A 72,089-nucleotide genomic window follows, 5' to 3' on the forward strand; every position below is an offset into this window, starting at 1 on the left:
GACAAAACTTCGCAGGTAACCTTCCAGCACTTGGTTGGTTCGCTCAGTTTGTCTATCCATTTGAGGATGGTATGCTGTAGACATCCTCCTTTTTATATTAAGTGTTTTACATAGGGATTCCCAGAATTCTCCTGCAAATTTTGAATCTATGTCTGAGACAATTCCTGTTGGTAAGCCATGTAGCTTCCATATTTCCTTTGTAAAGGTTGTTGCCACATCTTTTGCGGTGGTTGTTCCTTCCAATCCAATGAAGTGAGCCATCTTCGTGAATTAGTTAACTACTACCATGATTTGGGTGTATGCTTGACTTTGGTATAACTGTGTAATAAAGTCAACTGAAATTGATGCCAATGCTGCGTAGGATATTGACAGCGGTTGTAGTAGACCATACTTGGCGTGTTGTGGGGATTTGTTGTGTTGACAATCATCACACAACCCTACGTAATCGTTTACCCAATCTGTCAGGCCTTTCCAAATTCCCTCATAATTATCTCAAGGGTTTTTTCTTGTCTGACATGTTCTGCTATTTTAGCATCGTGACATCTTTCAGCTATCATCGCATAATGGTCCTGATTTTTTGGTACAAATAGTCTTTGCTTGTAGTAAAGCAACTCGTCGGATAGGGTCCAGTCTTTCGGGAAAGGTTTACCCTGGTCTCATAAGCTTTCTAACTCATTTCTTCTTTTAAGCCTTTCTCTATCCCCTTGGATGGCTTTTAGGACTTGCTCTAGAAATTCCGGGTTGAATTTTTTTAGTGCCTTACGGGCCAGTATAGCGCTAGTTATGAGTGTTTGTTCGGGTACTTTGGCTGCATCATACTAATGTGTATTTTGGTTTATTGACGCATGTAGTTGGGTGACTACCGGTTCTAATTCTCGGATAGTAATAGTACTTGTTGCGATGTCTGTACTGCCGAATCCTGATGTACCTCTTTCAGTATTCTCTAGATTGTCTATTTTTATCATCACTACAGTATTAATTTTTTCTATCACTAGTTGGGCAATTTGATCGCTGGCCTTGATGTAACAGTCTGCATCTTGATGGTTAAATAGCAGTACCTTGAGTTCGCTAGCATAATCTGCGTCGATTACGCCAGCACCGGTGGAGATACCGCTTTTGACTGCGAGTCCGCTTCTAGGATCAATCCTTCCACACATTCCGGTCGGTATACCAATTGCAATGCCAGTTCCAACAACTAACTGTCCTCGTGCTGGGACTGTGTTTTCCTGTATTGCATAGAGATCATGGCCTGCTGCCATTCTTGAGCCTTTAGTTGGCAATCTTACCCTGGTGTCTAACTGTTTTACTCGAATTACCGAGTCTGAGTCATTCCAGTTAGGAGTTTCCTGTATATCACCTAAGCTTGTATCATTTGTTTTGCTGCCTGCTATTAAGCATATTTGAATTTCCCCTTTTTCAGTTCTTGTTGCTGAACTGATTTGGAAATGTTCGGATTTCAATATCGCCTGTTCGCGATATGCAGCTCCCTCCTCAGAACAGTACTCCGGCCATCGACTGAGTGCATCAGGTTTTCCCCCTCTTGTTCCTGAGCGGTAAATAATTTTGAAGTTGTAATCTACTAACTTCTGCGCCCAGTGGATTTGGCGTCCACTCTAGACCTTCGAGGTGAGGAAATATTGGAGGTTTTGGTGATCAGTGTACACAGTTATAGGTTTTTCGGTTCCAACCAGGTATTGGCGCCATTCTTTGAACGCTTCCAATATCGCCAATAGTTCGGTGTCGTGGATCTCATAATTTCACTCTGCGGAATTCAGCTTGCGGGAATGAAAAGCTACAATATGTAGTTTTTTTTCCACAAACTGGGATAGGATGCAGCCCAAGGCAAAGTCCCTAGTATCCGTTTCCACCACTGTTTCTCTCTCCAGGAAGAAATAGTGCAAAATTGGGGCCCAAGTAAATCTTCTTTTAAGCTCCTGGAACGCCCTTTCCTGTTCCGGGCCCCACTGGAACTTCTTTGGATCGCCTTTCAATGTTTCCGTAATAGGAGCACAAATTTTAGAGAAGTTTTCTATAAAACATTGGTAGAAGTTAGCAAATCCTTGAAATATTTGGACTTCTTTAACCGGCATAGGTGATTTCCAGTTTAATACTGAATCCACCTTTCAGGTACTCATGGATACCCCATCGACGACTATCATGTAGCCTAAGAATTCCACCTTTTTAACGTGAAAGAAAGATTTCTTTATTGATATCACGAGTTAGAAATCTGTTAATCGTTGTAACACCTTTGTTACTAGCTCGATATGTTGCTTCTCATTTTTAGAATAAATGAAAATGTCGTCCAAATAACATACGACCCCCTGATCTAGATATTCCTGAAGGACCTCATTCATCATGTCCTGAAATGTTGCTGGACCGTTAGCTAATCCAAAGGGCATGTCCTTATACTCGTAATGTCCATAGTGTGATCAGAAAGCCGTTTTCCATTCATCCCCTTCCTTGATTCGGATCAGATTGTAGCCATCTTTTAAATCAATTTTGGAAAAGATGCTAGCTCCTACCACGCGATCACGTAACTCCGACATTAATGGTAGTGGGTATTTGTTCAAGATGGTTATCTTGTTCAGGTTTCGGTAGTCTACTACTAGTAGTAGTCTTCCATCTGCCTTTGGTGTAAAGAGAATTGGGGTACCAAAAGGTAATTAGCTTTTCGTAATCTTTCCTTGTCGTAACATATCATCCAGGTATTCTCGTAACAACTTAAGTTGTTTTTCAGATAGAGGATAAATTGGGCTCCAAGAGGGTTTCGCTCCTTCGACTAATTTAATTTCATGATCGAAGGTTCTCCTAGGGGCTAGCTTTGCTGCCGTTTGTGGGAGAAATAATTTCTTGAATTTCCAGTCATGTTTTGGAACGGAATCGAAGTTGATCTCATTAGGATTTTCTGCAACTTCAATTTTTCCTATTTGGATCGCATTCTCATCCCAAGCGACAGTTTCATCGTATTCGAACATATCTACAATTCCTTCATCCTCTTCTTCCACACAGTTTTTACATTTAGAGTCCCGAAATTCCCATTTTGTAGGTTCTCTAATATTGGATAGTGGGTGCTCTTAGTGCCACCATCCAAAAGGGATTATCATCCAGTAATATCCTGCTGCTGCGATTTCGCACGCAACTTCAGACATGTATTTGTTTCGTCCAATTTCAAGCCAAATAGGGTGTGTGTAGAACTTTCCTCCCGATGGGGTTGATACTCCATCAAAGTGTTGGATGTTGACCGGATTCGGTCGCTCTGTGAATGGGATTTTTAATTATTTTACGAGTTTTTTGTTGATTAGGAACACATTGGATCCTGAATCTAATAGCACTCGTATTCTGTAGTGCTGACGATTTGGGTTTATGACGTGAATGTAAGCATGTCCCTCAGGACAATCATATCTTGTAGTCTTTGGTGCGCTAAAAGCGCGCTGTTTTAGAAAAGGTGTTGAATCGTTGTTTTGTCGTTTCAACATGTCTGAGGTTTGATAACAACTGGGATATTTGTTACCGCACCCACCCAGTTTCCACCATTTAGGTCTCCTCAGAAAAACTTGTTTCCACTTGGTATATCGGGCAGCCCATTACTAGCGGTCTTTACCCCCTGCCGAGGGGTTCCCATACCTTCCACTTTTACTTTCTGTAGAACCAATCCAGGGGGTCTCTGCCATCGTCCAGATATCATGGAAACAAAAGCTGGGTACGTAGGGCTGGTTGACTGTCTCTTTAATAACCTTCCCGGGCTTATTCTCCAATCTCGCTTAACTGTGGACAGTGTCCTCACTTTATCGAGTTCTGTTCGGTACCAGCGTGGTACCTAAGAAGCAGTAACTAAAGGTAAGGTCTAGAGCTCTTGTACCTATTTCTCATCTAGATTGAAGATGTGCTTCGCTTATCCTCTAGATCCTTTATCTTAGCCCTACTGTCACTCCCTCCAGAACTCTTGGTGCTGTCTGTTTCCTGTCCAGGCTTTGGTCCTTATCGGAGACCTTTCAGTATCGAGATCACGTGCCTGTCTACCCTAACGGTCATGCGTTAGGTCATTAGGTCAAGCTTATGTCACTCCCTTGGGAAGCATAGAGGCGCCGCCAATGCGTACATTACTCTTTATTAATCCCCTTATCCTTGCAGCAAGAAGGACGCGTGTACTCCCACTCAGGTCATGCACACAAGGTCATTTTCTTCGCTTTGACGTCCCCTTAATTTGCCATTGATTTCAATTTCTAGAGAGTATGTCTCTTCTAGACTACGCGAACACCGTAGTTGTTAGTACCAATAAGATGACCAAAGTCATCTCTTCGTCATCACCTAGTACCCAGAGTTTATTACCTCTTGGAACTTGGGCGGTAGAAATCTTTCTAGGACAGTTAACTGTTACCACCCTTCTAGGCCTTAGTGTCTTGAATGGACGGTCATCTGCCCTTGTTCTAGACACCTGAATTTGTCACTAGCAGGTTTTGTAGTCGTGGCTTTTCTTACCACAATGAGTATATTGCCATCCCACTTTCTTTCATCGATAGTTAACTGGGGGATTCCTTCATGGGCAGCTTTGAAGTTTATGTGTGTTAACTTTGTAGTTCCAGTAGATTTCTTTACTGGTTTATTGGGTTCCAGTCCCCGTTTCCTTTTCTTGGAGGGACCACCTCCCTTTATGAAGGGTTTCTCCCATTTTTCCTTTGGTTGAATTTTGTCCGCAGGTTTCTTGTCTGAAGACGTCCTTATGGGTTTTGATTTGTCCCGGTCCAGGTGGTCCTGTTCCTGTTATTCCTCCTCATCCCTTCCTGCTTCCCGGACTGCTTTTTCCCATTTGGCATCGGTATCATACTTGTTCAAGGAGAGTGGCCACCTAATCTTGGAGGGCAACCTCCTATCACATGCCATTCGCCAGGCTGGTCTCATTAATCGGGCATGGAGATTCAGATTATGCATTTTTCCCATGAAGGTCTGAATATCATTTTTGTACTCCACAGATTCCATATCCTGTATGGCCTTTCGTCCTTCTTCGAGAGGGGCGTACCAACTAGTAAATTCGTGCTTAAAGCGAGTCCAGGAACATAGTCCCAGGTCTTGTTCTTCTCCTCGGAGACCATCTATTACGCGTCGATACCATATGGCTATTGGACTGACCTGATCCCCTTTTGTCCTTCCCAAGACATAAATGATGCGTTCTCGATCATCATCCCAGATTCTTGGGTTTCATTCGAAGTAGTCTACACAGTGGGTTAACCAATGGTAAACGCATTGACTGGTCTTTGCTTTGAAAAATAGGGGCTTGTCTGCTGGTCGTTTAACCGTTTGAGCCAATGCTTATGCAAGTACATCAGCTGTTCCACACTGTTCAGGGGTTAATCTCCATTTGAATCTGGATGGTCCTCCTCCACATTTTCTTCCATTTCCATCGTCATCTCCATCATCACTCCCATCATCTGGGTCACCGCCCAGTATTAAAAAGGTTGGAGGTTCTCCTTTTCTCTATTTCCCTTTGTCTCGAGGAGGGATTTCCTCAGGTTCCCCCCATTCTGCAGTCTCTTCCCATTCTTCTGGGACTGATTCCAACATAGTGTGCCGACCACCTGGTTGTCCACTATCTAGTGCCTTAAGCTTGTTAAGAACTAGTGATAGGGTATCGGACATGTGGGCTTGATACTTCTGGATGGTACAGGCAAAGTCGCTATACCGTTCTGAGTCCCTTTCTTGCCTTGCGGCCAAATTGGATATCAAGGTTTGCATTGTGGTATTTTTCTGGGTCTGTTGTGCTCTGAACTCTTGGAAAGCACATTCCATGGTGAGGTCTCATTCTAGAGCTTCTCACTGCAGTTGGGTGGTTACTCCTTCATGATGCTCTTGTCGTGCATCTTGAGCTGCCAATTTGGCAGCAATCTCCCTATTGAGCCTTTCTTGGATCTCTCGGACATTCGCTTCTACCATTGTACACTGACATAATATAATAGCAATGTCATTGTCATGTATATCTTGTCCTTCCAACAATCGTTGCTGGATGGCTATCAGTCCTCGTGCATTGGCTTGAGAATCTGCTGATCGGTATCAAAGGCAATATTGGTAGGATCAATACTGGTTGATATGTCTTGTCGGATTTGACCTATGACAATTCCTACCCAAGCGGCAAGTCTTGCTAGATCTGCTGCAAGGGTATTTGGACGTGGTGTGGTAGATCGTGAAGCGGGAGAAGGGGCTCTTGAGGATGGCGGGACACAGTGAGTCCTGCCCTCTTGTCCTCCAATATGTTTCCGAAGAGCGGGTAGGAGAGAGGAAGAATGACTGAAACTTGTAGAGTGATCATCTCCCGAGGTATCTATTGGTTCTCCTGGAAGGATCTGTTTAGGAGGTTGAGCCATCTCTCTTGCTCGATTGCAAGCTTCTTTTTCTCGTAAGCAGGCTATGAAGCCCGCATTCAGGGAGGTTTTCGTTTAAGTAGAATATGAGGCAGGACACATGGTGTCCGGATCGCATCGTGCGGTAGGAGGAGATAGATCTTAATGGGAGTTCAGATGAGTTCCGAGTCTCGACGCTAGAGGTATAGTAGCAGAGAACCTGCTGCTAAGAGAACTTTCCTCGCTGGTATCCCAGTCAAGGAAGGGTTTCCAACTGAATTCTGGCCCGTACCAGGTTTCGTATATTTTTTGAAATTGTTCCTCCATAGGAACTAGGTTGGGGTTGGTATACTACGAAGGAGCTTCTTGTAACAGAAATGGTACTTCTGAAAGCTCAAACTGACTAGAAAACACTTGACAGATAGATAGCAAGTGAGCCTTAGTCAGTGGTTCGGAAATTGAATTGGTTCAGGATAGTTCTTCAAGTGTATCTAGGCCGACCGTAGTATCAATGACTTCACTGAAAGTGTGAATCGAACCCATGCAAGTGGTAACTGATTAGAGAGCCTTGGTAACAAGGAGATCTAACAATATACTGCTAGGCAGAGACAACTTGATATACTTCAAGATTGCCTAAGCCAATCGAGATTCGTTTTTGTAGACAGAGATTGTCTAGGAAGTCTCAGACTTGGCTCGTTTGGTTTATGACTACTAGGAACGAAGTAAAGTAGGTAAAGTAGGGTAGAATTGTAAAAACAATATTATATTGTTAAGATCTCTTCTCTGTTGCTTGATGATGTGTAAAGCTTGTGAGGTACTTCAATATTTATATTCCGCATCTGAGTGTTCGGAGACTATATCTATTTATCATACAACTGTAACGTGTTCGCAAGGTGCTAATCACGTTATCGGTAAAAGATACGATAGTTGACAGGTAGCCTGCTCTTTCAGAGAGGAGGCTAAAACTGAGAACTAAAGGAGGCTTCGCGGGTGTACTGAGGAACAAAGAAGTAACCGTTCAACCAAGTATATTGAAATACTGTCTATTGAAGTCTGCCTTTTCTATCGTAGAAACAGGCGGTCTTTAAATACACAAATCCGTTCATGTCTGGCATGAACGAAACTAATCAAAGGTATCAATTGATACTCTTTGGTAAAACTCCTTAAGTATCAAAAACAATACTTAAAACAAAACATAAAACAAAACCAAGTATCGAACGATACTTAAAACAAACCAAGTATCAAAGTGATACTTAGAACAAAATATAAAACAAAACCAAGTATCAAAGCGATACTTAGAACAAAACATAAAACAAAACCAAGTATCAAACGATACTTAAAACAAACCAAGTATCAAAGCGATACTTAGAACAAAACATAAAACAAAACCAAGTATCAAACGATACTTAAAACAAACCAAGTATCAAAGCGATACTTAGAACAAAACATAAAACAAAACCAATAACCGAGTACCCGTACCGGTTACATTCCCCAAAACAAAACAACTGTTTAAAACAAACAAAACCTAATAATAATCAAAAGCAGAGTCCGAGAAACTAAAAGCTTCAGTTTCTGCTAAAAACTGTTCATCATAAGTGTCACACCAAGGACAGGAAGAAATCCTAAGGAAACACTTAGACTCAAAGAAATATAAATCACAGTAGTTACGAATACCAGATTTGCGCTGTACATCAACCCAAGCATGGTCGCAATCAGGACAGTAGTCTATCCAGAGGATTTCGAAGTAGTCTTCAAGTTGGATAACATCGCGGTTCAATAACAGTCCAACAATCAGTTGTCGCAGCCTCACATTGACTTCCACATAGTTTCACATCGTTATGGTATTCGGATGGTGATTGGTGACTAGATCAGGTTGTCGAGAGCCTGCTCCATGGCTTGATTTTCCTCATCGCTGCTTTCGAATTCTGAGTCAAAGTATGGCACCCAAAATCGATCTCTTGCTTCAAGTTCTGCATGCCATCGCTCAGTTTCTGGCATCGTGGGTGTCCAGCACATGGTGATGTAGTTGATGGTTGGGAGAAGGGATCCATTTGGCATATTGTCTTTCCACCATCCATTCACCATATCCATAGCATGCTCTAGTCCTTCCAGTGGTTCCTAACTGTTTTCGCTCATTGGATATCCTTTCCATTTGACTAAGAACTAATCATTTCTATGCCAAAGGCGGTGGTCTCGGATTTCTTCAACTTCCCATTCATCTTTCTTCTCAATGATGATAGGTGCGGGTCGAGAGGAGGTTCTTCCAGGGAACTTAGAGTCGTCATTTGGGTGGAATCGTTTGACAGCAGAGGCGTGGAATACTGCAGTATTGCGGCGGTACATGCGTCCATCCATCTGGACAATGTAGTTCTCTGTATGTTCGTCAAAGGATAAGACCTTGAAAGGTCCTCGCCATCGGAGTTGCAGTTTCTTGCTGCGTCCAACATTGGTGATGAACATGTTTCCATGTACCATGAGCATATCACCTGGCGGAATAGGGACATGTTTGCGTCGTCGCTTCTGAGCAGTAGTGGTGCTTCGAAATAGAGCAGCCTTAACAGCTTGGAAAGCGTCATTCCGAATTGCTTGGTGGCAGTTTAAGTGGTCATCAGAGGCAGGGACTGAGGAGTTCTTGAATAGAGTTGTAGGTAGGAGAGGGTATTGGCGGCCAAAGATTGCCTTGTCTGGCGACATCCCCAAGGTATCTGAAAATCTGGCATTGATATATGCAGTGAGTTTGACAAGGGCTGGTTCCCAGTTAGTTTGTCATTCATTGATTATGTTTCTAATTCCGGTCTTAACCTCGCGGATTTTCCGTTCTGCTTGGCCATTAGTCTCATGGTGTCCTGGGGCAGCCATAATGTAGTTTATTCTGAGGGAGGTCAAGGTTTGCTTCCAGAATCTGACGGTAAAGCAGGGATCAGCATCACTGACAATAGATAAGGGGTACCCGTGGGGGTAAACAGGTATCGTTAGAGGTTATTCCAGGTGTCTTGGGAGGAGTCGGTAACATTCATTGGTATGAGCCATTTGTATCCAGAGAATCGATCCACAGCTACCAAGATGGTATCATATCCTGCCGACTTGTTGAAAGGTCCTGCGAAATCGATGGCATAGGATTCGAATATTTCACATGGTAGTTGGAGGGTCTGAGCCTTCCCTTCAGGAAATTGTGTTCGCTCCTTATTTGCCTGACAGAGTTCGCATTGCTTGACAAAATCGCGGAAGTCCTTTCGCATTTCAGGCCAGTAAACATATTCAGAGGCATATTGGAGGTTGCGATCCGCACTATGGTGTCCTTTGTTGTGGATTTCGGTAATAACATATTTCCTAATAGTCATTCCATTGAACATATGGCCTTTCGGGATATATAGGCAATGTTCACCATACCGGGTACTAGTGTAGACCATTCCATTGGATATGTTGTAGGGGGTGAGGTCTCCATGTCTGGAGCTATCCATTGCTTTGAAGTAAATCGGGTCATGGCGGTATCATGCTAACATTTGGCTTCGGAAAGAGGAGGTCAATTCTTCTGTGGTTGATCTAACATCTCGTTCATCCTTGATTAGGGATCCTCTTGTTGGTTCGATTGGGGTTTCCTCTTCCTTAAAGGTTTGATAAAGTTGTCGATGGTGTTTGGGAATAGTAGGGGGTATGATCGAGACAATGGTTTCATTGTTGTATACTCGTAAGGGTCCACCATACAGTGGTTGTGAATCAATTATGGGAGGAGAGGATGGTGGGGCTGACTGTGGGGGGTGTAAATAGGATATTGCATCCATATAGGCTGCTGCTTGTTCGAGTTCTTCAAGACCTTGGTATCGTGTTGGAACAGGATTAAGGGTATGAGGAGGTTGGGTTGATTCATCTTCATCGATCATCTCTTCTGCTCCTTCTGCGGTGTTGAAGCTGGTGTCTTTAGAATCGTCAACAGGCATATAGTACGGTCACTGGTATCTGTTGCCGAGCTTGATCTCAGTCTGGTAAAAAGGGCAGGTATCGTTATAACAGTGGGACCAGTGGAGCCTGCTTTGTTCAAGCTCGTGAGGAGGTGTGCTGCGGAGCGTGCAATTGTCTTGCCATTCTTCATCAACGTTCTTTCCTCGTTCTGTTCTGGCAGCGCTGTACATGGTGTAAGAGAAAGGATTGGAGGGAGTGGCAGAGCTGGTGGTAGCCATCGATGGTTCTTGTTCATAGGAGGTGTCGTCAGGGCTGTCTTCGCTTTGTCTTGTGTGATTATGAACAAGAGGAGGATCTGCAAGGTCTTGATTCTCATATAGGCAGGAGAAAGCATCAGCTAAATAGTTCGTTCTTCCAGGGGTGTAGATGATTTTTGCATCGTATTTGCTGATTTCGCCTATCCATCTTGTTCTTCTCCTTCCAGGTATTCTTTCTGTTTTAAGATTAGTGAGGGGTTGGTGGTCGGTAACAATAGTGAAGGTATTGCCCATCAGGATGTGGTTGAAAGCGGCGAGAGCATCAATCACAGCAAGGGCTTCGTTGTCTGTTGTCCAATAGTTCATCTGTGAATTAGTGAACTTTCTGCTGTGTAATGCCGCCGGTCTTGCCGTTTCATGGGAGGCTCCTTGTCCAACCCATGCTCCAACTCCAACATCCGATGCATCAGTAATCAGCCATATTGGTTCTGGTTTGCTGTAGTCGATAGGTTGTATAACGTTGGCGTTTGTTATCAATTCCTTGATGTTGGTAAAGGCTTGGTTATGAGTGTGGGTCCAGACAAATTCTGCATTGCCGGTAAGGTCTGTGAGCGGCGCTGTCACAGTGTTATGGTGTGGTAGGAACTGGGCAATATAGTTGACTAGTCCTAGGAATCGCCTGAGTTCCTTTTGATTCCAGGGTATCGACCATTCCGTTAAACAGGCTATTTTTCCAAGGGCTGCTTGTATTCCTTCATCATCTATAACATGTCCTAGTATATCGAGTTTATCAGCAAGCAGGATTGATTTGTTTCTGCTAGCGTAGAATTTAGCTTCCCTTAGTTTGGTACAAATCAAACCTATATGGTAAGCGTGTTCTATTTCCGTATTCCAGAACATGAGAATATCATCAAGGTAGACTCAAACAAAATGGTGGAGGTATTCGCTCAGGAGGTTTTCCATAATTCACATAAAGGTGGCGGGCGCATTCATGTCACCTTGTAATATAACTCAGCTGATGAAACTTCCGAAGGGTGTTTTGAAACTGTTGTAGTGTTCGCTTTCTGGATCTAACCTTGTTTGGAAGTAGGCATCGCTTAGGTCAATCTTACTTCGGAATCTAGCCCGTCCAACTGCATTTAGAATCTGGGTTTGGTTTGGGATAGCGGAGCTGTCCATGACTGTGTTTTCATTCCGTAGTTTAAGGTCAACCAAGGGGCGGATTCTTTTGCCATCTGCTTTGGGTTGAACAAACATAGGAGCGGCACCTGGGGCTTCTGCCCAGTAGATGACTCCTCTTCTTTGTTGTTGGTTGATCCAATCACAAAGTGGGCTTTTGTATGGGTCAGGAATAGAATAGGTGGGTTGGTTTTTGAGATTAGAGGGGTCACGGAAGCGAATGTGGTGGTTCACTTCTCTCATAGGCGGTAGTTCTTCGGGTATTTGGTCAGGAAAAATATCAGAGTATTCATCCAATAGTCGTTGGGCAGTTGCTTTACAGACTGCGGTTCGGTACTCTCCGCTTGTTGGCTTGCGTGAGACTCTGACCTTCTGATCTGGGAAATCGATGGTTGATTCCCCACACCTGATTATAGCTTTGTGGCGATTCAGGAATGGCATATCTATAAGGGCATCGTATTTGGCTAAGTTTCCAACCAGCATTTCCTGGGGGGGTAGGACTGCAGAACCAAGTCGAATAGTCGCACTACAGGTTTTATGACTTGTGGATCGTGATTCCTTTACTGCTATATTGACAGGTATGAGTTGGTTAAGGTCTCGAGTTGGGAGTCAATGGACAGAGACAAAGGCATTACTGATCATCTCTCTTCCAATTGCACCAGTGTCGAATAGGACTCCAGCCTTTTTGCCATTGATCAGGATAGTACCTTTCAGGGCGGTATGTGCTTTGTATGTAGCAGGAGGTCGGACACTGTTGCATTCCACATCAATATATCCCATATGGATTTCTTCATATTCGCTGCATTGGGTATTATCGCTTTCAACATTGTTGGCTGATGCCTCTTGCTTAATTGCCTTTCCTTTCCCTTTCTTCGTAGGACAGTTCTTTGCCATGTGTCCTGTTTTTCCACATTCAAAACACTCTCCTTTCTGCCGTCTTGATTCTTTGGAGTATTTTGTTTTTCTTTTGAAAACCCATGGGGTATCTTCTTCAGAGTTGCTGTAGGCTTTGTGCCGTGGCTGGCTATTCCTACTAGAGGATGTCTTGTGTTTTGTAAGCCTTGGTTTCATGGAGAATGGCGTCCTTTCGTTCTGCTCTTGCAATTATTACTGCAATATCATCGCTGTCGTCCTCGAGTGGTTCTACTTCTCTCCGCAGGGTAGGATGCATAGTGTCGTAGAATCGTCGCTTCAGGATGTATTTGGAGACACTTCCTCTCTCCATTCGGTCCTTATACATCATCAGGTCCGTAGCCACATCCGTGATTCGCTTGACATGCGTTCTGTTAACCTGATGGAACTGGTTGGATTTGTTGTATAGGAGGTCGTTGGTAATAGAGGATTGGAATCGTCCTTGCAGGTAATCGAGAACTGTAGTTCCTCTTAATCTTACATTTCCGCCGAAATCCTTATAGCATTGGTAGTATGTGTCGGTTGCCTTTCCTTCGCAAAATGATCCAATGATAAGTCCGGTTGTAGGGTCTTCCACATCTTTTCCTTGTAAGACAAGGAGGTGTGAGAGTTCCATCGCCCATCGGTCAAAAGCTTCAGGTTTGAGGTCTTTTCCTTCTCCTGGGAATTTCGCTGGGAGGTGGAGTTTAAACTTAGCGGGTACAAATGCTGCAGGAACCTCCTCTTCTTCAGGCCTAGCCCGAGATTTGCCTCCTCCAGAAGGCCCTCCTCCTGTGCTAGCCATATCTGATTCGCTGCGGGATTCGGGGTCGATTGGAGGTTCAAAGGAAGGTTTCTTTGCTGGAGTAGAAGGGAATTCTCCTAGAGGTTGTGTATCTTCCGTGTTTGCAGGATCACCTGGCTCTTTAGCAGAGCGCCGGGATTGCTTCTTTCTTGTAAGGTCTTGCCATGGGATTTGCTTCCCACTCCTGGTCGTCAAAGACTCTATCTTGGGTTTGAGATGAAGCCGAATGTGCTGTGATTCTGCCGCTTCTCTCCGCTAGCGCTCTGGTGGATATCAATAGGTTGATCAGGCCTAAATTCGGGGACAGGTTCTTAACCACTTGCTGAGGTTAAAAAAATGTAACGTGTTCACAAGGTGCTAATCAGGTTATCGGTAAAAGACACGATAGTTGGCAGGTGGCCTGCTCTTCCAGAGAGGTGGCGAGAACTGAGAATTAAAGGAGGCTTCGAGAGTGTACTGAGGAACAAAGAAGTAACCGTTCAACCAAGTATATTGAAATACTGTCTGTCGAAGTCTGCCTTTTCTATCGTAGAAACAGGCGGTCTTTAAATACACAAATCCATTCATGTCTAGCATGAACGAAACTAATCAAAGGTATCAATTGATACTCTTTGGTAAAACTCCTTAAGTATCAAAAACGATACTTAAAACAAACCAAGTATCAAAGCGATACTTAGAACAAAACATACAACAAAACCAAGTATCAAACAATACTTAAAACAAACCAAATATCAAAGCGATACTTAGAACAAAACATAAAACAAAACCAAGTATCAAACGATACTTAAAACAAACCAAGTATCAAAGCGATACTTAGAACAAAACATAAAACAAAACCAAGTATCAAACGATACTTAAAACAAACCAAGTATCAAAGCGATACTTAGAACAAAACATAAAACAAAACCAATAACCGAGTACCCGTACCGGTTACAACAACTATATACTTCTTTAATCGTAATTCACAACGTCGAGTTTTCTTCCAAGGTGCAAACACCTGTGGACCCTGAAAACCATCACACCCTCTTCGGTAATTACAATATTTCTTCTTAAGAAACATACTGTCTCCAATAGTAATATCCCAATTAGCAGAGTCTTTGGACTTATAGCCTAGTTCTTAAGTCAAACTGAGTTGGCTCCAATTGTCTTCACCATTGATAAAATGATCAGTTTTATCTATGGCTATATCTGCAAAGGTGGTCGTCATTACAACCATCGTAGGTTGTCTGACTCCGATTCTTTGTAACTCCATACCCAACCAATAGGTTTTCTCTGGATGACTTCCTATTTACTCGCAGGAAGCTATTCCACCAGATTGGTAATTAATGCCTCTGTCGGCAACCCTTGGTTGCTCTCTGGGTTATAGGTTTCGGTAACCATTGCAGTATTGAGGATCACCCCATGATTACAACGTGTTCCGAAACCCAGTTGCAACACTCCGTGAAGTTCGTTAGCTTCTTTGATAGTGTCTTTTAGAGTTCTAGACTCTTCTGGTGGGTGTAAATATATTGGTCTCTAGTAGAGATTCTTTACCATTTGATACCATCTCTTTGTACGAAATCGTCTCATTGCTTACGGCCTGTGCCAAAGGTATCATGTCTTTGGAGCCATGTAACTGTAACGTGTTCGCAAGGTGCTAATCACGTTATCGATAATAGATACGATAGTTGGCAGGTGGCCTGCTCTTCCAGAGAGGAGGCGAGAGCTGAGAACTAAAGGAGGCTTCGAGGGCGTACTGAGGAACAAAGAAGTAACCGTTCAACCAAGTATATTGAAATACTGTCTGTCGAAGTCTGCCTTCTCCATCGTAGAAACAGGCAGTCTTTAAATACACAAATCTGTTCATGTCTAGCATGAACGAAACTAATCAAAGGTATCAATCGATACACTTTGGTAAAACTCTTTAAGTATCAAAGCGATACTTAAAACAAAACATAAAACAAAACCAAGTATCAAACGATACTTAAAACAAACCAAGTATCAAAGCGATACTTAAAGCAAAACATAAAACAAAACCAAATATCAAACGATACTTAAAACAAACCAAGTATCAAAGCGATACTTGAAACAAAACATAAAACAAAACCAAGTATCAAACGATACTTAAAACAAACCAAGTATCAAAGCGATACTTAAAACAAAACATAAAACAAAACCAATAACCAAGTACCCGTACCGGTTACATTCCCCAAAACAAAACAACTGTTTTAAACAAACAAAACCTAATAATCATCAAAGGCGGATTCCGAGAAACTCATGGCTTCAGTTTCCGCCAAAAATTCTTCATCATAGGTATCACACCAAGGACAAGAGGAAACTCTAAGGAAACATCTGTAGAGCATCAGAGAAATCTAAATCACAGTAGTCACGAATACCAGATTCGTGCTGTACATCAACCCAAGCATGATCACAATCCGGACAGTAGTCAATCCAGAGGATTTCGAAGTAGTCTTCAAGTTGGATAACATCGCGGTTCAACAACCGTCCAACAACCTGTTGTCGCTGCCTCACATTGAGCTCCACATAGTTTGACATCGTTATGGTATTCGGATGGTGATTGGTGACTAGATAAAGTTGTCGAGAGCCTGCTCCATAGCTTGATTCTCCTCATCGCTACTTTCGAACTCTGACTCAAAGTGTGGTGCCCAAAATCCATCTCTAGTTTCGAGTTCTGTGTGCCATCGCTCAGTTTCTGGCATTGTAGGTGTCCAGCACATGGTGATATAATTGATTGTTGGGGGGAGGGATTCATTTGGCATGTTGTCTTTCCACCATCCGTTTACCATATCCATAGCGTGCTCAAGTCCTTCCAGTGGTTCCCAACTGTTTTCGCTGGTCGGATATCCTTTCCATTTGACTAGGAATTGATCATTTCCATGCCAAAGGCGGTGGTCTCTGATTTCTTCAACTTCCCATTCATCCTTCTTTTCAATGATGATAGGTGCAGGCCGAGAGTGGGTCCTTCCAGGAAACTTGGAGTCGTCATTGGGATGGAATCGTTTGACAGCTGAGGCGTGGAAGACTGCAGTATTGCGGCGGTACATGCGTCCATCCATCTGGACAGTGTAATTCTCTGTATGTTTGTCAAAGGATATGACTTTGAAGGGTCCTCGCGATCGGGGTTGTAGTTTCTTGCTGAGTCCGACATTGGTAATAAACATGTTACCGTGTACCATGAGCATGTCTCCTGGTGAGATGGGAACATGTTTGCGACGTGGTTTCTGGGCAGTAGTGGTGCTTCGGAATCGGGCAGCCTTAACAGCTTGGAAGGCATCCTTCCGAATTGCTTGGTGGCGGTTTAGATGGACGTCGGAGGCAGGGACTGAGGAGTTCTTGAATAGTGTTGTAGGTAGGAGAGGCTATTGGCGGCCAAAGACTGCCTTATATGGTGACATTCCCAGGGTATCTGAAAATCCGGCATTGATATATGCGGCTAGTTCAACTAGGGCTGGTTCCCAGTTGGTTTGTCCTTCATTGATCATGTTCCTAATTCCGGTCTTAACTTCGCGGATTTTTCGTTCTGCCTGGCCATTAGTCTCATGGTGTCCAGGGGCAGCCATAATGTTGTTTATTCCGAGGGAGGTTCAGGTTTGCTTCCAGAATCTGGCAGTAAAACGGGGATCAGCGTCACTGACAATAGATAAGGGGTACCCATGGGGGGTAAACAGGTATCGTTGGAGGTTATTCCAGGTGTCTTTGGAGGAATCGGTAACTTTCATTGGAAGGAGCCAGGTATATCCAGAAAATCGGTCCACAGCTACCAAGATGGTGTCAAATCCAGTGGATTTGTTGAATGGTCCTGCGAAATCGATGGCATACGATTCGAATATTTCACATGGTAGTTGGAGGGTCTGTGCTTTCCCTTCAGGTAGTTGTGTTCACTCCTTATTTGCCTGGCAGAGTTCACATTGTTTGACGAAATCGCGGAAGTCCTTTCGCATTTCAGGCCAGTAAACATATTCCGAGGCATATTGAAGGTTGCGGTCGGCACTATGGTGTCCTTTGTTGTGAATCTCGGATATGACATATTCTCTAATAGTCATTCCATTGAACATATGACCTTTTGGTATGTATAGGCAGTGTTCACCATAACGGGTGCTGGTAAAGACCATTCCATTAGATATGTTGTAGGGGGCGAGGTCTCCATGCCTGGAGCTATCCATGGCTTTGAAGTAAATCGGGTCATGGCGATATCCTGCTATCATTTGGCTTCGGAATGAGGAGGTTAATTCTTCTGTGGTCGATCTAACATCTCGTTCATCCTCAACTAGGGATCCTCTTGTTGGTTCGATAGGGGCTTCCTCTTCCTCGAAGGTTTCGTAGAGTTGACGCCGATACTCGGGAATGGTAGGGGGTATGACCGAGACAATGGTTTCATTGTTGTATACTCTTAAGGGTCCACTATATAGTGGTCGTGAATCGATTATGGGAGGAGAGGATGGCGGGGCTGACTGTGGGAGGTGTAAATAGGATATTGCATCAACGTAGGCTGCTGCTTGTTCGAGTTCTTTAAGACCTTGGTATGGTGTTGGAACAGGATTAAGGGTATAAGGAGGTTGGGTTGATTCATCTTCATTGATCACTTCTCCTGCTCCTTCAACGGTGTCGAAACTGGTGTTTTTGGAATTATCAGCAGGCATATAGTACGGTCGTTGGTATCTGTTGCCGAACTTGATCTCAGTCTGGTGAAAAGGGCAGGTGTCGTGATAGCAATGGGACCAGTGGAGTCTACTTTGTTCAAGTTCGTGAGGAGGTGTGCTGCGGAGCGTGCAATTGTCTTTCCATTCTTCATCAACGTCCTTTCCTCGTTCTGTTCCGGCAGCACAGTACATGGTGTAAGAGAAAGGATTGGAGGGAGTAGTAGAGCTGGCCGCAACCATCGATGTTTCTTGTTCATAGGAGGTGTCGTCAGGGCTGTCCTCGCTTTGTCTTGTGTGGTCGTGAACAAGGGCAGGGTTTGCGAGGTCTTGATTCTCATATAGGCGGGAAAGAGCATCAGCTAAATAGTTCGTTCTTCCAGGGGTGTAGATAATTTTTGCATCGTATTTGCTGATTTCGCCTATCCATCTTGTTCTTCTTCTTCCTGGTATCTTTTCTGTTTTAAGATTAGTGAGAGGTTGGTGGTCAGTAGCAATGGTGAAGGTATTGCCAATCAGGATGTGGTTGAAAGCGGCGAGAGCATCAATCACAGCAAGGGCTTCCTTGTCTGGTGTTCCATAGTTCATCTGTGAGTTAGTGAACTTCTTGCTGTGTAATGCCGCCGGCCTTGCCGTTTCATGGGAGGCTCCTTGCCCAACCCATGCTCCAACTCCAACATCCGATGCGTCAGTAATCAACCATATCGGTTCTGGTTTACTATAGTCGATCGGTTGGATAACATTGGCGTTTTTAATCAATTCCTTGATATTGGTAAAGGCTTGGTCATGAGTGTGGGTCCAGACAAATTCTGCATTACCGGTAAGGTCCGTGAGCGGCGCTGTTACAGTGGCATGGTGTGGAAGGAACTGGGAAATATAGTTGACTAGTCCTAGGAATCGCATGAGCTCCTTTTGATTCCGGGGTGTTGACCATTCCGTTAAACAGGCTATTTTTCCTGGGGCTGCATCTATTCCTTCATCATCTATAACATGTCCTAGAATATCGAGTTTGTCGGCAAACAGGATTGATTTGTTTCTGCTAGCGTAGAATTTAGCTTCCCTAAGTTTGGTACAAACCAAACCTATATGGTAGGCGTGTTCTGTTGCGGTGTTTCAGAAGATGAGTATATCATCAATGTAGACCCAAACAAAATGGTGGAGGTATTCGCTTAGGAGGTTTTCCATAATTCGCATAAAGGTGGCGGGCGCATTCATATCACCTTGTAACATAACTCGGCTAATGAAACTTCCGAAGGGTGTTTTGAAACTGTTGTAGCATTCGCTTTCTGGGTCTAACCTAGTTTGGAAGTAGGCATCGCTTAGGTCAATCTTACTTCGGAATCTAGCCCGTCCAACTGCATTTAGGATCTGTGTTTGGTTTGGGATAGCGGAGCTGTCCATAACCGTGTTTTCATTCCGTAGTTTGAGATCAACCAAGGGACGGATCCTCTTGCCATCTGCTTTGGGTTGGACAAACATAGGAGCGGCACCTGGGGCTTCTGCCCGGTAGATGACTCCTCTTCTTTGTTGTTGGTGTGATCTCAATCGCAAAGTGGGCTTTTGTATGCGTCAGGAATAGAGTAGGTCGGTTGGTTCTTGAGATTGGAGGGGTCTCGGAGGCGGATGTGGTGGTTCACCTCCCTCATAGGTGGCAGTTCTTCGGGTATTTGATCAGGGAAAACATCAGAGTATTCATCCAATAGTTTTTGGGTAGTTGCTTCACAGACTGTGGCTCGGTACTCTCCGCTTGTTGGCCTGCATGAGACTCTGACCTTCTGGTCTGGGAAATCGATAGTTGATTCCCCACACCTGATTATAGCTTTGTGGCAATTCAGGAATGGCATGCCTATTAGGGCATCGTATTTGGCTAAGTTTCCAATCAGCATTTCCTGGGGGGGTAGGACTGCAGAACCAAGTCGAATGGTTGCACTACAGGTTTTATGGCTTGTGGATCGTGATCCTTTTACAGCCATATTGACTGGTATGGGTTGGTTAAGGTCTCGAGTGGGGAGTCCATGGACAGAGACAAAGGTATTACTAATCATATCTCTTCCGATGGCGCCAGTGTCGAATAGGACTCGAGCCCTTTTACCATTGATTAGGATTGTTCCTTCCAGAGCGGTGTGTGCCTTGAATGTAGCCGGAGGTCGAACACTGTTGCATTCCACATCGATATATCCGATATGGATTTCTTCATATTCACTAGATTGGACGTTATCGCTTTCAACATTGTTGGCCGATGCCTCTTGCTTAATTGCCTTTCCTTTTCCTCTCTTTGAAGGGCAGTTCTTTGCCATGTGTCCTGTTTTTCCACATTCAAAACATTCTCCTTTTTCCCGTCTCGATTCTTTGGAGGATTTTGTTTTCTTCTTGAAAACCCGTGGGGTGTCATCTCCAGAGTTACTGGAGGCTTTGTGTCTTGGCTGGCTGTTTCTACTAGAGGAAGTCTGTGTTTTGTAGGCCTTAGTCTCATGGAGAATGGCGTCCTTTCGTTCTGCTCTTGCAATAATTACTGCAATATCATCGCCATCTTCCTCGAGTGGTTCTACTTCTCACCGGAGGGTAGGGTGCATGGTGTCGTAGAATCGTCGCTTCAGGATGTATTTAGAGATGCTTCTTCTCTCCATTCGGTCCTTATACATTATCAAGTCCGTAGCCACATCAGTGATTCGCTTGACATGCGTTCCGTTAACTTGCTGGAGCTGGTTGAATTTGTTGTATAGGAGGTCGTTGGTTATAGAGGATTGGAATCGTCCTTTCAGGTAATCGAGAACTGTAGATCCTCTTAATCTTACATTCCCGCCGAAGTCCTTATAGCATTGGTGGTATGCGTCGGTTGCCTTTCCTTCACAGAATGATCCAATGATAAGTCCGGTTGTAGGGTCTTCCACATCTTTTCCTTGTAAGAGTAGGAAGTGTGAGAGTTCTGTGGCCCATCGTTCAAAGGCTTCAGGTTTGAGATCTTTCCCTTCGCCTGTGAACGCTTCGCGTGGGAGGCTGAAGTTTAAACTTAGGGGGTTCAAATGCTGCGGGTACCTCCTCTTCTTCAGGCCTTGCCCGAGATTTCCCTCCTCCAGAAGGCCCTCCTCCTGTGCTAGCCATATCTGATTCGCTACTAGATTCTGGGTCGTTTGGAGGTTCAAAGGAAGGCTTCTTTGCTGGAGTAGAAGGGAATTCTCCTGGGGGTTGTGTGTCTTCCGTGTTTGCAGGATCGCCCGGCTCTTTGGCAGAGCTCCGGGGTTGTTTCTTTCTTGTAAGATCTTGCCATGGGATTTGCTTCCCACTTCTGGTCGTCAAAGACTCTATCTTGGGTTTGAGATGAAGCCGAATGTGCTGTGATTCTGCCGCTTCTCTCCGCTAGCGTTCTGAGGTGGATATCGATAGGTTGATCAGGCCTAAATCCGGGGACAGGTTCTTAACCACTTGCTGAGGTTAAAAACATGTAACGTGTTCGCAAGGTGCTAATCACGTTCTCGATAATAGATACGATAGTTGGCAGGTGGCCTGCTCTTCCAGAGAGGAGGCGAGAGCTGAGAACTAAAGGAGGCTTCGAGGGCGTACTGAGGAACAAAGAAGTAACCGTTCAACCAAGCATATTGAAATACTGTCTGTCGAAGTCTGCCTTCTCCATCGTAGAAACAGGCAGTCTTTAAATACACAAATCTGTTCATGTCTAGCATGAACGAAACTAATCAAAGGTATCAATCGATACACTTTGGTAAAACTCTTTAAGTATCAAAGCGATACTTAAAACAAAACATAAAACAAAACCAAGTATCAAACGATACTTAAAACAAACCAAGTATCAAAGCGATACTTGAAACAAAACATAAAACAAAACCAAGTATCAAACGATACTTAAAACAAACCAAGTATCAAAGCGATACTTAAAACAAAACATAAAACAAAACCAATAACCAAGTACCCGTACCGGTTACAGTAACTCTCTGAGTAGTTGACGGAATCACTCCTTTCCACTTCCCAGACCTAGCCGAAGGTCCCCTCTCATATATCCTGCGGACAGGTTCCGGTCAGACCTACGGCGGCGACGAATATGGTGTTATTCTAACACCTTCAATTCTGTGGTAATATAGTCACAGGACGCAACTGAGATTGATATATATGATGACACGTGGGCCCCATAAGGGAGTCAGAGGGGGGTGTTGGAGACCAGAGATTCCAATTCCAAGTAGGATTACCCTACTTAGGGTAGTTCCTAGGTATCGGGTTCTGGTATTCCTAACACATGTCTCGTAACTCATAATCAAATCATATGCAAAACATAACATAATAAGTCATATGACCCAAACGAGTCATATGCGTGAAATAATCTCATACCTATGACTTATAATCATGAGTCATGTGAAAACCTTTTCCATGCCAAGCTATATTTGTGACACTTCTAGGCAAGACCCCTTTACTTTCAAGTTGTAAGATCTGCAGACTGGGTACCAGAGTTAATAGCCTCTGGAGTGTTTATGGTTGGGCCCATACCAGAGAGTTTTTAGGGTACAGGATTTCTCTTGGTCTGGAGTAGAAGGGTTTTCTTTACGCTACAGCTTGTGCTGCATGCAATGTTCTCATACCTTAAACAAGTGATAATATGATTTTACAAAAAGAAACAAAAGTGACCTCTAGTACAGCTCCCTTTCAGCCTCTCTAATCGACTGTTTCACTGTCTTCTGGAGACAGGTCCAGAGGTGGATAACTAACTGCTTCATGGATACTCCTACTGGCATCCTTATGTGCAAGTTGGCTCTTCCACTGATAGAATGTCTCATTGAACACTGACAGCACCTAGTGGCCGTTTGGATAGTCTGTCTCTGTTAGGCAGAGACAATCTGATAGACATCAGGATTGTCTAGGCCAATCGAAATTTATTTCTGTAAACGGAGAGTGTCTAGGAAGACTTGGTTTCACTCTTTTCATTTATAACTACTAAGGGCGAAGTAAATTTAGTAAAGTAAGATAGAATCGTAAAAACAATCTTATATTGTTAAGGTCTCTTCTCCTTTGCTTGATGATATCTAAAGTTTGGAAGGTACTTTGATATTTATATACCGTATCTGAGTATTTGCGGACTACATCTATTTATCATGCCCCTATGTACCTTTCTGATTATAACTCGCACCATCGAGTATTCTTGAAAGGTAGGAACACCTAGAGACCCTGAAAATTACTTCACCCTCTTTGCTAATTATGATATAACTAACTCGAAACCATACTGTTCCCAATAGTAGTTATCCAATCTTTAGTGCCTTTACACTTGTGGCCTAGTTCTCAAGTTGAACTAAGTTGGCTCCAATTGTCTTCGTTATTAATGAAATGATCAGTTTCATCCGCGGGTTGTCTCTGCAATGTTAGTCATGATCACAACCTTTTTTTGATCGCCTGACTTTAAACCTCCATAACTCCTTACCCAACCTATAAATGTCTTCCGGGTGGCTTCCTACTAATTCGCAGAAACCTATTCTACCAGATTGATAATTATTCCCTCAGTCGGCAACCCTTGGTTGCTTTGGGTAACAGGATTTCAATCACTGTTGTAGTATGGGAAGTTGTCTTTATAACTACAATGTGTTCCGAAACCTAGTTGCAACACTCTGTGAAGTCTAATAACTTCTATAATCATGTTTCTTGAAATTCTAGACTCTTCTAGATATTGTAGAGTGGGTGTGAATGTATTGGTCTCTTGCTGAGATTTTTTACCATTCAATACCATCTCTTTGTATGGAAACGTCCTGTTACTTACAGCTCATACCAAAGGTATCACATCTTTGCAGCCCAGTAGTGTTCTGAGTAGTTGGCAGATTTACTCCATAATACTTCCCAGACCTAGCCAAAAGTCCTCTCTCGTATATCCTGCAAACAGGATCCAGTCAGACCGACAACAGCGACGTATATGGTGTTATTCTGATACCTTCAGTTTTGTGGTATTATAGTCACAGGATACAACTGAGATTGATATGTATGATGACATGTGGGCCCTATAAGGGGGCCAGAGGGGGGTGTTGGAGATCAGAGATTCCCATTCTGGGTGAGGTTACCCTACTTAGAGTAACTCCTAGCTATCGGATCTCAGTATTCCTAACAGTCTCCCACTCAAACAAAATCCAGCCATCTCGAGGCTCCACTCCTCCTTTCCTACCACCTCATCTTTCCATTCACCCGAAGATTACCCTCTGCTCACGATAGGCCTCATGCCAAGCTACAGGCCCCTTAACTGGTAAACCCCTGAACCCTCTTCTACTGTAAGGAGACACCTTCTATTAGATACTATTACTTATAAAGTTGTCAAACTTGGAGATCATCTCCTCCATATTCTCCCAGCATTCAATATTCTTTTCTCCTTACCAATACCCCTAGCAGCTCTGGGTAACCCCCTATTCCTTACCATCAAAAAAGGCTGCAGGCAGCTTCTCCTCAATACCTCGGCTAGACAATACCTACCCCCTCCCCCCTACCTGTACTCCCCCATACTTATACCCTACTCCTTCATGGGCCTCAGCAAATTCCTGGTACAATGTATCCATCAAATGAGGTTTGGGAAAGGTTACCTGGCAGGTCACCACGACTGGTGGGACCCTGATGCCCCCAACATTTATCCTTACTGTGAGACAGAGATCGAGAAGTTCCACCATGCCATCCTTACCTGCCCCTCATGTAAATGTACTAGGAACCTCCACCTCCCAGGAGTCAAGAGCCTGTGCAAGGAAGATCCCCTCTGGTTAACACCAGCCCTCCTAAGTAGCCTTGCTGTCTACATCTCTACCACCTCAACTGGTTTTCCTCCTGAAATACCTGCATTCCAGGATGGTACCTCCCCTACTCGGCCCACCAATGGGACACCCCCACTATCTTCCTCCCCATCCTCCGATTATGTTTGCAAGTTGAAAGGTTCTCCCTTATTTTATTTCTTTGGTAGTTAGGTTTCAATTGGCTTAGTTTGAATATTTCCCTTTATGATTAGCTTTATATGTCTTGCAATATCAGCTGTTTGTAATAGTTAGAGGCATTATTTTGATTTCTTTTGTTGGATTTGCTTTGGGATTAAGGCTTTGTTTATGCCATAGCTAGCACTGCATGCGAGTTCTTATACCTTAGCAAAGAATACATGATAACAGAAAAAAAGAAAAAACCAAAGGACCTCTGGTACAGACTCCTCACATAACTACTTAAGTCTTTCCTATACTACAAGTTAAATCAATACTTTATACACACTTTGCATAATACTACCTGAGAAAGAGGTCTCGCTTACCAGTGGTAATGTGAGTACAACATTATCTTCGCTATCAGAAGTGATAGCAACGATAGAAACTCTCTGAGCTATTGAGGTATCAGGGAAAAAGAAGAGGTATGGTTGTTACCTGTTGAAGAACTAAGTACAGAAGAGTAGAATCGTTATACCTATAATCTCTTAGGTACTGTAGAAGTTGTTACAGATCATCATAATGAAAACATCCCTTTACTTTCAACCTATTATCAAGATGCCTAATAACCCTAAACCTAATATCTTACTATACATCTGACTGATTTCTTCTGTTCCAATTCTCAGAAGTATCCAGATGTCCCTTCTTATATATGCTGTAAACAGCTTCTAATCAGATGGATGGCAGCAATGTATACAATATTATAAAGTGGACTTTATTGAAATGATATTATAGTCATAGGACATAACTCTTCAAAATCTCACTAAGGACGTGTGGGCCTCATAAAGGGGCCACAGGGGAGTGTTGGTAACTCTGATAAATGAGGTCTGTGCACTTTCTATTTGCCTAACAGATATATAGGATGTGCAGGACACAAAGTGGTATTTTTGCTGATGAAGCCTTATATTATACATTCAATTTAGCATCTAAATAAGAATCATGATAGAAGTGTATAGCAAGATACCTATAATATATTATTGTATGACAAACAAAAATAGCAGTATAGGGTATCTTGATCTATCATCCAACTCGGTGGAAAGCCAACCATACTCATAAAATGTTCATGTATTACATCTCTATTTTCCATTATGATACCCCATACCTTGCCTCTCTCTTACCAATCAATCAATGCTCAGGATTTTTTTTGTTTCTAGTTCGCATACTGTCATGTTACTGGTCATGATGATGGAATGATGATCTGATTAGATCGGACACGAAGTCATTAATAGTACATAAAATAGATAGATATCGGTACGGCTGATAATGAGCTAAGATGTGCCCAGCCCCGAAAAAAAGTTTCGCGGCGGATCACAACCCCCTCCCCCCTCACTAACTGCTCCTGAAGTAACAAAACCCCATTCCCCCTACCAAACACACGACTACGAAGATATCACAACATACAAATATATAGGAAATATGTCTGACAAAGTTGTTCTCCACTTGAGAGCTGAGTGTAAGTTTGTTCCTCACATCAATTTCAATTCAATTTCTGCTTTCGATTGATTTTTCGGGCACTTCTGTCTCTCATTCCCTGAGTCAAACATTGAAGCTCACTTTTTAATTACAGGTAAACCGCTTGAGCACCGCTCTGCCCGTGAGTTACCTGAATACTCCTAAAAATAACTCCCTATTGCTAAACCCTCGTCATTAGTTACTCCCGCCACTACCAGCGCTCTTTTAAACGCTGGTTATGATGTCCGTGTCGAGCGTAGTGAGCAGAGAATCTTTGATGACAGTGAGTTTGAGAAGTAAGTCCAATACATTTCGGGGCACTTTTCTTAGGGGATAACTTGTTAATTACTCAAAAGGGTCGGTGCTACGCTTGTTCCCGAGGGCTCCTGGACTGGTATGTTGAGCCACCCACCTTGTGCTAAATTCCTGCGCTGAGCGAGTGACCATTGCAATTCTCAATCCAGAGGCACCCGTGGACCACATAATTATTGGCCTTAAGGAACTCCCTGATGATGACTGTATGTACATCCACCTCATGTCCTCCCTTTTTAAATTGGCCGGTTCAGCGTTCATACGTAATAGTCCCTCTCAAGCATACTCACGTCCAATTCGCCCATTGTTACAAGAACCAAGGTGGCTGGGAAAACGTACTCTCTCGCTTCCCCAGGGGCAAGGGCACTCTCCTAGACTTGGAATTCCTTCAAGACGATAACGGTCGTAGAGTTGCTGCGTTCGGCTATCATGCTGGATTTGCCGGCGCTGCACTAGGTCTTGAGGTTTGGGCATGGCAGTATGCCCATCCCGGGGAAGAGTTCCGTGATGTCAAGCCTTACTCCAGCGAGGGCGCTTTAATTTCGCGCATCAAGAGTGTGGTTACCGAGAGTAGTAGGATCTCCTTCTCACTCATTCGAGTTCCATTGTTTTTTCCTTTCTAAGATCACTGACAATTCAAAGGCGCGGATATCGGGAGAAGCCCGAGGGTTCTGGTGATTGGTGCTTTGGGAAGATGCGGAAAGGGCGCTGTTGATTTGGCACTCAAAGTCGGCATCCCGGCCGGAAATGTCTTACAATGGGATATGGCTGAAACTGCCAAGGGTGGTCCTTTTGTCGAGATTGTTGAATGTGAGTGCTCTTTTTGCGACTGAGTGACAATTCGGGAGGGCTTTTATAACCAAAACCTTTACAGCCGACATCTTTATCAACTGCATTTACCTCAATCAGCCAATTCCTCCTTTCGTTGACACTAAGTCCTTGGAAAACGCTGATCGCAAGCTTTCGGTCGTCGTGGATGTTAGTTGTGATACTACTAACCCCCACAACCCCATCCCCATCTACAATGTAAATACTACATTTGACAAGCCCACAGTTCCCGTCTCTGTCAGGTAAGTTTCTCGGCACGTATCTAGTTTGTATTGCTGTATACACTAACATCTCTGGGTCAGTGGGGGACCTCCTCTCTCTGTCATCTCGATTGACCACCTTCCAACTCTCCTTCCACGTGAGGCTAGTGAAGCGTTTAGCAATGATTTGCTTCCGAGCTTGCTCTTATTGAAGGATAGAAAGAATACCAGGGCTTGGCAAGAGGCTGAGAGACTCTTTCACTCCAAGGTTGCCACTTTACCTAGTTCTTAAGTCGTCATACTATCAAAAAAGTTACTGGTGTTGGTGCGGGTTAAATGAAAATTATTTGTTTCCATTCCATAGAGATATTTTCCTTTAGAAATATTACTCTTGTTAGCACTTCATAGGACATCACTCGTGTAACCAGAAACCAGATCATATGCTTTTATAGTACTACCTAAGTCTTTAAAACAACAGTCTACAGAGGGGGATAATGAATAGCGGGGGCGGCGAATAATACGTTAAAAATGTGATAGTAAACGTCAAATAGTAAGGTTATTTGCTATCCATCCGTTTGTTGTTCTTTCTATGTTACTGCAAGCATTATGCAAACCCTCGGCCTCATAAACTATCCACTCGTAGAGACCTCGGTATTGATTGATACCTGTCTTGGCGCCAAGACGCCCGGATACTTTATATCTGGCCAAATAGGGCCTATAGTACTGACTTCAGTTTTAGCATCTCCCAGTTGAGAGCTCTAGAAGGAAAAGAAATGGGATAAGTGTATGTTATTTATTGTGCTCAAGTATGATATAAGTACAAGTACAACTGCGGCTGATAGATGTATCCATCACGTGAAGACCGACAAGAAAACTTTGGTGAACCTTGTTGCAATTTGCCCAGCCAGATAAGGCAAGTGACGGATATCTATCGGCTACACTTACACCGGCACGATGCGATGCGTCTAAGGAGTGCTTGTACAAGTATGATACTACATAGAAACCTTGCGTCTCGTAATGCTAGATCAAAGGGATATGATAGATTGTAATAAATTGTTTTTGGAGGTTCCATATTCAATTTATTTGCCACAAGCACCGTACTGTTTTTAATATGATACATTATAAGTTTTCCCAATTTTCAGTTGATCCTATAGAGTAGTTATATTGAACTCAGAGATTGACTATAAGAATAATACAAGATCAAATAAAAAGATTTAATGTACTCGTACAGTATTAAAAAAAAAAAAAACAGTTACCACTAATGAACATGGAACCTCCAAAAATAATTTGTTATGATCTATAACTCTTTTTTTTACCTAGCATTGCCAAAAGCAAAACTTCTGGTATCATAATATTTTACAAGGGCACTCTTTGATGGCAGCGCACCATCCTTATGTGTACCGGTGTGGGAATTAATTATTGCTTTCCCTTTGTCGGATAGTGTGTCGATTACTCTGGCACCCTCTGATATTGTTCCTCCAATGGTACTCTGATATGGTTGGCCATTTTTATGCCAAGCCACCTATCATACATAGAAAGGTTACCATGAGGGTAAACACCCTACCAGATACAGGAATATTCCCCAACTCACACTCGACCTCACACCGGTAGTTGGCAGTTAGAACGCCACACTTATTTGCATTAGCCACACACCTCTTAGTGCTCTAGCCACGGGCACTTCCAGTGTCGACAATCTGTCCTAAGCAACGAAAATAGGAAGTCATCTCCTTCACCTACTTGTCTCTTCTTTATCCAGCGGCTCATCTTTTCATTCCCAGCGGTTGTTACATCGCAGGGTATAAAAAATATCCTACCCCCAGAAATCACAGTTTAAGCAACGATTTTATCATCACGCATTTGTTTTTTTTCTTCCTTTTTTTCTTCTTAACCTTGCGTTCCTTCAGCTCTGTGGGTGTAGTATAGCGTGCGCCAGTCGTATCGGCAGTCAGGAACAAGATGGACATGGAACAGCTAAAAGACCAGTGGGTTGTAGCGGAGGAGCAGGATGGTGTTCGTTTGAGGTAAATATCTTTTTTTTTTGCTATACGCGCAACCACCACCCTACCGCAGATAACTTTATCTGTCTACGTACCTGATAGCTGACCCCACTATTTCGGAGGTCCTTAGTTGGAACGTCTTTCCCAGCAATCGTCTAGAATCTAGTCGGCTCGTTGTTCCTATCGGTGTCCTCTACACTCCCTTGAAAGAAAAGGAGCAGCCTCCTGTTCAGTATGAGCCGGTAACATGCAAAGCACCATGCCGGGCTGTTCTAAACCCATACTGGTTTGTACCACAAAGGTTCTTTTCTATTCTCGCCAATTGGGTTTCTGACAGTGGCATAGCCAAGTGGATTCCCGTGCGAAGCTTTGGATCTGCCCCTTCTGTTTGCAGAGGAACCAACTCCCGCCTCATTATAAAGACATCGGTCCGAACTCATGGCCACTCGAATTGTCTCCCGCTTTTTCTACAATCGAGTACAAGCTGGCCCGGCCGGCCCCGGCACCCCCGATATTCTTGTTCGTGGTGGACACCTGCCAGGAGGAGGATTCCTTGAAGGCTCTCAAGGACTCTTTGATCATGAGCTTGAGCTTGCTCCCTCCACATGCACTTGTCGGGTTGATAACCTATGGCACTATGGTATGGATATATAATATTATATATATATATTTCCTTTTCTTCTTCAAGGTGGTAGAGTTTCTAAAAGATCTAGGCACATGTTCACGAGCTTGGTTACACCGAATGCGCTAAATCCTATGTTTTTCGGGGAAACAAGGAGTATTCTGCCAAGCAGGTGCAGGAGATGCTCGGACTCCTTGCTGCTGGTCTTCGTCCTCAGCAGGCACCTATGGCGCCCGGACGTCCTCAGCCCCACATGCCGCCATCCTCACGCTTCCTTTTGCCTGTCCAGCAGTGCGAGTTTCAATTGACGAATGTTCTCGAGCAGCTTCAAAAGGATCCCTGGCCTGTGGCTAATGACAAGCGTCCGTTGAGATGTACTGGTGTTGCGTTGAGTGTTGCGGTTGGACTGTTGGAGACTTCTTTTGCAAATACTGGCGCTAGGATCATGCTGTTTGCAGGGGGGCCTGGAACCGAAGGGCCCGGAATTGTTGTTGGGCCGGAGCTTAGAGAACCCATTAGATCTCACCACGACATTGAGAGGGACAATATCAAGTACCATAAAAAAGCTACCAAGGTAAGGATTAGTCGCAGTTGTTTTAGCAATCTTTTTTCTTCTAACATTTTCTTTTGAAAGTTCTACGAAAATATGGCTAGGAGAACCGCACACAACGGTCATATCATCGATATCTTCGCTGGCTGTTTGGATCAGGTTGGGCTGTTGGAAATGAAATCGCTTGCCAACTCTACCGGTGGACATATGATCCTTACCGATAGTTTTACATCCTCTATGTTCAGGCAGAGTTTTGTCAAGATTTTCGATAAGGATACCGCCGACAATCTCCTGATGGGCTTTAATGCTTCGTTGGAGGTTTTGACTACTAAGGAATTGAAGGTCACTGGTTTGATTGGTCATGCAGTTTCGATGAACAAGAAGTCAACCTCCGTTGGTGAGACTGAATGTGGTATTGGTAATACCTGCTCTTGGAAGATGTGTGGACTCAGTCCCACAACCTCAGTCGCGACCTACTTTGAGATTGCCTCCCAAGCAGGCCCTGCTCAACAGCAACAAGGGCCCCAGAAGGGTCTTATTCAATATCTGACCTATTATCAACACTCTTCCGGCCAATTCCATCTAAGAGTTACAACCATTGGTCGTGATCTTAGCGGCCCCACTGGTGATCCGTCGATTGCCCACTCCTTTGATCAGGAAACTGCGGCTGTGCTCATGGCCAGAATTGCTGTCTTCAAGGCAGAGGTCGATGACGGTCCGGACGTGTTGAGATGGGTTGATCGAATGCTTATCAGATTGTGCTCGAGGTTTGCAGACTACCGCAAGGATGATCCTACATCATTCAGACTAGAGAAGAACTTCACTTTGTACCCACAATTTGTCTTCCACCTGCGTCGTAGTCAATTTTTGCAGGTCTTCAACAACTCCCCTGACGAAACAGCTTTCTACCGGCATGTCATTAATCGCGAAGATGTTGGAAACTCTCTTATCATGATCCAGCCCACCCTTGATACATACACCTTCGATGAACCGCCTCGTCCTGTCCTTCTGGATTCTACATCTATCCAGCCTAATCACATCTTACTACTCGACACCTTCTTCCACATTCTTATCTTCCACGGTGAGACCATTGCCGAGTGGAAGAAGGTTGGATACCAAGACCAAGAAGGATACGAGAACTTCAAGGAACTATTGGAGTTGCCTAAGGAAGACGCTAGGGTGAGTGTCTATCCTATCCTTGATAATAAAGAGACATCAATAATATAAATGACGATACAGGAGCTGATCGCTGACCGCTTCCCACTACCACGATTCATCGTCTGTGATGCTGGTGGCTCCCAAGCACGCTTCCTCCTGTCAAAACTTAACCCATCGACAACCCACACATCCGGTGGATACGGTGGCGTTCCGCAAAACGCCCAGACTATATTCACCGATGACGTCTCACTACAAACATTTATGGAACATCTAATGAAGTAAATACTCCCTCCGCACTTCCCAGATATATGTGCATTTGCTAACCGCCACTACAGACTTGCTGTTACTGGAACCAACTAGACTCGGCCTTTTTACACAAATGGAGGCTCCTTTGTTCTTTTTTCTTACTAGTTTAACGTGGGAGGGAGGGAGTGGTTGTAGTTCTTGTGTTCATCAATTTTACTATATTTTCCACTTTTTGCTCCGTTTCCCCCCACCTCTTTAAGTTGAATAGAGGTGGGGTTGTCGTTTCACGCGAACTTATCTTGAGAATTCCGTTGTTCCTTTCTTATGTCTGGTTGTGGAAGTCGATGAGAAACGAACATGACATAAAAGGAGGGTTGGCGGGTATGATGGCGTGTCTGGCTGGCATGGAAAGTGGAAAGGGGGGGGATATGGTATCATCAATACCGATTGAATGGATTTAGTTTTCGTCATAGTTTGTGATAAATCCTCTGCTGAACTATTGCAATCTGCCCAGTATAATACGGTATCAGGAAATACCCAGCTCTAACACCCAGCCAACTAAGCAAAACTAGCGGAATAATCACGCAAGAACAACAAGCAGGGATATCATATTAAGACTAATATATTCTCAGCTACAATAACTCCAACGCCCCTGACTCAAGACAATTGAGGGGGGCAAGAAAGAAAAAAGAACACCGGGACAAGCTCCAACTTGACGGGTAAAACCAGGTCTGGCGCATCGGGGTGGTAGAGGGGGAGAGGGGAAAAAAAAGAGGGGGTGAGAAACTACCGTACAGAACGAATACACGAACGAGCACAAAAACCCAGACCAAAACCAAGCCAAGCCGAATCTGCCCGACGGGAAAACGGAAAGGAAGGTGAAAAAAACGGTTCAAACAGGAAGGAAAGGAGGTGAGATAAATGAATAGGTAAACCCCCATCCTCACTGCGCGCTCTCTTCCTCTTTTTATTTATTCTTGCTCCTACCGTATTCACTTGCTCAAACCATCTTTTTGCCCTCCTCCTCCCCATCGCCCTCACTCTCACTAGTGCTCCCCCCATGCCCATCTACTTCCTCTTCCCCCCAGCCCAAACTCCCACTCCTCCTCCTCCTCCTCTCCCTCCTGCGCTCGGCCATGGCAGAGCTAATCTTGCGACTGACTTCGTCGAAGCCAAACTGTCCCGCGCCCTCAATGTTGCTGAGCGCTTTAATGGGGAACCCGCCACTGTTACTCCTACTACGCGCTCTACTAACAGGCCTAGAAGCGAAGAGGCCGATGCTGCCAAGGTTCCCAAAGCTCTCGTTGCGTGGGATGTTGTGACTGTTGCCTCCGACGCCGGAGCCTACGCCGATGGTAGCGTAGGGAGCGCAGCCACCGGACTCGGAGGTGGGTGAAAGGTTCGAGTCGGATGAGAGTTCTGAGTCACGGCGGGTACGGGAGGTGGTGTGGATTGTGGGAAGGGCGTCGGGCTTGATGAACGGGTCGGAGATTATCCTCGCAGAGTCAAAGTCCGGGAATATCTCGGGGCCGAGTTCGTTTATCAGGTCGGTCACTTCTACGGCTAGCTGTACGCGCTTCTGGCGGAGTTTGTGTAGGGTGTTTGCACTCGTGGGGTTCAATGAGAGAACTAGGGGGCGCAGGGACTTGAAGATGTCCATTCCTATCTCGCCGAAGCGTAGGGCTGCGAACGTGATGCTGGGGAACCATATCCAGCCGAAGATTGCCACGCCGATTATCGGCATCCAGTCTGGCATCAGCCCGAATAAACGGTGGCGGTATGTCCACCAGCAGAGGATTACGACGTAGAAGTTGTAGAGGATTGGAGCGAGAGCTAGGGTTACGAGGAGTTTCCAACTGGCCATTACATCCTTACCCTGGATCTTGACAGTCGAGGCCTTAAGAGCTTCTTTGGCCTTCCGATGGGAGATTATGCGTGTTGCGACGAACACGGGGGCGAAGAGGGCAAAGCCAGGTAGGGCGCCGGTTCCGAGGAAAACGAGTCTTCCGACGCGGTAGATCAGGGTGAGAATGACGCGGAAGAAGGAGAACTTTGCGTACTCGACCTGGTGGTCCCGGAGGCCGAGGAGACGGAGTTGGCGGTTGTATTCTGATACGGATGCACGGAGGTGAATTATGCGTGGGTCGTCTTTGTAATGTGTGTACCCAGTGACCAATCGTCGGTTGAGTTCTACCACCATCGGGAGAGGAAGCTTCTTGTTAGTCGGCTTGTAAAGCCTTCTGACAGCCTGGATTGCCTGCGAGAACATTAGCTTCTGTATTTGCTAGTTTATCTATAGAGGGTCAAGGGACATACCATGAGGGTATCGTAATCTGGTGAGGTAACAGTAACTGCCAATAATCCATTATAGATGATTTCCAGCAGAGCCCTAACAGCCTCACGTTTCTCGCCCTTAGAGTATTGGTCCACAAGCTCTTTTGGCACTTCAATCGGAGCTCCAAACTCAATGACAGCCCGTGATCGGAACTTATGAGCATGGAAATAATTCAACCCACAAGGCACAATTTTGAGTCCACAATCTGGGTTGGCAGAGAGAGCACCGAGCGCCATAATAGCAACACCAGCTAATACATGTTAGTAACATTCCTCAGAAACAAAGAAATCACAAACAATGGTATCGCTCTCAGCATCGAGTGACATCGGAAGAAGTTAAAAATTAAAATTAAAAAAAAAAAAACAAGGAACGTCCTACCCTTTAATGGCAATAATTCCGTTCTGTCATGACTACCACCCTCAGGAAATATACCCACACAACCACCGGAATTCAATCTCTGAAACACCGCATCATAGACCTGACTCTGATCGACCTTTGGCGCAACCTTATACTTGCTCCCATTCCCATCCTCCCCGCTTTTCTGCGTAAGCTGTGCCAGGGCAATATCTCCCTTAAACTCCCTTTTTAGCACGACCTCCTCGTCGCTCAATATCTCAGTAACCTCAGCACTAGCCGCACTCTGTCCCTTTTCTGGCGGCAGAACCAGCAACCCGCCAGCAATCAGCTCCTCCGTAAACTTGGTCCCGGCGCCTCTAATTCTGAGGGGTTGTTGGGGGTCCGGTAGGTAGATGCGTCCGGTGCCGGGCTTGGTCATGTCGAGGGCGCGGGAGACGGGCACCGCGCCCACACAGCGAGATAGCCATCCAATGAACTTCCTTCGCATTGATTTCTCCGCTACGAGGAATGCTATGCGGCGGCGAGATTCTAGGCGGACTGCGCGCATGAGGATTAGAGGGTCGACGAACTGTGTAACGTTGTTAGGCCCTGTCCCTACTCTTCTTATTACCAATACAGATAAATGGAGGCGGGGGTGTACCTGGTTTGCATGTGGTGCTCCGACAAAGATAATAGGACCCCTCCGGGGGATACGGAATGCACCACGGGGGTGAACCTCACGAAAGAAGAGATCCACAAGAACTTATTGATTGAAAGAATATATATGGTTAGCATCTTCATCACCATCAACACAAGCGGATACCCGAGAGATGATGTCACCCCGGAGCCCCACCCACTCTCATCCCTAAAAACACAAACTTAGGCAGGACACAAAACATACTTGAGAAAGACCATAGAATAAGATCATAGAGCCAGTTCACCATAGGTGCAAATTCCTGCTGTCGCGCCATGTTGAAGGCGTTAAAGTCCCGATCACACCCCCTCTACCGCAGTCTTTTTTCCCCTCTTTCCCGATGAAAGCCTCTCTTATCCCTACCCTAGTAATCCCAAAAGGCTTCCAAGTAAAATGTAAAGTCCCGCGATCCGTCCTCTGCGAAGCAGATAGGTCCCAAGGAGGAGAGGAAGAAGAGGAGAAAGAAAAGCTCCTTAGTGGGAAAAAACCGTTACTATCAGGGATGGTACTTTTTCGCAGGTGGCCCCAGTTGCTGAGATGAGGAAGAGAGAGAGGGTGGAGGATGAGGCGAGGTACCGGTAAGGTAAGGAAAGTGATTTTTGTGTTATTGACCTCAATCAAGGGAGATATGACGGAATTGTAGGGTGAAGCAGAAGGGATTAGGAAAAAGAACTGCAAGTGATGTTAAGCTTAGTCACCGGGTGTCACAATTTTACTGTGAGGAGGAAAAGAAAAGGTCCTGGAATAAACCCGTTTCTCAACCCCTCCATCCGCTCGGGTATCATACTGTACGAGTATTTATCTATGAAAGACGTAACGGCATTTACGATGGAATCCAAAAGAAACATTCCGAGCTCCGAGCCGTTAGATAAAGAAAAAGAAAGAGAAAAAAAGCGTGATCGTGATCATCTAGTTATGGTGCAGATACTGAGGGATATAATGGTAACATGCAACTATCATAGTGGTACAGCGCTGGCAGGCAGAAGTTTTAAACTCAGACTGTGGTGACATAAATTTAAAGTGTTGGGAGTGTCAAACAATAGAACTAGGTTTCACGGTGACGGAAACCCCCGTCCCATCACACTGCGCTATCCGCGTCACAAGTGACAAGTGAGTGACAATACAATGTAAAATACTACCGTACTTGTATGCATAGCAGGTTTCAAAGGAACGGTGTCCGGACACCTTGACACCCTTGTTGTCCTCACTTGGCGCCAAGGTGTATGGATCCTTTTGAAATCGGTCAGTGCTGGTACGAGTACTAGACTGCTCGTACTGGCACCCTCAAGTCTCATAGGGTACGGTACTCATACAGGTCTGAAAGAAACAACCCCCTGAAGCCCCCAACCTTGTTGCGACACCATGCTCGTGCCCAGTGCTCCCAACCAGATACAGTACTCGAGTACGAGTGCGGCCGATGAATATATCCGTCACGTGAAATCTGGTTGCAAAAGCAGCATGTTGCAACCATCCTATTATGCGAAGAAACATCATCATTATTGTGAAATTGTTTACTCTCCTTCCGGTATTCTGCTCAGGACTGAATATTTTGAACATATATGAAAGCTGCCTCTTTCTCTTCAATAGTTTTATTGAAGTCTTACAAGATGGTTTGACTAAAAAATACAATTGAGATACCTCTTGAGCTTCGATCAGCAATTCTCACTATTTATCTCTTCACCAATAAAAGTTGGATTGATATTTCAAAGTGTCTGCAAGTATTTTCCTGATTCTGCTCACAAAATCTGTCAAAAGGCAAAGGTAACTATAGCTCATACTCAGAGAAGAGTCATAAATATTCGCTAAACTTGGTGAATCATGACCAGGAATGAGCAAGCTACCCAACTGATTCCTCTCATCTCTACGCTGTCTTAGGAAACCTTGATCGCCTGGGCAGTCCTGAAGTGATAGCAGAAGGTTCAGAGGCCTCACTGGGACTCAAAAGAGCTTCTCAGAATGTCCTGGAGGGTTATAGAAATCCTTTCCACAACTTGCAGCTGACTTATGTATCAAGGCTGCCTGCTTAACGATTGAACATGTGATGCATAATCACCACGATATCTATCAATTTCTACCCACTGTAACGATCCCACTTCGGATGGTTAGTTCTTGGCAATGGGGAACGATACTTCTCTTCTTCTTTTTTCTTACCTTATGATAGTGCTAGGCCTCTGCCTATATTACCAATAGTATAAGACCTTTGTCTTCTACTAGGAATGCCTATCATAAGCTTTCTCAGAGTAATAATAATAAAGGTCATGATAATGATAAAGAGCTTAAAGGTGTTTTAGATTTGTTAAAGTAATAAATAGGAAAAGTACTTAGAATTTAATCTAATTTTATTTATACTAGTACTGCCAACACTGGCATACAACCAGTCTTCCCCACGTCCCATAAAACAAACTATCTAAAATATACTACCATAGACCATTCAGCACCACAATCAGTGCTCCCAAATATAAATCCAAAAATCACTACCTATGTGGACTCAGGACTCTCGTAATGACTAGTGCTGTCCTGGATTCATGTGTCTTCCTACCCTGCTACCTAACTACCATCTCATGCCCTTACCCCTATCTGCCTCCAATACAATTTATGTAACCGGTACGGGTACTTGGTTATTGGTTTTGTTTTATGTTTTGTTTTAAGTATCGCTTTAATACTTGGTTTGTTTTAAGTATCGTTTGATACTTGGTTTTGTTTTATGCTTTGTTTTAAGTATCGCTTTGATACTTGGTTAGTTTTAAGTATCGTTTGATACTTGGTTTTGTTTTATATTTTGTTTTAAGTATCGCTTTGATACTTGGTTAGTTTTAAGTATCGTTTGATACTTGGTTTTGTTTTATGTTTTGTTTTAAGTATCGTTTTGATACTTAAGGAGTTTTACCAAAGTGTATCAATTGATACCTTTGATTAGTTTCGTTCATGTTAAGACATGAACAGATTTGTGTATTTAAAGACCGCCTGTTTCTACAATAGAAAGGGCAGACTTCGACAGACAGTATTTCAATATACTTGGTTAAACGGTTACTTCTTTGTTCCTCAGTACACCCTCGAAGCCTCCTTTAGTTCTCAGCTCTCGCCTCCTCTCTGGAAGAGCAGGCCACCTGCCAACTATCGTATCTTTACCGATAACGTGATTAGCACCTTGCGAACACGTTACAATTTATCCCACATACTCAACAAAAGAAACATACAGTCTATCCCAACATCCCTCCGTCTTCTTGTAATACAACTCAAAATCCAAGTAACCTCCCGCCAGTACCAAACTGCAAAAGGAACAACATGGTTTTTTTAACAACTCGTTCATCTTAGCCCACCTCAAGACCACCAACGTTCATATTGCCAAATTCAATTCATCCCACTACTAGTGTTGAAAATGCCAGAACTGATCGTAATATACCTGTAAACATCAGGGCAGTTTCTCAAAATGTTTAATGAAGGTGGTGCGCTTTTTGGTTGTTGCAGCGGAAATGGCAGTACCACAACAAGGACACTCACACTGTCATTGGTTGGGCAAAAAGAACCACTTCTTCAGCATTTTTACCTCATCTGGCAAAATGCAACCACCACTGTCATGTTTATTCTTGCACTGAGCGCAAATTGTAGGGTCTCCTACTATTGCAGTCCCACTTTCCCTTTCCACCATCAGTGTGCCATCGAAGAGGTTACCTACTACTACTAGTTCCCCATCCACAGCCCCAATATGATGAGGAATTCCCATGCCTAACCACTGATGATCCATCTACCAAGATTTCTACCCCAAGACTGCCGAATCCTTATCCTAGTCTTCGTTAGCAAGATACCCTCTAGCATAGTGAGGGCACTCAATCCAGTGATGTCTATCATCTTTCCTATTGCAGCTGTCATGGCTGATCATGCCTATCCCCCTGCGGATCCTTAATAAGATATAGGAGTCCATGCAGGTCGGGCCCTGGAGGTATCGGGGTGCTTTGGGTTCACAGGTATAGTACACATGTTCTTCTCTAGTATACCAGATCTCCTATTCCTCCTTCCGGAACTCTCGAGCCAGGGTCATATGACCAATCCCAAAGCTAACTCCTTCCCAAAGCAGAGGGTGTAAGGGATGTCCAATACAGGCCTTAGCCTTCAGGTCAACCATCTCATTACCATCAATGCCTATGTAACCTGGGATCTAGCCGAGACTGACGTAAGAGAAGGCATTCAACAGTAGCACCATGACCTTCCACAACTTAGCTGAGTCACTATCAGAGAACATGTTGTTAACCAGGATGAGGACCGGCACACAGTCTAAGAACACATAAACCGGGCACCTCTTGGCTATATTATGAGCATGTTGGAGAGCACATACAACTGCAAACAGCTCACATTCAATAATGCTCTACAATAGGAGAACTGAGCATGCGTCAACATGTGTCAAGGCCCCTTTTTCAAACACTCCCAATGCCAGACCAGCTCCCTCAGAGGACTTGGATCCATCCATGTATATGAGCACATCCAAAGATGTACAATGGTCTATGTACAGTGAACAGTGGTGTGTAGCCATCACCACCTTGCCTTTCCCAATAGAAACTGTATGGCAGCAGGTGAGCGCTTTATCCAAGATCTGCCGGTATGCCACTATGCCTTCCTCCTTCCATTACAGCCGTATCTTACTGAACCAAGCATGTTGGTCATAGTATCAGTAATTGATGAACCGGCTATAATATCTCCGTTGTAGGTACATGCCTTGAATAGCGACAGGTTGTGCCCTAAACTCAGTCAATAGTCTGTTGTTAGCTGGTTTCATAGATGTCCAAAATACTGAATGAAGGTAGTTGTTGACGTGAACCTGAAATTGCTTCACATATGATACATGGTCAGTTACAAACTCTAGCCTGTAGTAGACGGTCGGAAGGTAGGCTGCCTGCATCAAGCCGTAAGTCTCCCACGCTTCCAATCTTGGAACACTCCCAAACCTCCTCCCCAACACCAAAATCCTTCTCCTAATACCCAATCCCCTTTCCAACTAATACTTTACATGAGAAGAAAAGTTAAAAAATACCTTAAACCTATATTCAAGAACCTGTAAATTCTCAGAAGGTACAACTATTTCTCCTTACAATTTCATCCCTCCAATGCCTTATCTCCAAATCCAATCTACTCGGTTTTTAGGGTACTAAACACCATTCCCATAGCCATGGCTATATGATCACAATCTGCGAATATCTCTCCCATATGGTATCGGGCAGCATTACAAGACTCTGGTGCTACTATGATGACCCTATCGTCAACTTTTGAAACTACCAACTGACACCCACTAGGAGAATATCGCATGCCTAGCTTGAATATATCTGCCATGTAACGACCAAAGAGGAAAGGAGAAAGGGACAAGCCCTGAGGTACTCCTTTACAAACATCGTAAGCCCAAGAGACACATCTATTGAAGCAAAAGTGGATCGATCGACAGGAAACCCATTTCCAGATCTACTGACACAGGTTCAAGAGACACCCCCAGGCCTCCAGAAAGTCTGACAGGAGGTCAATATCAATTTTATCTAAGTCTCCTTCAACATCCATTGATAGGATTAGTCACTTGTAGCTCTTGTTATACCGCAAGAATTCAAAAACTACTACTATAATGTCATGAACCCCACACTTCTGGTGAGACCCGAACTGTGTTTCTGCCAGATCAAGGCAAGCAGTCAATTTTAACATGACCACACGTTCCACTACCTTTGCCAGTTTCAGGAGGAGATGTATCATTCTCCAAGACTGTTAGGCAGATACAATCTGATAGACGTCAGAATTGTCTAAGCCAATTAAGATTCGTTTCTGTAGACAGAGATTGTCTAGGAAGGCTTGAGTTCACTCGTTTTGTTTATAACTACTAAGAGTAAAGTAAATTCGGTAAAGTAAAATAGAATCGTAAAAACAATATTATATTGTTAAGGTATCTTTTCTGTTGCTTGATGATGTCTAAAGCTTGGAAGTCACTTCGATATTTATATTCCGTGTCTGAGTGCTCACGGACCACATCTATTTATCATATAACTATGTACCTTTCGGATTATAACTAGCAACGTCGGGTATTCTTGAAAGGTGCAAATACCTGGAGACCCTGAAAATCACCACACCTTCTTTGGCAATTCTAATATAACTAACTTGGAACCATACTGTTCCCAATAATAGTTATCTAATCCTTAGAGTCTTAAGACTTGTGACCTAGTTCTCAAGTCGAACTGAATTGGCTCCAATTATCTCCATCATCGATGAAATGATCAGTTTCATTTGCGGGTTGCATCTGCGAAGGTAGTCGTAATTGTAACCTTTTTTCAGTTCGCCTGACTTTAAACCTCCATGACTCCTTACCCAACTGATAGATGTCTTCTGGAGGACTTCCTACTAATTCGCAAAAAGCTATTCCACTGGATTGACAGATATTCCCTCAGTCGGTAACTCTTGGTTGCTCTTGGTAATAGGGTTTCAATCACCGTTATAGTATTGGAAGTTATCCCCATAACTACAACGTATTCCGAAACCTAGTAGCAACACTCCATGAAGTCCAATAGCTTCTACAGTAGTGTCCCTCAGAGTTCTAGGCTCTTTTAGATATTGTAGGGTAGATGTGAATGTATTGGTCTCTTATTGAAATCCTTTACTATTCAATACCATCTCTTTGTACGAAAAGGTATCCCATTACTTACAGCTCATACCAAAGGTATCATATCTTTGAAGCCTAGTAGCCTTCTCATTAGTTGACAGACTTACTTCGTTCTACTTCTCAGACCTAGCTGAAAGTCTCCTCTTATATATCCCGCGAACAGGATCCGGTCGGACAGATGGTGGCGACGTATACAGTGTTATTCTGACTCCTTCAATTCTGTTGTCTTATAGTCACAGGACCAAACTGAGATTGATATATATGATAATGTGCGGACCCCATAAGGGGGTGGGAGAGGGGTGTTGGCGATCAGAGATTCCAATTCTGGATAGGGTTACCCTATTAAGGGTGACTCCTAGGCATCGGATCCCAATATTCCTAACAAAGACTTAACGATGTTATATCTGGGTTTATCTAGCTTAGGTATGAGCTACTGGTGAGACCGCCCCCTGTCGGGGAGAGAGGAAGGTAAAATTGAGGATGATGATTTGACTCCCAGGTATCATTCGTATCCAGTGAAGTGGTCTATCTTGTTGCAGAGCCAGCATTGTCTCCTAGTGTGCCCGCAAGCCTGGCCCATACCTCCAGGGCATGTAAGTTTGTTGTACATGTATTGTTGGGAGAAGTGTTCTCCAAAGCAAAACTGATAGTGCGGAGGGCAACCACATGTGGCCTCAAAATGGCTTGTCTCTAAACACTTACTATAGACCTTAAGGGGCCTATTTTCCTCAAATACCTGGACGCTGCGAGCTCCACATCGTAGCCAAATCTTCTCCTCTATCAGCTTTTCTCTGATGGTCTCGTTTCTTTCAACTATAAAGCGGATACTATACATAGTAGCATTGGCCTGCCTCATTGCATATATAAATCCCATAATATTGGGCGTGGAAACAGTGACTACACCGGTGTTGGATTACTCCACGTCAGTGTGGAGGCCATCAAAGGTTATGCTTCCAGTCCATCCCTTAACTCTCCAAATTGATCCTCGCCTTGTGCCAGCATGTGGAACATGAGAAATAAAAATCTTCACTTTTTCCAGACTCCTCTGGAACTCGAGCTCCGGGAGTAACAATTCCATGAATAAGTCAAGCCTAGTCTTATTGAGCCGGTTACCTAACTTAATAATACAGTATACTTCCAGTGTCAGAAAGATACATCCAATCTCAGGCCGGACATGCCCAGCATGGATATAAGGAGTATTTCTATGAATCTTCTCCTGGTTGGACAGAGTCCAGTTGATCTGGTTTCGGATTGCCTCAATGTCAACACCCTCTAGCAGGACAACCTCCTTGCAGGTAGCGAACCCCATAGTGATATGCCTCCCCTTAGCATCCATGGTCAACGATGACTGTGGTAGTGCTGGTACTGAGTTGAGTGGGTTGGGAGGCCCCATCAGGACCCCCCAGTACTCTTACCATACCGGAGTCATAGCTACCTTAACTCTATCCTTAGCCACAAGTCTAGACCGAACTGGCGTAGTGACAGCTGCAGTAGTCATGGGAGCCCATTCCTGCCTGTCAGTGTTCTTCACTTGAGTCTTGGCCAGGGTTACCAATTCCTTCTCACTACTAGATTTTCGGCAGCCATTCTTCTCCTAGTAGCACCACTCAGGTGCCCGCCACAGCTCCTTCGCTCTTTCTTCTCTTCTTCCTCGCTATCTTCTTTCTCCTAGTGGAATGACTTGCCTTCACTATTGCAAGCGATATGTAGGACCATTTCCCCATTGCTGGAGGAGTTGCCACTGTTAGACAAGTGGGAGAAGGCTGCAGACATGTGGTAGGTGGAGGCTGCCTGTTTCTCTTGGATGGCAGGGGGTTTGAACACATACACCATTCATTTCACTATCTCCATAAAGGAGACTTTAGCGGTAGGTGCCACTGTAGCAGTCTTCTATCCTTTAGTCGGGGTAAGGTATAGTGATGTCCCTGAAGAAATAAAGGGGGTATTGTGGGGTGTAGTAGGGCGATGGCGGGAGGACAACTTACCCTGCATGATCTCTATCTCTTCGACTTGCCTGCTGATAATCCCAGTCAGTGCCTTTACTACCTGTTCTAGCAGGCATACCCAGCTCTAGTAAGTTACCCCACCCACTGATTTTTCATTGCTAAATGCAGGGTCATTGTTCATCCAAGTCCGGACATCATGTACCATGTCATCCTCAATCAATCCAGATTCAGAGGAGAGGAGGAGCTGAGTGTTACCAGAGTGGATGTCCTCCAGGCATTTCAACATGGATACAATTATACTACCTGAGCACGGTCCTGGAAAGGGAGTCCTACCTGCATCCAACATCTCACAGACACCTGCTATGATAGAGTCCATCTGAGCCAAAGTAGCATCGGCAGCCTCTGGCTGAATATCTCAGAGTTGAACCTCTCATGGGGTTTGAACGATGTAGGAAATTCCTTGGAAGTCCTCCTGATATCCGTCAAGTGATGAAGTCCAGTTTCCGTCAAAGGCCCATTGTGATGACACCATTGCCAGACTGGGAGCATGGATGCTCTCACCAAGATCAGTCCCCTCAGATATGCGTCCCTCAGACCAGCCTATGGGAGTGTCTCTGCCCAATACCTCGGATGCGGGTAGGATATTCTCAGTTCCCAATAGAGGTGGAGTGAGAGCTGTGGCCTCAATGTTTGATAGAAGTACCGCAGGGAGTGGAATGGCCAAGTGTCCCTGATGAACGTCAAGAGGCAGGTCAGGGAGGGTGGGTACAATCTGTTTCTATCATCCTTCATCATGATTGATGGCCCTTAAAAACTAAGAACCGAGGTGAGAGGTGGCGTATTGTCTGGTGGGGGATGCCGACTACGTACAGCAGCACATCCTAGCAGTAGGAGAGTTGTATTCTTTATCCTCAGAGTCATCTAGTTTAAACTTAGGAGGTTCGTAGAGAGCCCTTTCACCAGATGACATCCCAGCCAGGAATGAGGAGGTAGACGAGCCAGTTGCAATGAGTAGGGGTCTGGTGGAGGAAACCAGACATCTTGCCTTGTATGGTTTTAGCAAGGGGAGGGGTAGCAGACCAAGAGCTGGACTCAACTACAGTTGCAGCTGAGTTGTCTTTGGCTGCAAGGATACAGGATTCAGGGACAATAGCCACAGAATATTTAAAGAAAAAAGGTGCGGGAGCCAGGGAATATTCAGAGCCATGACCGGAATTGAACCAAATGAAGAGTCCTGTGGTAGTGTCTCTGTTCAAGCCACATGTGGCTGAACAGCCTCTTCCATTAGAAAACCTTTCACCAAAACGTCTACTTCTTTCATCGTGATGACAGTCACATCAGCCACCATCTGCTGAACAAACTCATCAAACTGCGAGTTCATCTTATTTTGATACCTGCAGGAGTGGTGAAACTGTAGGAAACTAAAGTTCCCTTTAGGCACAATATATGACCATGCGGTTATAGGAATAAGGCCACTGTCAGCCTCAGAAATGGATGTAAGAGACAAGGCCTTGCGAGTAGTGTCAAGAGAGGAGAAGGGGTTAAAGTCAAAATCAACAAGAGACGTCATCCTCAAAGGGGAAGGAGAATCCGTGGAAGAGGAGGCAGTCAAATGCGCCATCCTTGCTCAAACTACACTCAGTGATTACTGGGATGAGCCTACAGATATCACACACTGAAGTGTGTTCTAAGCGAGAACAACTACTTCTAACCGACCATCCAGAGGAAAAATACAAACAAGGAACAGTTATGAAGTATTTATTGTTGTCATGAATGTGGCTTGGAGAGGAAAGGGTTTTCATGTGACATATGGTTATGAGTCCCAGGTATGTTATTGTTTCATACATCTGACTTATTCAAGTCATATGATTTATTATGTGTGGGATTTGTGATGCTTTCGCACATTGCTCAAATATGAGTCATGAGACGTGCGCCTTGCGAGTAGGCCTTGTGGGTATGCCTTATGCATAGGATTTATGTTTCGCACATGACCTTGTTATGAGGTCATGAGTTTCACGCATATGACTCAGTCGAGTCATATGACTTGTGTAATGATCCCTTTCTTGGTAGTTAGCTCTTGGTGACGGGGAACGATACTTATCTCTTCTGACTTCTTCTTCCTTTGTCTTACGATAGCTATGGGCCTATGCCCACGTTACCGATAGTACAAGATATTTATCTTCTATCGGGAACACCTATCGTAAGCTTTCTCTAACTTGTCTTCTTCGAAGCCCTTTCTCGGCACAACGATAACGTTGCAATAAAGATAAAGATCGTAAAGGTGTTTTATATTTGTTATAGTAATAAGTAGGAAAAGTACTTAGAACAAAGCGTGAAGAACCGATCTTCCTCGGCCACATCGGCCTCCTTATATAGTGTTCTTCCCGCCTTTAGTCATGTGACCTAAAGTGGTCACATGTGCGAAACCAAATCATAACAAACTAGTCATATGACCAAAGTGATCACATGCTCAAAACCCATGACCCCATAGCGAGGTCATGTGCAAAACTCATAAACCAATCATAATACAATAAACAAGTCATATGACTCGACTGAGTCATATGCACGAAACCCATAACCTCATAATGAGGTCCCGTGCGAAATATAAATCATATGCACAAGGCTTACCCGCAAGGCACACTTGCAAGGCATACTCGTCAGGCGCATGTCCTATGACTCATACTTGAGCCATATGCGAAAGCATCACAAATCCCACACATAACAAATTATATAACCCGAATAGGTCATATGTGCAAAACAATAACATACCTGTGACTCATAACTATGTATCACGTGAAAACCTATTTCATGCTAAGCCATGTTTGTGACAACTTGTTTATTGTGTTATGATTGGTTTATGAGTTTTTGCACATGACCTTACTATAAGGTCATGGATTTTGAGCATGTGCCCACTTTGGTCACATGACTAGTTTGTTATGATTTGGTTTCGCACATGTGACCACTTTAGGTCACATGACTATAGGCGGGAAGAATACTATATAAGGAGGCCAATACGACCGAGAAGAATAGATTCTTCGTACTTTGTTCTAAGTGCCTTTCCTCCATCTTTCACCCCGTGTCGGACGTGAAGGTTCGGTGTCAGTCTAATCAGAGCCCTTGATTTCTATCTCAAGATAGGCTTCAAGTCTTTAACTTCAAACACCTTTTGGGGGCTTCCTTGTTATATTTCCTCCTACGTTTACTGGAAGTCTTTTCTTCCTTTTACTTATCCTTTCGGTTGTTCACTACGGTTGCCTCCTCACAGTCGCAATAGCTAAGCGAGCCTCCCCCTCCACCACATCCGCTCTACGTTCTTCGGTGGTTCTGTCTCGTGCAGTTGAGAAGAACATCGCCCTAGAGGCCAAAGTCTCTCGCCTTCAGCATCATATCTCCATCCTTTCTCAGCGATTTCATTGCTCTGAGAAAGAGATATCTACCTTGTCGATTGCCCCGGCCTCTGAACGCGATACAGTTCGCGGTTTGGTCACGATTCCGGCGGCTGAAACTCCTACAGTTATCCCCTCTTCGCCTGTCCCCTCAGTTACTTTGGTTACTACGGTGGTCTCGGTTGAGGGGGGTGGGCTAGACCCTGAGAATTCTCAGGGTCCAGCGGAGGAGCTCCTTTGGGGGAATATTGCGCCGCCGGTTATCCCGACCCCTCCTGCAGCTTCGGCGGTAGGTGGTGGTGTGGGTGGACCAGTTCCTGATTCATCAGGACTAGTTGAGGTGCTTGCTCCTGGTATGGGTGGGGTGAATTCTGTTGTAGTGACACCAGCTACGGTGGTATCACCCCCTTCAGGGGAGAAGGTGCCTGAGTCCTCTAGGGCTGAGCCTATGGCTCATCAGAGTAACGCCTCTGGTGGCGTCCCCCTTATGGCTGTGGGTGGTGATGAGAGTGGTCCATTCACTCCTGTTGCTAGACCTGTACCCAGGGGTAGAAAGAGAAAGAAGAACAAGAAGCGCCAGGTCAAACAAGACCAGACCTCACCTGTGCCACTTGTTCCTGACTCGAATGGGTCATCGCCATTGCCAGTTCGCTATCACAAACCGGCTACTACAGAGTTCGCGGCGCGTTCGCCACTAGCGAAGCGGGCTGAGGAGTTACCAGAAGTGCTCAACACCTGAGCAGGTTCGGTCAAGTGCTGGTGGCTTGGGGACTATCTCATCCTGGCTACTTCTGTCGCGGTTTTTGGGCTGCACTACCAGTGTGGTGCCTCCCTGATTCTCTATGATGATTTATACCCCCTTGGCTAAGGAACCTGCACCCTGTAAGTCGTCTTTCTTTTGGGTCTACGCGCTTGGGTTTTTGAGTGTTTCTTTTATTTGGAATGGGGATGGGTGCTGGGGTGGTCAGTGGAGTATCCCGGGATCATTGAGTAGAGGCGTTCGGGTGGGTTTCTACTGTGGAGGAGGTTTTTTGCGGGGTCATATTCAGGTGGCAGTAGTGGAATTTATGTATTTTGTATGGGTAACTTGGCTAGCGGGTAGGCTGGCCTGAGGAGGATTTTCTTTACCGTTGATGGCTTTGTATTTAGTGTTCCTATTGGGGCATGGCGTGGGCATGTTTGAGGTATGGGGTTGGAGGTTTAGTTAGTCTGTAGTTAGTGGTATCTGGGATGCGACAACCTGGGGGCCCAGCCCTGAGGCTTGTCGTATGCCAGTATTGGTGGTACGAGTTTAAATAAAATTAGATTAAATTCTAAGTACTTTTCCTACTTATTCCTTTAACAAATATAAAATACCTTTACGATCTTTATCTTTATTGCAATAATATCATCACATCAAGGAGAGCTCTTCACGAAGAAGACTTAGAGAAAGCTTATGATAGGAGTTCCCGATTGAAGACAGAGGTCTTGTACTACCGGTATCGTAGGTAGAGGCCTAGTGCTATCGTAAGACTAAGGAAAGAAACAGAAGCAGAGAAGTATCGTTCCCCGTCGCCAAGAACTAACTATCCAAGGAGGGTTAGTTATAATTGTGAGCAAAATATGGTAAAGTATTGGTGTACTCACTTCCAACATGAGGTGAAAGAAGGAGGAAAAGTGCTTAGAGTTCAATCTAATTTTATTTAAACTCGTACCACCAATACTAGCATACGACAAGCTCCATTGATACAGGGATACCGCTAACCAGTATATTACTACCTCGAAGCTAACTAAGTCTACGGCTCTGTACCTACCATTCCCGAGTCATGCCTATAAGGAAACTAATTACAAGACCATCAAACAACCTAGCACCTGCCCCGATCCAAGTCCATAGTCCCTCTGGTATAAAGCCAACTAGCATTAAGTGTAGCCGAAGCCGAGCAAAAGACCAACCTGACTAGGTTCCTTGTTCAACAAACCTGAAACCACTACCTCTCGGCCTAAATACCGTTCCGTAAAACCTCCACCACAGTAGAAAGCTAACAAAACAATCTAAACCTACAAGCTACACAATGGCAGGGAGGAGGCAAGCAACATGTCCACCTCTCATGCCTGCATACCCGGCCGTCGACTCTATGAACCCACTTTGCCAGTTGCCTCTGAAGAGTGTACTAATGAGGAGCACCTGTACCTGCTGCCTGTTCTCCAAACAAAAAACACAAACAAAGGAAATAAATAGAGGTAGTAATAGACCAAGAAGGTCAGTGGGGTCTATCTCCTACCTGTGGTACTTTGCCTCCTCCTGCCATACTCAGAACCAAACCAAACAAACCAAACAAACTCTACAAAGCCCAGTATGTAAGATCCAAACAAGTCCAACCAGGTGGTTGCAACCCAATATCTGCACAGGTAGCCATCAGCCAGCCAGTTCGTCAGGAAGCTTTGCAGCACTCAGCAACTTTACCCAACAGCCCATGCCAGACAGGAAATACTTAATTAGACCTTGTCCAACCTGATGCAGGCCCAATTGGTACTCGCAGATGCCTCTCCCCCCAATCAGCCCCCACCAAGCCCCCCACACTAGATGTTACAGAGCCCATCCAGCCCCCCCAGCCCCTCAGACAGATCAACCATCCAATAGCCACAGGACACTGTATACCTAGCCCCATCAGGCAGCCACTAGACTTGGCTATACCAACAGAGCCCCAACCCCCAACATCATGTAGTCAAAGGGAGCCCACCTACCATAGCCAGAAACCAGACAAGAGGCAGTACCAACATCTGAAGGTACTGGCACCAGCCACACCGTCCAACCCAGCCAAACTGAAGTTCAACCAAGTCAGGAAAGAGTAAACAAAGCCAGCCAAAGCTAGCTCTACAGGTCTGACAATAGGTACAGACCAAACAATAGGCAAGAAGTGCCCCCAGCCGATGTGATAAGAAGGGAGAGGACAAGCGAACAGAAGCAGAAAAAACAGAAAGTAGGCCCCACTTGCAATAGGTGAAGCTGCCAACTACAATCCAGAACTGAACCACCCAAACATACAGACAACCCGAGTGTCTGACAGCCAATCATCCCAAACCACCCCAGGCAACAACAACAGCCACTCAGAGGGTAAGATATTTCAGGATCAAAGCCATCTCCACTAAAGGGAGGAGATAACACTGAACTAAACTACTATAAATGCCACAAAGACAAAAACTTCAAGGAAAGATTAATAAACAATATTGTAGGATTCCGACCAAGGAAATAAAAATATAACAAGGAAGGGCCGGGCAGGTACCGTCCTGCTACCTGAGAATTGATGAAGCCAGTATGACAAGTTGAAACTTGGGAAGGTTATCGGTCTATCCCAAGGGCATTTTGCATCGTGAGATCTAAGGACTCCATTAAAACCCAATAAATATAAACTGGCCCAAAGAACGATACGGGTGATCCCCCAAATACAATGTTCAATCCCCTCAATGGAACACGAAACCTGCAAGTAGACAGTAGACAGGAAGCTAAAGACATTTTTACTGACAGGAGCCTGTAAGCGAATTTGCTGAAGTGCTCAAAGTGACAGTATCGTGCTATAACTATCAGGTAATGAAAGGGGAAGCAAACAAGTAATCTGCCACGCAATTACCACTAGAACAGACTCAACACCAAGAATCCCAGGAACTACTAAGTGAACTCAGATATCTCCCCCAGAATCCCCAGCATCAAAGCCCATCGAGGGTGTGAAAAGAATGCTCCGAGGTGAAGCAATGCCAAGGATGAGGAAAAGTACTTAGAATTCAATCTAATTTTATTTAAACTCGTACTGCCAACACTGGCATACGACAAGCCCCAAGGCTGGGCCCCCAGGTTGTTGCATCCCGGATACTACTAACAACGAACTAACTAACTAAACCTCAAACCCTGTACCTCAAACATGCCTGTACCATGCTACAATATAAACACTAAATACCCAGTCATTAATGGTAAAGAAAAGCCCTCCCCAGCCCAGCCTACCCGCCAGCCAAGTTACCCGTACAAGATACAAAAATTCCACTACCACCACCTGAATGTGACCTCACAAAAAACCTCCTCTACAATAGAAACCCACCTACACGCCCCCACTCAATGATCTCGGAACACTCCGCCAACCACCTCAGAACCTATCCCTATTCCCAAACAAAAGAAATACTCAATACCCAAGCGTGTAAACCTAAGGGAAAGCTGGCTTATAGGGTAAAGGCTCCCTAGCGAAGGGGATTCAAACTGCAGTAGAGAATCCGAGGAGTACCACACTGGCAGAGCAGCCCAAACACCTCAATCCAAGCAGCCAGAACTAGACAGTCTCCAAGCCACCTGCACCTGACCCAACATACCCAGGTATTCAGCTCCTCCTCCAACTCCTCAGCTCGCTCCGCAAGTGGTGAACCCGCTACAGACTCTGTAGTAGCCAGTTTGCAGTAGCGAACCGATGAAGGCAATAACCCTTCCAAATCGGGAACAAGTGGTACAGGTGAGGTCTGGTCTTGTTTGACTCCGCGCTTCTTGTTTTTCTTCCTCTTCCCACCCCCAGGTGCAGGTCTAGTAACAGGAGTGAACGGGCCACCCTCATCACCACCCACTGTCACAGGAGGGATGCCACTAGAGGCATTATCCCAACAAGCTATGGGCTCAGCCACGGAGGACTCAGGCACCTGCCCCCCCAAAGGGGGAGATACCACCACAGCCAGTATCACCACGCCATGATCCACCACACCCACACTGGGAGTAAGCGCCTCAACCAGCCCCGACGAATCAGGAACTAGTCCACCCACACCACTACCCACAATAGCAGCTGCAGGCATGGCTGGGATAACCTGCTGTACAACATTCCTCTGAGGAAGCTGCTCCACCAGACCCTGAGAACTCTCAGGGTCTAGCCCACAGTCCCCAACCGAGACCACTATAGTAACCGAAGTGACCGAGGGGACAGGCGAAGAGGAGATAACCGTAGAAGCTTCAGCCGCCAACATCGTAAGAGAGGTGTTATTAATGGCACGTTCATTCTCAAGGGCAGCTGACAAGGCAGATATCTTTTTCCCAGCACGATGAAATCACCGAGAAAGGACAGAGATGTGATGCTGAAGGCGAGAGACTTCGGCCTCCAAGGCTAAGTTCTTCTTGACGGTGCGAGATAAAACCACCAACGAATGTAGAGTGGACATGGTGGAGGGGGCGGAGGCTCGCTTAGCCATTGTAACCGTAAGGAGGTGACTGGAATGAACAACCGAAAAGATAAGTAAAAGGAAGAAAGGACTTCCAGCAAATGTAAGAGTATAACAACGAAGTCCCTAAAAGGTGTTCGAAGTTAAAGACTTGAAGTCGATCATGAGATAGAAAGCAAGAGCTCTGATTGGATCGATACCGAACCTTAATGTCCAACACGGGGAAAAGAAGGAGGAAAAGTACTTAGAATTCAATCTAATTTTATTTATACTAGTACCGCCGACACCGGCATACGACCAGTTTCCCCCTCACCCCATAAAACAAACTATCTAAAATATACTACCGCGGACCATTCCGCCTCGCAGCCACTCCCCCCAAACATAAATCCAAAAATCACTACCTAAATGGGCTCGCGGGCGCTCGCAGCAACTAGTGCTGCCCCGGATTAACGCGTCTTCCCACCTCGCTTCCCAGCCACCGTCTCATACCCTCACCCCTATCCGCTTCCAACACAATATGTCCCACATACTCTACAAAAGAAACATACAGTCTATCCCAACATCCCTCTGTCCTCTTATAATATAGTCCCAGGTCCACATACCCTTCGGCCAGAACCATCCCACAAAATAAACAAAGCTCCACTTTTAACAACCCTTTTGTCTTAGCCAACCACAAAACCAGTGACATCCGAGTCACGACATCCAGCTCGTCCCATTGCTAGTACCGAGCAAGCCAAAACCGATCGTGACACGTTGGTAAACAGCGGGGCTTTTTCTCAAAGTGTTCGGTGAAGGTGACTCGTTTCTGGATGGCCGTTGCTGAAATTGCAGTCCCACAACAGGGACAGTCGCAGCGTCGCTGGTCGGGCAAGAAAAACCATGTGTTCGGCATGGTTACGAATCCCGGTAGTACGCATCCACTGCCATCGTGTCTTTTCTCGCACCGGGTGCCAGTCGTGGGATCCTGCACCATTGTCAACCGACCACCTCTTTCCACCATCAGTGTGCCGTCGAAGGGGTTACCTGCCACTACCGACTCCCCATCCACCGTCTCAACATGTCGGGAAATCCCTAGGCCTAACCACCTGTCACGAACGTGGCTTAGCGAGGAAAGGGTTTTCACATGACACATGGTTATGAGTCACAGGTATGTTATTATTTCACGCATATGACCTATTCGGGTTATATGATTTGTTATGTGTAGGATTTGTGATGCTTTCGCACATGGCTCAAGTATGAGTCATGAGACATGCGCCTGACGAGTATGCCTTACGGGTAAGCCTTACGCATATGATTTATGTTTCACACATGACCTCATTATGATATCATGGGTTTCTTGCATATGACTCAGTCGAGTCATATGACTTGTTTATTGCGTTATGATTGGTTTATGAGTTTTGTACATGATCTCGCTATAAGGTCATGGGTTTTGAGCATGTGATCACTTTGGTCATATGACTAGTTTGTTATGATTTAGTTTCGCACATGTGACCACTTTAGGTCACATGACTAAAGGCGGGAAGAACACTATATAAGGAGGCCGATGTGGCAGAGGAAGATAGGTTCTTCACGCTTTGTTCTAAGTACTTTTCCTACTTATTACTTTAACGAATATAAAACACCTTTACGATCTTTATCTTTATTGCAACGTTATCGTTACGCCAAGGAAGGTGCTTTACCAAGAAGAGTTAGTGAAAGCTTACGATAGGCGTTCCCGGTAGAAGACAAGGGTCTTGTACTATCAGTAACATAGGCAGAGGCCAAGAGCTATCGTAAGACAAAGGAACAAGAAGACAGGAAGAGAAGTATCATTCCTCGTCGCCAAGCATTAACTATCCAGAGAGGGATCATTAAATTATAAAGCGTCACCTAGTGCGACGCTAAACAATACAAGACGGCATCCTTCAACCCAGACAGGAAAGGAGATATTGACATTGACGATCAAAATCTTAATCTAGGAGGATTCAGCGATGCCCTAGATCACGTCTCAGCAGACCCCTCGAGAGCAGCAAGCCCAGTAACCCCAGAGAAAAGATCACCAGTCAATAGCTCTCCTGCAGGAACTCCACAACCCGAGAGAATGTCGGGATCTGCAGTACCTGGGCCACAGGCCCCAGCCGCTCCGGCACCAGGAACCAGCATACTTGGAATAACTGAAAATCAGTTTCAGGCATTTCTTGCAGCCACGCGAAATACAGGGCAAGGAAATGTCCAACAACCAAAAGCAAATGAGCCCGACACATACGAAGGAGCCAAAGATAAGCTACGAATATTCTTAGCGCAATGCGAGGGATATTTTGCCGTTAAGGGATACAGAGATCACCATGATGAAATTAAGATTCTATATGTGGAATCTCTACTCAGAGGACTCGCGGGACAATGGATCATGCCCATCCAAGATGGACGGAAGCAGAGGGAATGGGTCATATATGAAGAGTTCAAGGCGACACTCTTTGAACAATTTGGAGATCCCAACGCCAAAGAAACAGCAAGACGAAAGCTAGAAAAACTCCAGCAAGGAAAGCAAACGTTCACAGCATATTGGAACGAATGTCGACTGTTGGAATACGAGGCCGAGTTTGATGATGCGACTCTCTACATCATCCTCCTGAGAAACTGCAGTGAGAGACTCCGAGAGGCATGGGAATCTCTGACCAGCGCTATACGACAGCCGAACAATTTGCAAGATGGGCAATCGACAAAGAAAGCAAATTGAACATGGTTTGGAGCATCTCGGAAAATACTATAGCACATAGAGTGGTCCAATCATCCAGGAATGTGGACGGGACCTTCAAACCTCAAGCACCTTGAGGAGAAAGTCGAGTATTACCACCAGGTGAACCAATGGAATTAGACAAGTCAAGAGCAGGGCCTGCTCTGAATCTGTCTAAGGAAGAATACGCCAAAAGGATGAATAGGAAACTATGCCTAAGGTGTAGAAAAGCAGGGCATCGGATACAAGAATGCAGAAGCCAACCGGACAACGGATAGCAGGGAAACAGAGCTGCTGGAAATAATCGTTTCCAAAATCAGAAAAGAAGCAACATCCGCGAAATGATAGCAGAGAATTCACGGGCGGAAAATGACGAGGATCCCCAGTAAACGGTGGTCTGGGAGACCCAAGATGTGAACCTGGAAAACCCATCAAATTAGCGAACTACTACACGGCACTACACACGCAAAGAGGAGAAGAAGATGGAGATCATGTGATAATCAAAACAACGATATACAACAGAGAAAGTGAAGAAACAACAATATATGCAATGCTCGACTCGGGGGCCACTGAAGACTTCATCGACAAAGAAATATGCGACAAATTTGGGCTACACACCAAACAAGCGAAGAAAGCAAGACAAGTCTACTTAGCGGATGGAAAACCAAGCGCTATGGGTCCTATAACCCATACAGCGACAGTACCCATGGACATTGACAGCCATAGGGAAACGGCAACCTTTCAAGTGGCAGATCTGAAGAACAATGAGATAGTCCTAGGGATGCCATGGTTATAGAAGCATAATCCGACGATCGATTGGAACGAGAACAAGATGACCTTTACAAGCGAACTATGTGCGACACAATGTCTCAACAGTTCACCTGTGGTCTACTCAATACCGATACGAGAAGCGGAGGAAGAAACTTTGCATGCAAAGTTTGCCGAGATGCGGCAAGACAAGAGGGTCCGGATACAAAGACTGGACCAAGAGGCAAAAGTGCCTACCAAGGGTTCCAAAGGGGCAGCAGGACATGACCTATATGCCAACGAAGGAATCAAGATACAGGCCAATGGGCAGGCAATGATAGTGACATGAATAGCCATTGGACTCCCAGAAGGCACCTATGGACGAATAGCACCCCGCAGTGGTCTAGCAGTCAAACACCGACTCATGACCATGGCAGGGGTAATCGATGTCGACTATACTGGTGAAATCAAAGTGGTCCTGGCCAACCTAGCTCAAGAGGACTACCAAGTCCAGAAAGGCGATCGAATCGCACAGTTGATAATCGAAAAAATCAACAAAGAGTATCTGAATGAAGTAGATCAACTGGAAGAAACCATAAGAGGAAACAAGGGATTTGGAAGTACGGACCGAAACCAGCTCGATACAACAAAAAGAATTGAGATCAAAGAGATCACAGCAGAAGCCTTTGGACGATATTATCAAAGAGGAGATACAACCGGAATTCTCAAATGGACATACGAAGACGAAAAAGCAGTTCTAGCAAAAATCAACATCAGCACAGAGCTAGCAATCCAGGACAAGAAATACCAAAGCAAAAAAGGATGGAAAGAATTGGTTCCAAAAGAGTATCACCAATTCACAAATCTATTCCAAGAAGAGGAAGCTACGGAACTACCACCTCGAAGACCAGGAATCCACCACGAAATTCAGCTGGACAAAGACGAAAAAACAGGAAAGACAAAAGAGATTCCTTATAAGAAGTTATACCCCCTAGGGGAAGCAGAGCTCGAAGAACTTAGGAAGTACATCGACCAAAACCTAAAGAGAGGATGGATCCGAGACTCTTTCGCGTCAGGAGGATCCCCAATACTATTCGTCAAAAAGAAAGACGGAAAAATGAGACTATGCGTGGACTACAGAGCCCTCAATTCGGTTACCAAGAAGGACCGATATCCACTACCCTTGATTGGGGAAGCACTGGACAGATTACGATCAGCAAAATACTTCACCAAACTCGACATCAAAGACGCATACCACAATATACACATCAAGGCAGGAGACGATTGGAAGACTACATTCGCCTCAAGATACGGAATGTTCGAATACTTGGTTATGCCCTTCAGGCTAACCAACACACCGGCTTCATTCCAGAGATGGATCAACAAGGTACTTAATAAGTACCTCGACATATGTTGCATCGTATACTTGGACGATGTACTCATATACTCGGAAAACATACAATAACACCAAAAAGATATCAGCAATATCATGGCGGCAATACAAGGATCAGGAATGAAGATCAAACTAATAAAATGCGAATTCCATAAGGAAGAAACAGAATACATTGGATTTATCATCAATCAAAGTGGGGTCAAGGTCGACCCTGTCAAAACAGCAGCTATATGGGATTGGGCCAAACCAAACAACAAGACAGATGTTCAATGCTTCATGGGATTCTGCAACTTTTATTGGAGATTCATAAAGGGGTTTAGCAGGCTTGTAAAACCACTCTATAACCTAACGAAAAAAGACAAGAAATGGGAATGGGGAGAAACGGAACAAAAAGCATATGATGCAATACGAATGCATCTAACATCGGCACCCATATTGGTCCATTTCAACCCAAACCGAAGGGCAATGATTGAGACGGACACCTCAAAATATGTATGCTCAGGCATACTATCGCAACAATGCGACGATGGAAAATGGAGGCCAGTGTCCTATCGATCCAAGACAATGACCCCTGCAGAGTGCAACTACGATGTTGCAAACAAAGAACTATTGGCAATAGTTTAAGCATTAAAAGAATGGAGAAGATACGTTTCGAACAACGACCATCCAGTCCAAGTTGTAACCGACCACAAGAACCTGGTCCCGTGCATGACCATAAAAGAACTGAACGACCGCCAGATAAGATGGATGGAACACCTCAGCAAATACAACTTCAAAATCGAATACCGACCAGGCAAAGAAAGTGGAAAGCCAAATGCTCTCACAAGGATCGCAAGCGACAAACCACAAACGAAAGAAGACGAAAGGATCAAACAAAAAACACGGACCCTATTACCAAAAACCTACTTCGAGGCAATGGAGGTTATCCAATTCACATCAACGGAGGAAAGAGGAATTGAGAACGCAAACGAGAAAGACAAAACAATTCAGGCAATAAGAGATGCCTTGGAAGAAGGAAAAAGGAGATGAAAGGAATTGCACAGGGGTTATGCCAATGGAAGGACGGAAATATGTGGTACGATGGAAAACAATGGATCCCGGAAGAAGAGGAGATAAGGACAGACATCATATGACAACACCATGATATCCGAACGGCAGGACATGGAGGAACGGCTAAAACCACGGAATTCATCACAAGGTCATTTTATTGGCCAGGACTGCGCGAAGATGTCAAACGATATGTCAAAAACTGCGACATATGCCAGAGAACGAAAACGGCTAAACACGCACCATATGGATTACTAAAATGAAATGAAGTCCCTGAATAACCATGGGAAACAATTACTATGGATTTCATCACGGACCTACCAACATCGGAAAATTGCGATAGCATCTTGGTCGTGGTGGATCGTCTGACCAAAATGAGTCATTTCATTCCAGTTAGAAAAGACATCAACACGAGGGATTTTATACAAACATTCTTCCGAGAGGTCTTTCGACTTCATGGCCTACCCAAGAATATCATCACCGATCGAGGAACACTATTCACATCGGGATTATGGAAATAAGTAACTGGAGAAATGGGAATACAAAACAGAATGAGCACAGCGTTCCACCCACAAACGGATGGACAAACGTAACGGGTAAATGCAATACTCGAACAATATTTAAGGGCTTACATCAACTATCAACAAGATGATTGGTACAAGCTGTTATCAATGGCCGAATTTGCATACAACAATGGAAAGCAAGAAACAATTGGCACGACACCCTTCTTCGCAAATTACGGACAACATCCACAAAGTCAGACCACATATCATACGATTAATGATGTGATACCGGATAAAACCGATATGGGGAAACTACACGAAACATTGCAATATGAAATGAGTCAAGCACAACAACGACAGAAGGAACAATACGGTAAGCACCGAAGACTGGATCCGAACATACAACCAGGAGATATTGTATGGCTAACACCACGCAATATTCATACAACGCGACCATCAAAGAAATTGGACTACAAGAAAATAGGACCATTCAGGATACTGGAAAACGTGGGGAGCCAAGCTTATAAACTCGACCTTCCCCCCTCAATGCGAATACACAATACATTCCACATCTCACTCCTTGAACTACACAACGACAATAAGTTTCCTTCACAAACACTTATTCCTCCCCCTCCGATCGAACTCGACGGAGAACCAGAATACGAGCTCGACGAAATAGTCGCTTCCCGCTTCTTCCACGGTCACCTGCAATACCGAGCCAAGTGGACAGGATATTCTCCTGAACACGATAAAACTTGGTACTTCGCACACAACTTCGAAAACGCACAAGATGCCATCTCAACCTTCCACCAGCGATACCCAGGCAAGCCCGGCCCAGGTGACAATCACGTTCAACCAAGACAAAGGAGAGTGAAAGACTCCCGCACCGATGCAGCAACACGAGGGCTGGGGCGATAGCCCCCACCAAACCACACCCACCAGCCCCGAATACTCATTCATGGGGCCAACCAACGAAGAACTCAAGGAAAGGGAAAGACAAGCACAGCATAACACCATGTCATGAGTGGTATGCTACGATGACGGTTGCCAAACATACTTTGGCGACAAAGAAGACTCGGGATGGTTCCCAAAGGAATGTCGAAAGTGTGGCCCACGCCCAGACCACGTGCTGAAGAATTGGCAACAATGCTTCAGAAATGGGTGCAGGATGCACAGGGCACAAAAAATATCTGCGGGATTGTACCCACCGAAGGATGGAAGCCGAAAAGAGTTGGAAGGAGAAGATGCCAGAAAGGCATGGGCCGCGAGGACGCGGTCCAAGGAGGGAGGGGCCCAAAATTCCTCGGCAGACACGGAACCAGATGTCAGGAGCCTACACAGGCAGATCTGGGGACTCCGAGAACAACTGGGCCAAGCCGAGGCCACAATTTCGGCAAACGACAAAACGATCGCGGAGCTTAGACAGCTGAACGACAATCAGCGGCACAAAATTGAGATGGCGAATCTGACTCTGGAATTGGTAAGGGTCAGATGGAGGACGGCAGATGAAAAGTTCCACAAGCTGAGAAGGACCATGCGCTCGGCAGGGCGGGAACTATTGAAACTGGGAGAAAAAGCCTGATGGGACTCAGGCTTAGGAGGAGGAGAGCTAATGTCATGAACGTGGCTTAGCGAGGAAAGGGTTTTCACGTGACACATGGTTATGAGTCACAGGTATGTTATTGTTTCACGCATATGACCTATTCGGGTTATATGATTTGTTATATGTGGGATTTGTGATGCTTTCGCACATGGCTCAAGTATGAGTCATGGGACATGCGCCTGACGAGTATGCCTTACGAGTGTGCCTTACGGGTAAGCCTTACGCATATGATTTATGTTTCGCACATGACCTTATTATGATGTCATGGGTTTTGTGCATATGACTCAGTCGAGTCATATGACTTGTTTATTGTGTTATGATTGGTTTATGAGTTTTGCACATGATCTCGCTATGAGGTCATGGGTTTTGAGCATGTGATCACTTTGGTCATATGACTAGTTTGTTATGATTTAGTTTTGCACATGTGACCACTTTAGATCACATGACTAAAGGCGGGAAGAATACTATATAAGGAGGCCGATGTGGTAGAGGAAGATAGGTTCTTCACGCTTTGTTCTAAGTACTTTTCCTACTTATTACTTTAACGCATATAAAACACCTTTACGATCTTTATCCTTATTGCAACGTTATCGTTACACCAAGGAAGGCGCTTTACAAAGAAGAGTTAGAGAAAACTTACGATTAGCGTTCCTGGTAGAAGACAAGGGTCTTGTACTATCGGTAACGTAGGCAGAGGCCTAGAGCTATCGTAAGACAAAGGAAGAAGAAGACAGGAAGAGAAGTATCGTTCCCCGTTGCCAAGCATTAACTATCCAGAGAGGGATCGTTACACCACATATGACTCACTCACCAGGACTTCCACCGCAATATTGCCGAATCCTTGTACAAGTCCTCATCAGCAGGGCGTCCTATAGCATATCGGGGGCACTTAGTCCAGTGGTGTCTGTTATCCTTTCCTTCACAACTGTCATGCCTGACCAAACCGGTCCCGCTGCAAATTCTCAGTAAAATATAGGAGTCCATACGGGTGAGGCCACGAAGATGTCGAGGTCCCCTAGGTTCGCGAGCATAATACCCGTGTCCCTCCCTGTCGTGCCATGAACCCCACTCTGCTTTTCGTAATTCTTGGGCCAATGCCGCATTCCCGATCCCAAAGCTTACCCCTTCCCAGCTCAGAGGCTGTAATGGACAACCTACGCAGGCCTTAGCTCTTTGGTCCACCATCTCATTGCCGCCAATGCCCATGTGTCCTGGAACCCAGCTGATGTTGACATGGCTAAACTCATTAAGCAGTGGTGCCATAACTTCCCACAGCTCAGCCGAATCTCTTTCTGAAAACATACCGTCTACTAAGGTGAGGGCAGGAACGCAATCCAGAAACACATGGACCAGGCACCTCTTGGCCATCCCTCAGGCATATCAGAGTACACTGACGACTGCAAACAGCTCGCATTCAACAATGCTCCACAACTGGGGAACTGAGCACCGGTCGACACACGTCAGCGCCCCTTTCTCAAATACCGCCCATGCCACACCAGCCCCTTCAGAGGTCTTGGACCCGTCCGTGTATATGGCCACGTCCGAGGAATTGCACAGATCTGCGTACAGCGAATGGTGGCGTGCAGCCATTACCGCCTTGCCTTTTCCGATCATAATTGTGGGACGGCAGGTGAGTTCCTTGTCCGAGCTCTGCCGATGTGCCACCATCCCCTCCTGCTTCCAACGGAGCCGTATCTCACCGAACCAAGGGTATTGATCACAGTACCGGTAGTTAATAAATCGGCTGTAGCACCTCCTCTGCAGATATCTTCCTTGGATGGCAACAGGTGGTGTCCCGAACTCAGCCAGCAGTATATTGTTTGCCAGCTTCATAGGGGTCTGGAAGACCGATCGAAGGCAGTCATTGACGTGGACCTGAATCTGTTTCACATATGACCCATGGTCGGTTACAAATTCAAGTCCATAATACATGGTTGGAAGGTAGGCTGCTTGCACCAATCGGTAAGCCTCCCATGCCCCAAGCCCTCCAACACTCCCAAATCTCCTCCCTAACGCCAAAATCCTTCTCCTAACACCCAACTCCCTTTCCAACCAATACTTTACATGAGAAGAAAAGTTAAGAAATACATTAAACCTATAACCAAGAACCCACAAATCCTCTGAAGGTAAAACCACTTCTCCTAACAATTCCATTCCTCCCCATGCCCTATCCCCGAACCCGATCCACTGGGTCTTGAGGGCACTAAACCCCATCCCCCTAGCCCTTGCTATGCGATCGCAGTCTGCAAAAATTTCTTCCACATAGTACCAGGCAGCATTGCAAGAATCTGCAGCCACCATGATGACTCCATCCTGGACGTATGAGATCACCAATTGTCGGACCCCGGGGGAGTAACGCATTCGCGGTGTGAATATATCCACTACGTAGGCCCCGAAGAGAAACGGAGAGAGAGGCGAGCCCTGAGGCACCCCTTTGCTGACATAGTAGGTCTTAGAGACGCATCCATTAAACCGGAAGCGAATTGACCGACAGGAAGTCCACCTTCGCACCCACTGACACAGGTTCGACGGACACCCCCGTGCAACCAGGAAGTCTGACAGGAGGTCAATATCAATGTTATCGAATCCTCCTTCAACGTCCATGGACAATATCAGCCGTTTATAGCCCTCATTATGTCGTAGGAACTCAAAGACTACTGCCATGGCATCGTGAACTCCCCTCTTCCGGCGAGAACCAAACGGTGTCTCCCCCAGATTAAGACACATGGCCAGCCTCAGTAGGACCACGCATTCTGCAACCTTTGCAGGTGTCGGGAGGAGGTGTATCATTCTCCACGATTTGACGACATCATATCTGGGTTTATCAATCTTTGGTATGAGTACTACTTCTGCCCGATGCCAATCCTGAATATCGTGACTTAACCCATAGTTGACCAAACGTCTCAGAGTTGTTGTATCCCTTCGCTTCCAGAGCCGTATGAAAGGATACCCAATATCATCCTCACCTGGACCCGTGTTCGTAGGAGACCTAGCAAGGGCGATCTCCATTTCCTAAGCACTGTCCATATCAATCATGGAGTCCTTCCAAGGAGTAGGATCGCCAGGGGATAGCTGTTGTGCAACTAGGTTGCTGATATCAGAATGTGTCGTGGCATAGGACCCATCTGGTCGGGCCATGGAGGTAAGTGTCCGCTTGGCTTCCAACTTTCATGCTAGCCGAAAAATGTCCGGGTCCTGGCTTTCAGCTATCTTGGTCCTGATGTGTTCGAACCTGGCCCTCAACAGGCAAGCCCGGTAAACACTCCTGACCAGTTTGTAGTCCTCTGTCCGCTCCCCCTTACGCTTGGAGTATCGTCGTAGCCGAGCCACATCTAACCTCATCGTTTCCAACTCTGGTGTCCACCACTCGTACCGACCCCCACCAATGGAGGCCCGCGGGAGTATGTCCACCATACACCTCACCCCTTCCCATAACTTCTCATCTCCCACCTCTTTAAGGGCATCCAGCTGCTTTCCAACTTTTTCCCAGACTGCTTTCTTCCAAGCCGGCCTCCGACGCATAATGTTGTCAGGAAGGTCCGCTTTCAGCTTACGGGCTTGAGCACTATGCTCACAGCGAGTAGCGTCCATGTATCGATGTCGGACGTATGGTGCCCGGTACAGGCAAAGGTCGATTCTGGAAATATCTCGAAAGGTTGGCCCTGTCGGCGGTACCATATTCATATCCCGAGCGGGGGCCGTGACCTATTGTTTTAGCTACCGTCCTCTTGTATTGTTATGGTCCGCGTTGGGGTTCCAGTCTTGGTGTCTGGTGTTGAAACCTCCAAATGCAATGTCAGGTTCTCCTAGCTCGTCCAACCATCGGATAAACTGGTCCTTGGTATAGCCAGGTCGAAGGTAAACTCCAGCGAGTACCTTCTTTATCCCTTTCTCCCAATACCCAATCTGAGCACTGCCTTCCCCGTGCCCTATCACCTCAAACAGCCCACAAATGTGGGACCAAACAAATACCTCAACGCCTGACCTTTTAACAAAGGAAAACAAATCCCATCCATCAACATCTACTGGTACATGTTGTCCCTCTCGATCAACAGGAGGTTCAATAATAAAAAACAAATCAACAAAGGAAAACAAATCAAATGCCAGCACCCAATTCCGACTACTCCTCCCCACGTTTAATGCCATTGCCGTAATAAGCATTAAAAGGGGGCTTCAACTGATCCACTTGGGCCACAAGGGCCAGAGGCATAGGCGGAGCCGGTATCCGGATCCCAGGTGACCCAACTCGTTTCCTCATCCCGGGGCTTGGCGGCGGTACCGGCCTTAGTTTTTAAAATCCCACGTGCCGGAGAGGGGGAAGGCCGTTCCGGTTCCTTACCTTTAGCCTTTTCCGACTTATGGTGAGGGGTCTCCTCTTCCTCGTCGCTGCTGATTTCGACCAGCCTTGGTGTCGGGGACCTTCCACGGCTGCGGCTTCTTCTCCTCCTATTTCTTTCTGCCCTCTTGCCCTGTTGTCCTGGTTTTTTGACGGGTTCCGTCATGGGTCTTGCTGGTGTAGCCGTTCCTTGTCCAGTAGGTGAGGAAGGTGGAGTCAGGGATGACGATTTAATACCTGGGCATTGCTTGTATCCTGTGAAGTGGTCCATCCGGTCGCATAACCAACACTGTCTCCTGGTATGTCCGCAGGCCTGACCCACCCCTCCGGGACAAGCTAGCTTGCTACACATGTGCTCCCAAGAGAAGTGCTCTCCGAAACAGAATCGGCACCGAGGGGGACGGCCGCATGTTGCCTCAAAGTGGCCAGTTTCCAGGCACCTACCACATACCTTAAGGGGGCTGTGCTCTTCAAAAACTCTGACATTGCGGGCTCCTCCTCGCAACCAAATCTTTCCCTCTGCCAATCTTTCCTTGATGGCCTCATTATTCTCTCCCACAAAGCGGATGACACAGCTTGTGGCATTGGCCTGCCTCATGGCATGTATGGATCCCATAATATCGGGCCGGAAAACAGTGACTACACCAGTGTTGGATTGCTCCAGATCAGTGCGAAGGCTATCAAAGGCCACGCTTCCAGTCCATCCTTCCACCCTCCAAATCGATCCCCGTCCTGTGTCAGCAAGCGGAACACCAGAAACAAAAACCTTCACCTTTTCCAGATTCCTCTGGAATTCGAACTCCGGAGTGACAATTCCCTAAGCAGATCGAGCCTGGCCTTGTCCAACCTGTTGCCTAGCTCTGTCACGGAGTGTGCCGCCAAAGTCAGGAAGATGCATCCAATTTCCGGCCAGACATGCCCTGCGCGAATATAAGGAGCATTTCCCCAAATCTTTCCCTGATTGGAAAAGGTCACATTAATCCGATTTCGGATTGCCTCAATATTGACGCCTTCTGGCAGGGCAACCTTTTTTCAAGTGGTGAAGCGCATGGTGATGTGCCTCCCTCTAGCATTTAGGGTTGGCGATGAGCACGGTGGTGGTGGTACCGAGTTCAGTGGGTCTGGGGGTCCCATGGGTACCCGTCGGTATTCCTGTCATGTCTGAGCCGCACCTACCTTGATGCTGGCCAGGGCTGCTGGCCCAGATTGAGCCACCGTAGTGCCAGGTGCTACAACCTTCGGAGCCAATTGCTGTTTATCAGCCTTCTCCTGAGTCTTGGCCGGGGTCGCCACCTCCTTTTCTTCACCAGATCCTCTGGCAACCTTTCTTCTCCTTCTAGCAGCACCACTTAGGCATCTGCCCCGTTTCCTTCATTCTTTCTTATTATCTTCTTCCTCCTCCTCCTCTTCTTCCCAGTAAACTGACTTGCCTTTACCTCCCCAGGCTACTCGCAAGACTACCCCCCTTTCACTGGAGGAGCTGCCGCTGCTGCTGGACTGGTGGGATGAGGCTGCTGATGCGGGTCAGGCAGGACGTATCTGTTCTTGTGGGCCAGCGGGGAGTTTGGACACGTATGCCATTCGTTTTACTACCTCCGTAAAAGAGGCTTTAGCAGTAGGAGCCTCCGTAGAGGCCTCCTTTCTCTCGGGGGTAGGGGATGGTATGGTCGGTTCTGAAGAAACAACAGAGGTGCTACGAGGTACAGCAGGGGGGGGGGCGGCGGCGGGGGGACAACTTTACTCGAAGGGCTTCAATTTCTTCTCCTTGCCTGCCAACAATGTCGGTCAGTACCTTTACTGCCCATTCCAAGACATGAACTCGACTCCAGTAGTTTATCCCATTCCTTAGACCTTCATCGTCAAAGGTGGGGCCACTGTTCATCCAAGTTCATACGTCCTGTACCGTGTAATCCTCTATTTATCCGGATTCCGATGAGAGCAGAGGTTGAGTATTGCCAGACCGGATGTCCTCTAAACCTTCCAACATGGACCCGATTATACTACCCGAGCGGGGTCCGGGAGAGGGGGTCCTACCAGCATCCAGCATCTCACAGACACCTGCTATGATGGAGTTCACCTGGGCCACTACGGTGTCGGTGTCCTCAGGTTGGGTCTCGGGGAGCTGAATCTCCAATGGGGTCGAATCGCCACTGGTGGTTTCTGAGAGATCATTTAGTTGGCCTCCGGGAGGTGACACCCATCGTCCAACAATAGGTAGAGGTGATGATCCCATGGATAGTGAGGGGGCGTGTAAGCTGTCACCCAAACCAGTCACTTCCAAGTTGCGCCCATCGCCCAGTTCCATAGGGGTGTCCCTGGCCAACACCTCAGAGGTGGACAGGACATCCTCAGTCATTAGCGGGGATGGAGAAGGGGGTGTGGCCTCGATTGTTGATGGGAGTACCATAGGTGGAGGGATGGCCAGGCGCCCCTGGTGAACGCCTAGGGGTATGCCGGGAAGAGCGGGGACAATCTGTTTTTTCCGCCCCTCATCAACGTTGATAGCCCTTAAAAAATGGGGTCTAAGGAGAGGAGCAGCAGATCACTTAGCAGGAGATGCCGACCGTGTCCGGCGGCATGTTCCCGAGGCAGGAGGGTTATAATCCTCGTCATCAGGATCGTCCAGTTTGAACTTCAGGGTTTCGTAAAGAGCCCTTTCGCCTGAAGATATTCCTGTCAGAAAGGAGGAAGTCGAGGAACCGGTCCCGGCATTGTGGGCCTGGCGGAGGAAGCTGGGCATCTTGCTTTGGACAGCCCTAGCGAGGGGAGGAGTAGCAGACCAAGAGCTGGCCTCAACCGTGGCGGCAGTCGAGTTGTCCTTGGCGGGGGGGACGGAGGATTCAGGGACTACAGCCTGAGAATCTTTGGGAGGAGAGGGTGCGGGGGCTGGAGAATATTCCGAGCCATGGTCCAAATTGAACCGAACAAAGAGTCCTGTGGTAGTGTCCTTGTTCAAGCCACATGTGGCTGAACAGCCTCTCCCGATCAGGAAACCTCTCACCAAAACCTCCACTTCTTTCATCGTGGCAACGGTCGCATGAGCAACCGTTTGCCGGACCAAATCATCAAACTGCGGGTTAACCGCATTCTGACACCCGTGGCAGTAGTGGAACTGTAAAAACTTAAAGTTTCCTCTGGGTGCAACATAAGACCGTGTAGTTGTAGGGATGAGGCCACGGTCAGCCTCAGTAGCGGGCGCGAGAGACAAGGCTGCACGGGCTGTTCCAAGCGAGGAGGAGAGGTTGGAGTCAAACCGAACAGGGGACGACATCCTCGAAGGCGGGGGGGAATCCGTGGAGGAGGAGGCTGTTGAAGACACCATCCTCGCCCAAACTATACTTAGTGATTACCGGGACCAGGCCATGGATATCTCACACTGAAGTATCTTCTAAGCGAGAACAACTACTTCTAACCGACCGCCCGAAACGAAAAATACAAACAAGTAACAGCAGATGAAGTATTTATCGCGAGCGAAATAAGGTAAAGTATTGGTTGTGCTCACTTCCGACACGGAGTGCAAGAAGTAGGAAAAGTACTTAGAACAAAGCGTGAAGAACCTATCCTCCTCAGCTGTAACAGCCTTCTTATATAGTGTTCTTCCAACTCCAAGTCATGTGACCCAAAGTGGTCACATGTACGAAACCAAATCACAACAAACTAGTCATATGACTAAAGTAGTCATAAGCTCAAAACCCATAACCTTATAATAAGGTCATATAGGAAACATAAATCATATGTGTAAGGCATACTCGCAAGGCATACCCATAAGCCATACTTACCAGGCATACGTCTCATGACTCATAATCCAGTCATTTGCAAAACATAACATAATAGGCTATATGACCTAAATGAGTCATATGCATGAAACAATATCATACCTATGACTCATAATTATGAGTCATGTGAAAACCTTTTCTGTACTAAGCCACATTTGTAAAATCCACTCAGCCAACGCTAGCTTTGAACTTCTTTCATATAGAAGCAAGAATAGACTTTACATTTTAGGCAATATGGATAGACACAAGGTAGACTTCTTTTGTTTTTACTGCAATTCAAGGATTGTGAAAACATATATCATGTAAGGAGAATGAATATTCATTATACCAAAAGCTCACATTGTAGAGCATCATTTTACCTGGTATTGCTTTATATATAATGCTAATTATTGCAGGTGTTTTGCATATTCAGATGAAATCTGTGTTGAAATAGGTCACCCTCGACATCCACCCAATATCTCCTGACTTCTTGGGTTAAATCCACTTAATTACAATACACATCACTTTGAGACTTCTGATATCTGTATCATATTTTAAGCATGTATAGCATATGGATATCAGGACCCATATTTTATCTGAGAGAGAAAGACCAAGCAAGAGAAGAATCATTTTAACAAAATAATTGAAAGAGAAAATGAAGTAAAGAGAAGTTAGCAGACTCAAAGAAGGATACGAGGACTCATTAAGGGAACTGAGAAATTCACCATATTTCAGGAATTGAACGTCAAGGTTTATTACGTTAGGCAGAGACAATCTGATAGATTCCAGAATTGTCTAGGCCAACCAAGATTTATTTCTGTAGATGGAAATTGTCTAGGAAGGGTCAAATTCTCTCGTTTCTTTTATAACTACTAAGAGCGAAGTAAATTTGGTAAAGTAAGATCGAATCGTAAAAACAATATTATATTGTTAAGGTCTCTTCTCCGTTGCTTGATAATATCTAAAGCTTGGGAGGCACTGCGATATTTATGTTCCATGTCTGAGTATTTGTGGACTACATCTATTTATTATACAACTACATACCTCTTTGATTATAACTCGCAATATCGGGTATTCTTGAAAGGTGTGAACACCAGGAGACCCTAAAGATTACCACACCCTCTTCAGCAATTCCAATATAACTAACTCAGAACTATACTGTTCCCCAGAGTAGTTATCCGATCATTATAGTCCTGAGACTTGTGGCTTAGCTCTCAAGTTGAACTGATTTGACTCCAATTGTCTCCGTCATTAATGAAATGATCAGTTTCTGTTAGGAATACCAGAACCCGATACCTAGGAACCACCCTAAGTAGGGTAACCCCACTTGGAATCGGAATCTCTGGTCTCCAACACCCCCCTCCGGCTCCCTGTCACGAACATGGCTTAGCATGAAAAAGGTTTTCACGTGACACATGGTTATGAGTCACAGGTATGTTATTGTTTCACGCATATGACCTATTCGGGTTATATGATTTGTTATGTGTGGGATTTGTGATGCTTTCGCACATGGCTCAAGTATGAGTCATGGGACATGCGCCTGACGAGTATGCCTTGCGAGTGTGCCTTGCGGGTAAGCCTTGCGCATATGATTTATGTTTCACACATGACCTCATTATGAGGTCATGGGTTTTGAGCATGTGATCACTGTGATCATATGACTAGTTTGTTATGATTTGGTTTCGCCTATGTGACCACTTTAGGTCACATGACTAAAGGCAGGAAGAACACTATCTAAGGAGGCTGATGTGGCCGAGGAAGATAGGTTCTTCACGCTTTGTTCTAAGTACTTTTCCTACTTATTACTATAACAAATATAAAACACCTTTACGATCTTTATCTTTATTGCAACGTTATCGTTGTGCCAAGAAAGGGCTTCGAAGAAGACAAGTTAGAGAAAGCTTACGATAGGCGTTCCCAATAGAAGACAAAGGTCTTGTACTATCGGTAACGTGGGCATAGGCCTATAGCTATCGTAAGACAAAGGAAGAAGACAGAAGAGATAAGTATCGTTCCCCGTCGCCAAGAGCTAACTACTGAGAAAGGGATCATTACACTCCCTTACAGGGCCTGCACGTCATCATATATATCAATCTCAGTTGCGTCCTGTGACTATATTACTGCGGCATTGAAGTTGTTAGAATAATACTATATACGTCACCGCCCTCTGTCCGTCCAGATCCTGTTTGTAGGATATATGAGAGGGGACCTTCGGCTAGGTCTGAGAAGTGGAACAGAGTGATTCCGTCAACTACTCAGAGAGTTACTAGGCTCCAAAGACATGATATCTTTGGCACAGGCCGTAAGTAATGGGACGATTTCGCACAAAGAGATGGTATCAAATGGTAAAGGATCTCTACTAGAGACCAATACAATTACATCCACCAGAAGAGTCTAGAACTCTAAAAGACACTACCAAAGAAGCCAATGAACTTCACAGAGTGTTGCAGCTCGGTTTCGGAACACGTCGTAATCATGGAGTGATCCTCAATACTACAATAGTTACTGTAACCTATTACCCAGAGAGCAACCAAGGGTTGCCGACCGAGGGATTAATTACCAATCTGGTGGAATAGCTTCCTGCGAGTTGATAGGAAGTCATCCAGAGAAAATCTATCGGTTGGGTATGGAGTTACAAAGGATCGGAGTCAGACAACCTACGATAGTTGTAATGACGTCCACCTTTGCAGAGATAGCCGTGGATAAAACTGATCATTTTATCAATGGCGAAGACAATTGGAGCCAACTCAGTTTGACTTAAGAACTAGGCCATAAGTCCAAAGACTCTGCTAATTGGGATATTACTATTGGAGACAGTATGTTTCCTAAGAAGAAATATTGTAATTACCAAAGAGGGTGTGATAGTTTTCAGGGTCCACAGGTGTTCACATCTTGGAAGAAAACTCGACATTGTGAATTATGATTAAAGAAGTACATAGTTGTATGATAAATAGATGTAGTCCGCGAACACTCAGATGCGGAATATAAATATCGAAGTGCCTCCCAAGCTTTAGACATCATCAAGCAACAGAGAAGAGACCTTAACACTATAATATTGTTTTTACGATTCTACCCTACTTTACCTAGTTTACTTCGCTCCTAGCAGTCATAAACGAAACGAGCCAAGTCCGAGCCTTCCTAGACAATCTCCGTCTACAAAAACGAATCTCGATTGGCATAGACAATCTTGAAGTCTATCAAGTTGTCTCCGC

At 45.3% G+C, this 72,089-nt stretch overlaps 3 protein-coding genes; 2 read left to right on the top strand and 1 right to left on the bottom strand.

The window, feature by feature from the left end:
• The first annotated feature begins 26,239 nt into the window (after positions 1-26,239).
• GSTUM_00005842001 (uncharacterized protein) lies at positions 26,240-28,127 on the top strand. XM_002837945.2 has 9 exons: positions 26,240-26,383; positions 26,498-26,524; positions 26,582-26,678; positions 26,739-26,776; positions 26,847-26,900; positions 26,965-27,267; positions 27,337-27,504; positions 27,569-27,764; positions 27,825-28,127. Exons 1-9 carry the CDS (start codon positions 26,347-26,349, stop codon positions 28,012-28,014), a joined length of 1,110 nt encoding a protein of 369 aa, XP_002837991.1. The 5' UTR covers positions 26,240-26,346; the 3' UTR covers positions 28,015-28,127.
• A 1,331-nt stretch (positions 28,128-29,458) lies between these two features.
• On the top strand, positions 29,459-32,765 carry GSTUM_00005843001 (uncharacterized protein). XM_002837946.2 has 7 exons: positions 29,459-29,743; positions 29,850-30,005; positions 30,065-30,359; positions 30,433-30,915; positions 30,976-32,070; positions 32,131-32,327; positions 32,385-32,765. The coding sequence occupies exons 1-7, from the start codon at positions 29,679-29,681 to the stop codon at positions 32,407-32,409; spliced, it is 2,316 nt and encodes a 771-aa protein (XP_002837992.1). The 5' UTR covers positions 29,459-29,678; the 3' UTR covers positions 32,410-32,765.
• Positions 32,766-32,797: 32 nt separating this feature from the next.
• Positions 32,798-36,277, bottom strand: GSTUM_00005844001 (uncharacterized protein). XM_002837947.2 has 5 exons: positions 35,868-36,277; positions 35,628-35,728; positions 35,009-35,555; positions 34,612-34,880; positions 32,798-34,552 (listed from the first exon to the last, which is right to left on the bottom strand). The coding sequence occupies exons 1-5, from the start codon at positions 35,935-35,937 to the stop codon at positions 33,296-33,298; spliced, it is 2,244 nt and encodes a 747-aa protein (XP_002837993.1). The 5' UTR covers positions 35,938-36,277; the 3' UTR covers positions 32,798-33,295.
• Positions 36,278-72,089: the final 35,812 nt, after the last annotated feature.

This window comes from Tuber melanosporum (assembly GCF_000151645.1).
Source record: "Tuber melanosporum whole genome shotgun sequence assembly, scaffold_21, strain Mel28".
In the NCBI taxonomy this organism is placed as follows: Eukaryota; Fungi; Ascomycota; class Pezizomycetes; order Pezizales; family Tuberaceae; genus Tuber; species Tuber melanosporum.

Coding starts and splice junctions, on each gene's coding strand:
- GSTUM_00005842001 (XM_002837945.2), top strand. CDS start 26,347: ATGTCTGACAAAGTTGTTCTCCACTTGAGAGCTGAGT. Junction 26,525..26,581: donor GCTTGAGCACCGCTCTGCCC/GTGAGTTACCTG, acceptor CCTCGTCATTAG/TTACTCCCGCCACTACCAGC. Junction 26,679..26,738: donor GATGACAGTGAGTTTGAGAA/GTAAGTCCAATA, acceptor ATTACTCAAAAG/GGTCGGTGCTACGCTTGTTC.
- GSTUM_00005843001 (XM_002837946.2), top strand. CDS start 29,679: ATGGACATGGAACAGCTAAAAGACCAGTGGGTTGTAGCGGAGGAGCAG. Junction 29,744..29,849: donor CAGGATGGTGTTCGTTTGAG/GTAAATATCTTT, acceptor GGAGGTCCTTAG/TTGGAACGTCTTTCCCAGCA. Junction 32,071..32,130: donor TGCCTAAGGAAGACGCTAGG/GTGAGTGTCTAT, acceptor ATGACGATACAG/GAGCTGATCGCTGACCGCTT.
- GSTUM_00005844001 (XM_002837947.2), bottom strand. CDS start 35,937: ATGGCGCGACAGCAGGAATTTGCACCTATGGTGAACTGGCTCTATGAT. Junction 35,556..35,627: donor GAGCACCACATGCAAACCAG/GTACACCCCCGC, acceptor AACGTTACACAG/TTCGTCGACCCTCTAATCCT. Junction 34,553..34,611: donor CAGATTACGATACCCTCATG/GTATGTCCCTTG, acceptor ATGTTCTCGCAG/GCAATCCAGGCTGTCAGAAG.